General features: G+C 41.4%; 1 protein-coding gene across 1 annotated transcript; it reads right to left on the bottom strand.

Moving 5' to 3' along the window:
- Positions 1-52,075: 52,075 nt before the first annotated feature.
- LOC110887065 lies at positions 52,076-53,240 on the bottom strand. Its single transcript, XM_022134971.1, has 3 exons — positions 53,063-53,240; positions 52,598-52,812; positions 52,076-52,492 (listed from the first exon to the last, which is right to left on the bottom strand). Exons 1-3 carry the CDS (start codon positions 53,238-53,240, stop codon positions 52,076-52,078), a joined length of 810 nt encoding a protein of 269 aa, XP_021990663.1.
- Between the last annotated feature and the right edge of the window lie 18,849 nt (positions 53,241-72,089).

The following is a 72,089-nucleotide window of genomic DNA, read 5'->3' as shown; positions in this document are numbered from 1 at the left end:
CATTGGGTGGCGTGGGAGAGGGCGACTAAAGCTAAAGAAGATGGAGGGATCGGTCTAAGTAGATTAAGTAACATTAGTTTAACACTATTATCTAAATGGGGGTGGCGATATAAGACAGAGAAAAATCATTTATGGGTTAAGGTGGTGGATGCGATTCATTCAAGTAAAAGGAGTTGGGATTCCATTTCGGTTAATAAAAGTTTAAGTGGGGTTTTGAATAATATTGTCAAGAATATTGCTAGAACCGTTATTCACGATACGCCGCTTTGGAATTTTTTCAAGGGAGAAGTGGGGAATGGGTGTTGCATATCTTTGTGGATCGATCCATGGATTCATAACGAAGCTCTTAAAGATATCTACCCTAATTTATTTAAATTGGAAGCTGTTAAAAAATGCTTTGTGGCGGACCGGGTGACTCATAACGCTGAAGGTGGTGAATTCAGCTGGAACTGGTCTTGGAGCCCGAGGTCTTTCTTGAAAATAGTTGAATTCAATTGGTTGCTGAGAGATCTGGATGCTGTTAACGCTGTTAGTGATCAGTGCGACAGGTGGAAATGGTTAGGACGGTCGAATGAAGAGTTTTCGGTTGGAGCTGTTTGGAGGATGACAGATAGAGGAGATGTAGTGAACAGTAATATATATATATTACGAACCGGAACAAACAGATTCCGCTGAAATGCAATGTGTTTCTGTGGAGAGCTGAAATGGGTCGTATTCCTACTGCGGATGCTTTGAAGGCCAGGAACATTCATATCGAAGATGAGGCGTGTCCCCTGTGTAATTTGTGTGAGGAAGTAGCCATACATATTTTCTGTTTCTGCTATGTTGTTGCGCGGGTTTGGAACTAAGTTTCGATTTGGTGTAGAGTGGCCCCGTTCGCTCCTATGTCGATTAGAGATCTCTTGGAGTTAGGTAACTCGGTGGACCTTAGTGGGAATGCGAATGAGGCGTTTGAATGTATTATCAAGCAGTGGCGGACCCAGGAATTTTTTCCCGGGGGTGCGGAATATTTTCAAAGATTTTAGGCCCCTAGCTGTATAAAAATATCGGTTCATAGCGGGTCGGGTCGGGTCGGGCCATGTAAGACAAAAGAACATCAAACTAAAATTTATAAATCATCAAAAACACGTCAAACGTCATTACAAATTACAAACGTATTTAAAATTGTGCCCTACAGGGTTTTTTTTTTTTGAAATATATACAAAATATCATCTAAAGATACTAAACACGCCATAAGTTCATTACATTCTTACTCATTGTTCCTAACACATATAATTTGCTCCATAAGTTCATAAAATAATACTAAACACTTAAACAAAATAAAAAAAATCATGTTCAACCATAGCCCATAACTTTCAATTATATTTTTAAACATTTAAGCCCTAATATTAAATGTTGATTACTTGTAACTAATCATTTATACAAACAAAGCTATAAATAAAACAACAAAAACATTTACCTACAAGTCTAGAACAACAAAAAAATATAAGAAGCTTAAACCCTTACACATCTATATTTTCTCCTAATCATCATATAAAACAAAATAAATAAATAAATAAATAAACCATACTAGTTCTATATTGAAATTCTGACGTAATATGGGTCGGTCCAACCGGAATTTTGGTTTTTCCGGTAAAAAAAGCCACCAGGTCGTGAGCAGTAGTGTCAAGTCGCTGGGAGTTTTTTTGGGGGCGGGATTTGGAAATGGAATGGGTGGATGGGTTTGGGTTATTTTATTTAGTTCAAATTTCTTTAGGTTGGATTTGGGCTTGTGTTAACAAAAATTGATTGCAGATTGGCCTTTGATTGGATTAAATAATTTAGTGAATAAGTGGTTAATAATTATTTTTTTTCTAAGTGGGGCGGTTGAAAATTTTCAAGGGGTGCAGGCGAAAAATTCCAAGGGGTGCGGTCGGGATTTCCGACGAAAAATAACACTAAATAATATTTTTTCATAGGGTGCGCCCGTCCACCCTTGGCTTAGGGTGGGTACGCCCCTGTTATCAAGGTGGGGTGTTGGTGCATTTGGCGTGCTAGAAATAAGCTTAAGTTCAAGTATAAGCATGCTCGGGTTGAAGATATGGTCAAGGATTAGAAGACAATAGCATTCTTTGGTATAGTAACAGAGTTAAAAATAGAATGGTTTTATGGAATGATTGGTGCAGTTTTGTAATTATGTTGTTGTGGTTGTTTTTTGGCCGCCCCGTTTTGTGGGTGGTGTGCGTTAATGAAGTTCATGTTTCAAAAAAAACTGGGTGTCATACGAATTTCAAGGTCTCAATGGATCAACTCATACAAAATTATATCTTTCATACGAGTATACAAAACAATTCATATTATGCCTCTAAGACCATGCGTCGTGATCGTGGTTGTAGGGATCCACACCAGGTTGGAATCTAGCCTCTGTTGGTTCAGTTCTGTTTGATCATGAAGGAAAACAATATAAATCATACCTGTCACAGCAGATAGTGCAGAGGAGAATCCAGATGGAGATGTAGCAACAGTGTTTGACATAGTTGTCAGTTTGGTCTGGTTCCTCCTTAGGGTGCAATCTAATGATGGTGGTATGAGAAACCGATAAAGGGTAATCGGTTAGGAGAGGAGGTTTCGTGATGATGTTATGGCTTATGGGGTGTGAATTGTGAAACTGAGTAACCCTTAAACCTCCACCTTATTCTCCTTATATAAGCACCCAGGAGGAAACCTAATTAGTTACTAAGGGTAATATGGTCCATCAACAATTACCAACTAATTAAATAATAGGTTCTAATATATTTTGATCTCTATAATGTAAATGATTAAGATGGCTATAGATTTAAATATTAAACATAATAATATTTAATCTTACATTCTCCCACTTAGCCGAGTAATCATTTACTATGAGTATTAGATAAGCCTGATCAGGAGTTAACACTCATTTTAGCCTTAAACAAGTACTATAGCAGAAAAATACAGCCGTTGAATCATTATGCGACTCAGGACCCCCATTAATCATACTATAGCCTTAATTTAAAACCTAATCATCATGATCAAAATACGCGTAAGCCCTTTGTTTGATTTGTAACTTTTATTTGTCTATATGCCATTATGTCGACTTGACATATTCTTAGAGACGTACAAAATCAAACTGATGAGGAAAATTAACTAATACTTAGACATTCATAGTACGATATGCAATTGCGCATGGCCATTAATTAATACCCGTCTATGAGCTCTCTTAATAAGACTTATGGGTAATAGCCCTTCAGTTATAGGATCCTTAAGCATATCATGAATGCATTCGATACAAACTTAGTTTCCTCAATTCGTTCATAGACGAATAATTAATTGCGTATCGAAACTTAATGCAGCACCTCTTGAACTGTTACTGTTCAAGGAGTTATGGTAGCTGACTTTATCACACTAATTCTTCAAAACATTATATGGAGTTAATAAACTTATGAGTCCACTGATTAAATTTCCAACAACATTTAGTGACCATGTTATGTCGTTATAACTTAGGTTGTTAATATCAGTGCATTATGACTCCTCCATGAAATAGGTTTTGTCTGCTGACATAAAGATATACCCGAAACTGCATTTTTATAATCTTTGAATATCTCAAAGTTAGAGTAATAAACCGGTTTTAATTCTCACTTCTTCTTTAAATTGTAGTCTCTCGTTTCTTTTAAAGATATTGTAATACTCCATTAGATGCTACACATTAATCTAGACATATCTAGTGTGTTGCAATATGAGTAATATCTAAACGAGTATAGACTTAAACTTACATAAGGCTTCTAATTAATGAAGCGTAAATAAATAATCTCATTTATCCTATTATCCTCTATAGGAGAGCAATATTGATTGTTACATATGTAAGGACCCATTTAATGTTAAACTTATGGAACGAAACTAATATCCCATTGGGTCTATCTCAGTATGTTATGATATCAATCACGTAAGAGATATCTCTGAGTTTTATTATATCAAAGTTTGTGTTAACAATGCTTTGACTTATGTAACATATGCTTGTCAAAGAATGTCATCTATATAGACAAGTTTATTTTAGTTGCTCCCACTCATCTTGAGGTAGGTACATTAATCCACTTGATTCTTGATGAAAATAATTACGTTAGCTTTTCATCACATTATGATGTTTGCATTAACCCATACATGGATATTATTGGCTTACAAATAAAGTATTCTTTAACCTTCAGTTTGAAACTTTAGGTTGTTATCTAATGAACATGTAAATGTGTCAGCCATTTGTTTGGGAAAATTGTTTTTAATGTTCATCTAATGTAGCTTTAAAACATTATAAGCTACTAGAACAGTGATGATCCTCAAAGAAATCTTTGATAATTTATCTCTTCCTAAGTATAACCTTTGACAATCAATCATGCTTCTTAGTGTCTTAACGCTTATATCGGGATTTGGTTTAGTTATGAACACTCTTAGGTAATTCAATCAAATCCCAAACGTTACACGAACACATAAAATCAGTTTTACTAGAAAACTGTTTTATTCCATTCAGATGATTAATTTACGCTAATGGCTTGATATTTAAGAGATAGGATCAGTAAACATTTCCAAAATCCATTTCAACTTCAGTTAGGGAGGTTACGTAATCATCAAAGTTAGTAGGTTTTTAAACCTAGATGACCTCCTGAGTTGATTATTGGGTTTTAAAAGTTTCAGCTTTATGGATTAACTCTTGGTTAGGTTGCTATCATTTTCATTCTAAGTTTTGTAAGAGTTGGTGCAGTATGGTGTACAAGAGGTGTAATCGGAGTTAAATTCGGAGTGAAATTTAATGACACTCTTCCCCCCGCCTCTTGTATTCCTTGCAAGTCATAATAAGGACTTTGACTGCTCCCACTAACCTTAGAAATCTTTAGGAACTCAGCATGCTTAGGGTCAATATTTAACGACCAACAAATTCTAATAGAGAAACAAGTTAATGACGTTAGTCGTTGTGATTTCTCTTGTTGAGGATTATGTTAGTTTAGGTAAGAAAGCTAAGTGTGCCCACAATTAAGCAACAATGAAACTTTTGTAAGAGTAGCATTAGATTTTAATGAGACAAGTTTTGATAGAACAGTGTCGTGATGGAGCGGTGTCTTATACAAGAGGTGGAAATTTAAAATTTTCAATCCCCATCTCTTGCAACTATTGCAAGTCATTATTAAGACCCTTAATGCTCCCACTGATCTTTAATATCTCTAGAATGCTACAAGAGAAGTTTCAATGAGCTACGTGACGTGGGAACCTATCACATATACGTTAGACTTTATTTGACTTCTTTAATGTCCAGATATCATAAGAAACTTTAGGGACATTTTTAATAGAAATCTTATTAAGTATATATATGAATAGATTTCTTCTAAGACCGTGAGCCATATGCGACAAAATTTAGATACAAGTTGATAGTCTGTTAAATGATAAATGAAGTATGTCTGAATATTCCATTTGGAATAAGTTCCACGAATGTCAATGAATGACTTATGATGGACCCATGCTTATTCCTTAAGCCAAGTCATATTTTAGGGCTTTAACGTCATGATTTAAAATCACTGAAAATGAGATTAGATGAAAAAATCATCCTCATTAACCATGTTATGATTTCTCATGAATTTTGGTTCTAATGGATGAAATTTATAAGTCTCATTTTCCTTTTGTCAAATTCTCATTAGCATGATGACAAAAGTTGTGAAAAAATAAGGTATCATCTAGTTTCATCTTAGTAATGTTTCTATCCAGATATTTAGAACAAATAAGAGGAGAGTTTAAGATAAGTGTGACTTTATGTTGACTATGCAAACCTCACAACCTTCATAACATTGCTTAATTATGATACTATATTCTGATTAATCTTCAGAATATATAAGGTATCGAAAAGCGTTGTTGGAAGAGTCTTCATTATGGTTCTTATAGTCTTGACATTTAATTTTGCCACTAACTCTCACGTTAGTTATTTGTCGAGTTCTGGTAAGGAAACGTATGGAACTAGAGTCAACTAATCATGTGTTAATTGGAATATTAAAATTATCAGACTTAAATATCATTATTAAGTGACTATCTAATTAATTTATCCAACTGTTCTTTAGAATAATGGATAGTCTCGTTTCTTATGTCTAGTCTAATGGCATAATTATGCAGTGAGATTTTCCCTTGAAGAACCTTAAAGTTGGAATTAGCACTTGTAATTTGTCTATGGACCTTAGAACAATCCTCTCTTAAGGTTTTAGTGGTTGTAAGGTGAATAACATCTTATTTTCCAGTTTCAAACATTTATTTCTTTGTACATATGTTGCTTATCAACACACTCGTTATACTTTGGTATTTTTGAGTGTTATAGTTGATTTATAAGGCATCAAATTGTACAAATGAAAATCTTAGTATGTAATGTACTGGAAAATGTACTTATTTCCATGCGTAAGCCCTTAACTTTATGGGTCATGGTATTGTACATTATAATATATTCACATATACCACTTAACCATATAATTTATAATTAGTCAAATGAAGACATGCACCTTAGGAGTTCTTGTAATTATTCCACAATTATAGATTAGTCTTAGGAAAAAATTAATCTGGAATAACTTTAGTGATAGCAATTATATTAGAGAGTTCTTGATTATCATAAGAGACATCATGTTCGATTTATCCTAATAATCATGCTCTACTTTTCTTCTGTAGTGCCTTATCAGAAGAGAGCAATACGATTATCGTGTCTTAAGAGATAATCAAGGATTTAATTTAAGAGCTAATTCTTATAGAAACTTTAAATAAAGCAAAACATTTTAGGCTTAGGAATTAGAGTGGATGAGATATAGATTTATAGAAGAAAATTATAGTGAGTAAAAATTATGGGTACTAAGAATAAGGCAGACAAAATGATCACAAAAATTAATTGAGGATCATTAATATAAGGATCATTATGTGAAGAGGTTGTGATATGTCTATTACTAACATCAAAATAATAGACTACTTAAAGTTCTACTTAAACGAAGACAAAACAGCTTTGGCCAGAAGTGTAATCATTTAAGCATATGTGCAAAGTGGTTGTAACAAATCAGCTTTGGCCAGAAATTGAGACAAACACTTTAGTTATGCACTTGTTGAGTATGCCATCTATGAATGAATTAAATCAGCTTTGGCCAGAAATTAAGACATTCATGCTTATGATGCACACACAACATAGCCTTTCGTAATACTTGGATGATAAGTAGATGCATCAAGTCAGCTTTGGCCAGAAATGATGCATTAGAAGCTCATTCAAGCAAAGCCATTTTGGTTTTGTAAAACATTATTTGATCCTCATTAATTAACTAAATAATTACAAAAACCAATCATTTAATAGCAAACCACCCGTTAGCGCGGATCGAACTAATGACAAAAAATTTTTCCTTAGTTCACATTTAAACAGCTTAAAATAATGAGATTTCGAGTCGCAACCACGATTTCGACTAATGACGTTATGGTTGCGAGTCGCAACTACTGTTTCGACTAGTCACGTTATGGTTGCGAGTCGCAACTACGGTTTCGACTACTCACGTTATGGTTGCGAGTCGCAACCTCATGGTTGCGAGTCATGACGTTATGGTTGCGAGTAGCAACTTCATGGTCTCGACTAATGACGTTATGGTTGCGAGTAGCAACCTCATGGTTGCGAGTAGCAACCTCATGGTTGCGAGTAGCAACCTCATGGTTGCGAGTAGCAACCTCATGTTCTCGAAACTTCCTGTTACAGCTGTTAATTGTGATGACATAACTGAAAATTCGAAATCTAAGGGATTATGGGATATTATTCCCTGTTTTAAAGTGATCTAATTTTATCAACATATTTCGAAAATAATAACTGTTTATCTAATAACAGTTTCGAATAAAAATTAAAAGATAAAATTAGATCAAACATGGAAAAAAAAAAACACCCATTAATCCTCAATCATTCCAAAACATAACAGAATTTTCGAATTTTCACATGAACATGATGAACCCTAATCATAAAAAATAAAATTCTGGAACCCGAAACCTGAATTTTAATAGTTTTTCTAAACAGATTTCGGTTAAAGCATAACCCAGTTAATTCGGTGAACAAAACAATTAATCTTTTCATCGAAATCATGATTTCGAGTCGATTCTTATGACTCGAAACCGGCTGTTAAGGTCATACGATTTTTAAAGAAAAATTCCGTTTTCCAAGTTTCAATCCCAGAATTATGGATACGAAAACAGAACTGACTAATCAACATATGCTCTGATACCACATGTTGGTTCAGTTCTGTTTGATCATGAAGGAAAACAATATAAATCATACCTGTCACAGCAGATAGTGCAGAGGAGAATCCAGATGGAGATGTAGCAACAGTGTTTGACATAGTTGTCAGTTTGGTCTGGTTCCTCCTTAGGGTGCAATCTAATGATGGTGGTATGAGAAACCGATAAAGGGTAATCGGTTAGGAGAGGAGGTTTCGTGATGATGTTATGGCTTATGGGGTGTGAATTGTGAAACTGAGTAACCCTTAAACCTCCACCTTATTCTCCTTATATAAGCACCCAGGAGGAAACCTAATTAGTTACTAAGGGTAATATGGTCCATCAACAATTACCAACTAATTAAATAATAGGTTCTAATATATTTTGATCTCTATAATGTAAATGATTAAGATGGCTATAGATTTAAATATTAAACATAATAATATTTAATCTTACAGCCTCTACACGCCCCTTCAGCCATGGTTAGAACCACGCCTCCCACCTCCATACCCACCAACACGGTGTACCTCCAGTAAAACGCCCCCAAGAGGCCCTAAACTGATGTCATGTTGTTGAACCGGCTTTCTCCACATCCCTAATAACACATATTATTCACATTGCTACATGAACTGTAAAAATATTTTACATGTTTATGAATTTTATCCTATTGTACCATTCGTGTAACTTGCTATTTAATGAACAAATACCTTCTTCATGTGACAACTTCCTACCATTATTGTTTTCATGATCTGTTCATCAGAACTTGTATGCATTATTGTTTTGTGGGTATAAAGAGACAAAACGAGAATGAGGTAATAAATGCAGATGTAAGAAATCTTTCGAGAATCTGCACAAAATTGAATGTTTCTATTCATAGAAACTTGCTTTAATTTCTTCACGGATCTGGGATGAAAGAAGTTCTCAAGTTTTAAGACTCGGAAACATATCTTCTTGGCTTTGGATTCTATCTTGTTACACTTCTCATTTTATTATTATATTGTTACAATAATAATATACCTTTTGTAGTAAAACTAGTTGATGTCCAGCCCGCGTTGCGGGGCGGTAGGTCGAATATAATTACTCAACCAATTAAAAAAACATTACCAAAAGCTAAAACGATGACAAGATTGTAATTTTGAGTTGGGGCAAAACTGTAATTTTTAAGGACCAATGAGCGAGTGCTAACCTGACACGAATTCTCCCGTAATTTTGAACATGGGGCAAATTTATAATATTAAACCAGGGTAAAATCTTAATTTGCCCGGGCCATAGAGTTTGTAGTTTATATAAACTAGGTTTAAAGAAGTTCGCCGCGTTGCGGCGAATTTCTTTTGTTATTTAGTCTGTGTTTATATGTGTTTTGAAATCACTATGAGCGCGTTGCGAACAGAACTGCTGACAAGAATAAAAAGAAAATGTAGAAAAAAACACTAAAAGATAACCGAAAGAAAATCAACCAAAAAAGTTGTATGGTAACGATGTTGTTCGTATGAAACCCGTGGTCAGATATGAGCAAATGGTTCTGGGTACCGGTACCAAATTTGCCGAACCGAAAGATCTTAAGTACCAATTCGGTACCGAATTTTGGCGTTCCTGGTACCGATTCACTATCGTTTTTTACTTTCATATACCGGTATTGTAACCGGTATTTTCGGTATCAGTACCGATTCTGTATCGGTTGGCAACGAGCTCATCCCTACCCCTGAAACTAAAAAAAGAAAAAATTAAAAGTTGAAGAAAATAAACAAAAAAAAGTTGTACGATACCGTTGTTGCTCGTACGGTACACGTGATCTGGGATGAGCAAATGGTACCAGATAGCAGCACTGAATTTCCCGAACCAAAAGATTTCCAATATCAATTCGGCACCAACTTTTGGTGTTTTTTGTATTAGTTTCGGTTTTTACCTTCATGTACCGATACCGAACAGAACCGTACCAGTATTTTCGATACCAGTACTGACTCGATACCAGTTGACACCAAGCTTATCCCAACCCGTGATATTAAAAAATGATTAACGTTAAAAAGTAAAATAACAATTATTATAATATTAAAATAATAAAAGTATTAAAGAAAGTATGTATTATTATAATATTAAAAATCACTATTCATTTCAATTCGTTTATTAATATATAGTAATAATATATAGTAATAATAACTAGGCTAGAACCCCGTATATTACACGAGTTGAATAAATGTAATTTTATATACCAATTAATAAAAAATATATCTTTAAAAATCTAGTTTATTACACGGGTTGAACAAATATAATTTTATATACCAAATAATAAAACAATATATATTTAATAATCTCGTTTATTACATCGGTTAAATAAATGTAATTTTATATATTTAATAATAAAAAAGATTATATTTTTTAGAACCTCATCTATTGTACGAGTTGAATAAATTTAATTTTATATATTAAATATGAAAAAGTTAATTGTAAATTTTAACTTATGTATATATTAATAAATAGTAATAATTATCCTTGATATATTAGCATCTCAAATTGTGCAAATTTATTTTTTTCCTTCAAATTTCAAATAAATTGACATTTTTCTGATTATGAGTGGCCTTAAGCATTTTTTATATTATTTATCACTTTTACTTACGTGAGATATTTTTTTATTTAACCCGTGTAACACATGGGGTCCATAACCTAGTAAATGAATAATTGAATATTTATATTAATAAGACATAAGAAAAATAATCAATATTTTTCAAACACTAACATCTCAGGTAACTTTACATGACCGCACTATTTAGATAACAAGAAAATGAAAGTGTTTTAATGATAAATATTTTAAAATATTATATTATTAATTTATATTAAATTTAATTTATAATTATCTTTTAATAGATGGCTTCTGTCCTTCCATTGGTTTCTTTTATTAGGCCATCCATAGTCATAAGGCCCTTTTGGGGGCGTTATGTGACATGTGGCATGCCACGTCACCACGGGGCTTTATGGGGCATTATGCAAGTTGAGGCCGTAGTCATAAAGCCCCTTTGTCATCATTACTTATTATTTTAAGAGAAATATGCAATTTGCGTCCCTGTGGTATGTGTGAAACATCAACCTGAGCCCCTAAATTCATTTTTTGGTTTCTTGAGCCCCTGAACTTATAAATTCATAACACTTTGAGTCACTCCGTCAATCTTCCGTTTGTTTGACTGTTTGAGCCAGGGGTAAGACCGTCTTTTGTCATCTATTCCCTTCTAAAAACCCCAAATAACTTTATTAAGCCCTAATTTAATGTTTACCTGTTGTTGTTGATGACGATGTAGATGTTGGGCAGCAGTAAAAGCTCTAGCCATGATACATATTGGCACCATCGTTAATCCTCACCTTCTCCGATCTTCGTCTCCGTTCTTCTCCATTAAACTTTCCTGGTCGTCATCTCCATTACAATATTACATCTCTGTTCATTATCGTCCGTTCACCGTTACTCTCCGTTATCGTCACTGTACCATTCATCATCTTCATCCTCTGTTCAGTTCACCGTTCACCGTACACCGTTCATCTTCTCCATCAACCTTAGTTCATCGCTGTGACATCTGTGTCACTTCAACCATCAAACAAATATCAAACCAATGAAATGTTGTATTTCATACTTGGGATTCGTATAAACATGTGTATCATTTGCACATATCAACTCTTGTTCGATTTCGGGCTTTAAATCGCTTTCTGGAAGGTTATACGCGCACTGATGCGTAAATATAACCAGTTTATTGCAACAAACACTCCGGAATAGTGACATAAGCTTGACATACCTTAAATAACCTTTACAAAACTTGGAAATAAGTTTCGGAAGGTTTGGTATGCCGAAATCAAGTTTATTCGCTTACAGGGACTAAATTCGACAAACTGCAAAAGTATATCAATTTGTACTGTAACGGACATTCCGGAACTTGACCATAAGTTAAACATACCCTAAATATCCTTTACATAGGTTAGAAATAGGCTTTGAGGTGTTCGGTGTGCTAAAATATACTTTCTGGTCATTCAGGGACTAAAAGCGTCAAAAAGTGCATAAGTTTGCGTTTTCGAGCATATCTTACGTTCTGAATATATCCGGACATCCAAAAATTTATGTAAGCATTAAAATATTTTATTTTAGTGTTTGGCATAATAAAAATCCATTCGTCGCTTAATTTGGATCGTTTTTGCGTCTGTTATGACTTCCGTCGTAATTAACCGAACAACGCAACCGTACGACCAAACGAGCCAACATACGAGATATTTTTGAGCACATTTTAAGTTCCCTATACTTTAACTTCATTTTAGAGCTTTGAAATGGGGTTAACGGGGCTTAAACGTGTCAAAAATGCATCGAAAACCAACTTTGGGGCTTCAGGGACTAAAACTGCCAATTTTGAAAGTTGCTGACTGATGCGTGTGAAGTGTTATATATATTAGGTGTATATTTTAAGCCCTTTTTACACTTTTTAGCCAAGTTTTAAATTTATAAAACTCGATATTTACTAACACTAAACACACATATGGGCAAGTGCACCCATCGTGGACGTAGTATAGTGTTGGTAAGATACCGAGGTCGTCCAAGAACACAAGAGCTTTTAGTACCGGTTTATCCTCAACTAATCAATCAAAATGTTAGAAAAAGGTTTTTAAACTAAGAAAATAAAACTAACTAAAATGCTGAAAAATAAAATAAAAATAAAATAGATAGACAAGATGAATCACTTGGATCCGACTCGTGTGTAGTGTAACCTTTGATTATTTTCGCACTTTTGCACTTGTTTAAGAGATTATCTTAGTTATTGTAGTAGGCCCCTCTTTTGAAGGTGACGTTACCCTCAACCCAGTAGTTTGAGTCAGCAAGGATACAATCCTAAAGGGTCGGATTATTGAAAGATAATTAATTAAGTTATTAATGCATAATGTGGTAGGCCCCTCTTTTGAAGGCGACGTTACCCTCAGCTAAGTAGTCTGAGTCAGCAGGGATACAGTCCTAATGTCACACCCCGATCTCCACGTGTCACCGGTGGGCCCGGTGTGGGGTACAGTGACGTGGTTGGCATCGTCATAGACAAACAACACAATATAATAATGCACAGCGGAAGCAGAAATAGATTCATTTCAACTTTATATAAAATGTATTAATAAACATCATAATTAGTTGAAACGGATCCACAGGCGGATCAATAAAATAAGATAAATTGTTCAACAGTTTATTTGTCGTCCGAGCTTGCGAGACTATAGTGGACGCTCTTAGGAAACAGCCAACCTAGTTCGTTTAGTACCTGCACTTAACCTTTTGGGAAAAATACGTCAGTTTACACTAGTAAATACAAATCAACTGACTCATTTTGAAAATGATTGAAAATGATTTAAATGCACAAGGCATAAATATTTTTATTAACTTGGGGTAATTATGCAATATAAACTTGTGAACGAATTACATGCTACTCGTACATTTGGTGGCCCGGGATCTGCTGTCCGGGCTAAAGATTAAATGACACACCACATTAAAGAGTTATACACGTCGGGTGTACGCCTACACCCCGTGCTCTGGTCGTGGCCATCTCGTAAGATAATGCCAAGGATATCCGGGACACGGTCAATAACCCCCCAAACCCTTAAAGTAAAACAAGACTGTTTAAATGAGTCGCACAAACTATTCAAGACTGGACACCCAAGGGCGCAGGATTTGTGCGCTCGATCAAGCGGTATTCTATATAGCGTACCCCAAGCCCGTATAGGGAAAATAAGTCAAAATGTATTTACCTGAGCAAGTATGAATCACAGACGGTAAGTGTAGGTAGCTTTTACTGGGCCTCCTAATCTGGAACAAAGGTTTATAATAACCTATTAGATTCCTAACAGGTCTTTTATTTAAGCTTAAGCTTTGACCGGTTAGTTTTAAGGACGATACGGTACAAGCGCACGATTAAGCGAAAGACCGGATAGAATGTGATTTAGACCCGACAAGTCTGGATACTTGTATAATATGGGTATACTAAATACATTCTGGATTTTGAGACAAAAATGATAACGTTTGACCCGTTTCGGTCAATTTACGCAAACTAGTTACGTAAACCGAACCGAACGCAAAAATGGCATTACGGGTGGCCAAAAGAGTCAAATGCAAGTTCCCTGAGATAGTATGCTTTAAATATGATATAATATCAGTAAGTTATGTTCTATTATGCCCCGAATAATTTTAAACTCAATTTATGCCTTAGAAGGGCATTTTGGTCATTTAAAAGATTATAAAAGAGTTAAATTGGAAATCTGAGTTACGGGTCTGATTTATACAGTAAATATAATTCATTTGATATATTATAACAGTAGAGTATGACCCGTATACAAAACTTATCATTTAAAATCAAACTATGCACCGTAGGGGTATTTTAGTAATTTCACAAGGGCTAAAACTGCCAAAACTGGAAATCTGAGTTCAAACATTTATACTTACTGTTATTATATGAAAATATACTAATTACATCAGTAGGTATGAGTCTTATATGTTTAAAATGAGTATAACGCCTACTATACGCTAGAAACGCTTAAAAATGCGATTTAGAGCCGTTTCCGGGTTTTTAAAAGAAAGCTGAGATTTTTATATTTCCAGAATGCTCAAAATAATTTATTTAACATATAAAATCTGTAGAAAAAGGTTTCGGGTCAAAAGAATGTATAAAACTCATTTTATGGCTTAAACGGTCAAAACCGGCATTAACCGAATCGACTTAGCGACGTATGATCCGTTCAGCCAAAAATCAAATAAAAATCATCAAAAATCCCAAAATATTATATAATATCAGTGGGTAAAAAGTTTTATATCAAAACGTGGCCTGAAATAGGTTATACGCGAAATGCGCCGTTTATGTAACTTTAAGATATAGTTTTACGCTATTGGCCATAACTCAAAATCTGGACCACTAACTGATCTCAAATTTTCGGTGCAAGTTTATATATTATAAATAAAGATTTCTACTCTTTCACTTTTCCACAAATCACGTTTTATATCAAAAAGGGCAAAATAGTCAACTTTAAGCATAAATCGGAAACATGCAAATGAATCGGCTAAGCATAGACTCAAGTATCAAAAATTCCAGAAAGTTTAACCAAAATAAAAATGGTCAAAAATAGTCTCTAATACAGATCTCAAACATGCATGCACGGATCCGAATCGATAGTCTACGAAAAAGTCGTTTTACAAGACTTTCGGTTCCGATTCGTATTTATACTAAAGATTGTCGAGTTTATTATGATAAAACACATACTTATATTCATTATAAGTTATTTTTGATGATCAAACTGATTGCATGTCATCTACATTACCATTTAAGCTATTTTTCGCAAAAACGATTTCTGTTGACTTTTTAGAAACAACTTTGACTCGACAAATAGCATGCTCAGAGTGGGAATCAGAGAATACCCTTTTGAGGGTTTGTTTCCCACATAAATACCAACATATCAGTGGTTTCAATTTGAGAAATGACAGAGCCAAACTCGTTTAATCGAAAAGTCAAATTATAAGAACAACGGTTTGACTTTTAACTAATAATCAAAGCAAGAACGAATTATAGAATGATATAAAGGCTTACAAAGGTCCTAATGAAGCTTAGTTAACCCTTAGAGGCTGCCTTGTCGTTCAGAAATGCTCCAGAAGTGCCTTGAGAGTTCTTGCAAATTTGGGAGTTCTTGTTTACAACACAAGTGTTTATTAGAATGAAGAATAATCTGATTTATGAGGGAAATTCAGAGGTTGTAGCAAGCTCACAGTAGCCTAGGCATGCAAGACCATCCATTGGAGCATTTTGGAGGTGATATTAGCTGTATTGCACTTCAAATTCGGACCCAAATAACTGAATTCGCGAAACTGTGATACTGGGCATCTTATACGGACCGTAAGGTCCTCTCCATACGGTCCGCAAGGGACCTGGTCAGGTCAGCAACTTTCCAATGTTGGCAGATTTGGCCCCTGACCTTCGTACGCGATGTTTTGCTGCTTATCTTGACCCGTAAACCCCCAAACTTGGTTTTAAGAACCTTGGGACATTTACCAACATGGTAATGTCCTCGGATAACTTTGCGCTCAACCAAAAAGCCATGAAATTCAACGTTGACGCTTTTAACCCCTCAAGTACGGTTTTGGCCATAACTTTCTCATACGTTATCGAAACTTCATGAAATTTTTACCACATAGTATATTTTAGCATTACAATGCTTCGGGTCTGCCAAAAGTTCACTCAGAGGTATAAATTCAACATGTTGACACTTTTGGCCCCTATAGTTTGTAATTCCTCACTTTTGTGCAATTTCCGCTTCGTATGATCCATGAACCATCCGTTTAAGGTTATAAACATTATGTAGGGTTATCATAGAGTCTATTTATCCATTGTTGACACTTTGGACCCTTACGTTCCATAGTTTTCACTGTTTGTCACTTTTAGTCCCTCTAAAGTTTGTTTTCACATACCGGAACCTTATGACACGTGTCAAGACATTATTGGACGAAATTTTTCGAGGTGTTACATCCTCACCCCCTTAAAAGAAATCTCGACCTCGAGATTTACTGAAACAAATGAGGATATTTCTCTTGCATCGTGGATTCCACTTCCCACGTATATTCGGGACCTCTACGGGCATCCCATTTGACCTTTACAATAGGTATGTACTTCCTTCGAAGCTTTTTCACCTGTCGATCCTCAATCGACAAAGGTTTTTCCACGACCTTCAAACTCTCATCTATGTGTATATCTGTATGCGGTATAACCAGTGATTCGTCAGCGAAACACTTCTTCAAATTACAGATGTGGAACACATTATGAATAGCGCTAAGTTCTTCAGGCAAGTTTAACTTGTAAGCGACTGACCCGACACGTTCGATAATCTCGAACGGTCCTATGTATCTCGGGCTTAGCTTGCCTTTCTTACCAAATCGCATCACCCCTTTCCAGGGTGATACCTTAAGCAACACTTTATCACCTACATCGAAGTGAAAGTCTTCGCGCTTAGGATCCGCATAACTTTTCTGCCTATCCCTGGCAGCTTTCAAACGATCGCGTATCTGCACGATCTTGTCCGTCGTCTCAAAAACGATATCTGGTCCTGACAACTGGACATCTCCAACTTCTGCCCAACAAATGGGCGATCTACACTTTCTACCGTATAAGGCCTCAAAAGGCGCAGCTTTTATGCTGGAATGGTAGCTATTGTTGTAGGAGAATTCAATCAGTGGTAGGTTCTTATCCCAACTACCACCCAAATCGATCGCACATGCACGAAGCATGTCTTCCAAAGTTTGAATAGTACGCTCACTCTGACCATCGGTCTGAGGATGATAAGCCGTACTAAAATTCAAACGAGTGCCCAACGATTGCTGGAAACTTTTCCAAAAATGCGACGTATATCTAGTATCTCTATCGGAGATAATAGATATAGGTATACCATGTAACGCTACAATCTTATCGACGTATAATTGAGCTAACATATCGGAGCTATACGTCTCCTTGATGGGTAGAAAATGAGCTGACTTAGTCAGTCTATCTACTATGACCCATATGGTATCATTTCCCTTTTTCGTCTTCGGCAACTTGGTGATGAAATCCATTGTCACCATTTCCCATTTCCACTTGGGAATTTCAGGTTGTTGAAGCAAACCTGACGGCTTCTGATGCTCAGCCTTGACTTGCGCACAAGTCAAACATTTAGCTACATGCTCAGCTACTGACTTTTTCAAACCAATCCACCAGTAGTTTGCTTTCAAATCCTGGTACATCTTATCAGCTCCAGGATGAACGGAATATTTAGAGCTGTGGGCTTCCTGGAGGATAACATCCCGAAGTCCTCCATAAACTGGAACCCATATTCGTCCGTTTAGTCGTAGCATTCCATCTTTGTCGTAGGATAACTGCTCCTCAGTTACTCCTAACTTCTCTGCAGGATAGTTAGCTTCCAACACAGCTTCCTTCTGTGCAGCTAACACCCTTTCATTCAAATTATTTCTTATTTCAATGCGCTTGGCATTGATTCTGATTGGTTTCACCCTTTCCTTTCTGCTTAAGGCGTCGGCAACTACATTTGCCTTGCCTGGATGGTATCTTATCTCGCAGTCATAATCATTTAAAGTTTCCATCCATCGCCTTTGACGCATGTTCAATTCCTTCTGATTGAACAAGTGTTGAAGACTCTTGTGATCTGAATATATTATACACTTGGTTCCATACAAGTAATGTCTCCATAGCTTCAAAGCAAATACAACAGCACCCAATTCCAAATCGTGGGTGGTGTAGTTCTTCTCATGCACCTTGAGCTGGCGAGAAGCGTAGGCAATGACTTTGCCTCTCTGCATGAGTACACAGCCCATGCCAGTGTGCGATGCATCACAGTACACCACAAATTCTTCAATACCATCGGGCAATGTCAACACGGGCGCATTGCTCAACTTCCTCTTCAAAATGTCGAAGGATTCTTGCTGCTTAGGGCCCCAATCGAACTTAATCTTCTTACGAGTCAACGAAGTTAGGGGCGCAGCAATTCTTGAAAAGTTCTTGATAATTCGCCTATAATATCCTGCCAATCCGAGGAAACTGCGAATCTCGGTAGGAGTCTTCGGCTCCTGCCAATTCATGACTGCTTCTACTTTAGCGGGATCTACTTGGATACCACGCTCGCTTACTACATGTCCAAGGAATTGGACTTCTCGAAGCCAAAATTCACACTTCGAAAATTTGGCATAAAGCTTCTCTTGATGCAGAAGTTTGAGAATACAACGAAGGTGTTTCTCATGGTCAGCTTGGCTCTTCGAGTAGATAAGGATGTCGTCAATAAAGACGATAACGAATTTATCTAGATAGGGCTTGCAGACACGATTCATGAGATCCATGAATGCGGCTGGTGCGTTAGTGAGCCCAAACGGCATCACTAGGAACTCGTAATGTCCATATCGAGTCCTAAACGCTGTCTTGTGCACATCTTCGTCTTTGACCTTTAGCTGATGATAACCTGACCTCAGGTCGATCTTGGAGAAATAGCTTGCTCCTTGCAACTGATCGAACAGATCGTCGATCCTGGGTAACGGGTACCTATTCTTGATAGTGACCTTGTTAAGCTCACGGTAATCGATGCACAGACGCATCGATCCATCCTTCTTTTTAACGAACAAGATTGGTGCTCCCCAAGGAGACGAGCTAGGTCTAATAAAACCTTTAGCTAACAAATCATCCAACTGCGTCCTCAACTCCTTCATCTCCGTTGGTGCCAATCTGTATGGTGCTCTTGCTATAGGCGCAGCGCCTGGAATGATGTCTATCCGAAACTCCACTTGCCTATCTGGTGGCAAACCGGGTAGTTCTTCAGGGAATACTTCAGGATACTCTGAGATAACAGGGATATCCTCAGTCTTCGGCTTCGGCTCATCAATGGTAACTTGTGCCATATAAACGACACATCCCTTCTGCATGCATCTGGATGCCTTGAGCATGGACACTTGCTCAGGCAATCCATGCTGGGTATCTCCTTGAATAGTGAGTGACTCACCAGACGGAGTTTTCACTACTACTTGCTTTCTGTTGCACAGAATCTGGGCTTGGTTACTCGATAACCAATCCATGCCTATCACTATATCGAATCCAGCTAGCTTAAAGGGAAGCAAGGATAATGGGAAAGAATGATTCCTAATGGATATAACACATCCATCTAGAACAGTCGAGGCGGTTTCTATGGTTCCATCGGCTAATTCCACCTCATATTTCACACTTAAGGTTTTAACAGGAAGGTTTAACAATTTACAAAACTTATCATCTACAAATGACTTATCAGCTCCTGAATCAAATAGGACTCTAGCAAAAACATCATTTACAAGAAAAGTACCTGTAATGACGTTGTCGTCCTGAACTGCTTCCTTAGCGTCCATTCTGAAGACTCTCGCATTAGTCTTCTTTCCTTCATCGGCTTTCTTCGCATTCTTTGGCCAATTTGGCCGGATGTGCCCTTTCTCGTTGCAACCAAAACAAGTTGCGTCCTTAATCTTCTTGCAATCCAAGGCTTTATGGTCTGTGGACTTGCAGATTCCACATCGTTTCTCGTGAGACTAGGATTTCGCTTCCAAACGACATTTCCCAAAATGGTGTCTCTTGCAGGTCTTGCATCTGGGTTTCTCACCCGATTGATGATCTCCCTTCTTAAATCCCGACCCTTTCCTATGGTCGTTGTTCCCTCTGTGTCGTTTCTCAGATCTTCGTGAGGTGTCATCCTCACGTTTCCTTTTGTTTTCCTCTGAGCTCTTCATAGCTCTCAATCTGACTACATCTTGAGTGAGGGAGAGGGATAGATCAGCTACGGATCTGAATGTCGTAGGCCTTGATGCCTTAACGCTCGCTTTGATCTCTGGTGCCAGACCCCCAATAAATCGAGCAATCCTTCGCGGCTCCGGGGTCACCAAATACGGCACTAATCGAGATAAGGCGTTGAATGTAGTTAGATATGCCTGACAATCGAGGTTCTTCATCACAAGGGATACGAAATCCGACTCAATCCTTTCGACCTCATGCTGCGGGCAGAAATTCTCTTTGATTAGGGCCACAAACTGTTCCCATGTCATGCTGTACAGTGTGGCTTTTCCGGCAGCTTGTAGGAGTGACTTCCACCATGCTAGAGCATCTCCCTTGAATGACTGGGACACGTACTTCACAACGTCCCTATCAGCACACCCGCTGATGTCAAAAACTGTATCCATCTCATCAATCCATGTCATGCAGTCAACTGCCCCTTTTTCCCCAGTAAAATCTCTGGGTTTGCATGAAACGAAATACTTGTACGTACAGGACTTGCTGTGCGTATCATGCTTCAGCTTGATTTCTTGCTTAGGAATACTGTTGTGGTTGGAGGAGTGATTATCCCCCTCATCCTTCTTCGGCTCATTCTTCTTAGAAGGCGGCTTACTATGAGCCTCTGAATGAGTCTTGGGCTTGACATGCGTTACAGTTCGGGTCCTACTCCGAGTCCCGCTAGATTCTCTGAATTGCCTATCCATAGCTTTGGCAACAGCGTTTTCAACCAGTGCTTGCAGTTCCGCGCCAGTGACGTGAATCTTTGTATCATCTGGGTGTTCTCCAGAATGACTGTTGGTCTCCTCCGATTTGGCCATGTAGCTTTAAGCTACATAAAAGGACAAGGTCTTATTTAGAAACCTAACAGTATTATCGTTCTAGACGATTTATTAACCATGATATTAAGAATCATAATAGTTAATTTATTTAATTTCATTCAGGGCTTTTATTAGCAACTATATTATGGAATGAAATATATATATTGGCACAATAGGCCTAGTCACTTCGGAAAACTTCTAAATTATAAATTTAGATTTTTATAGGATTAGCATTGTATAATTAAACAAATAATCCTTTACTTGGCAGGGAGTCATAGACCACAACTGCCTTTTTGCTTTATACGACATAGTCATAACCCGTAGGTATCAAGTCACAATCAGACTTGTATACAGATATAATCTGTAGATAATTTATTAAAAAGGGTGGCTTATGTGATTTTACAGATCACGCTTGGCCAAGAATGTTAACATGTTTACAGATGTTAACAGGGATTTGAATCTTTTCAACCAGGTTTTACCATACTGGCCAGGCCTGTTAATAAGACATTCAAGCTAGGTTCTACCTTACTAAGATTCTTATTAAAATGGCAAATCAAATAAAAATTGATATTTTCCATTTATTTGAATATTAAATTCATGCACATAAATAAAATGAAAAATTTAAATTAACCATTTAAATTAAAGTAAACTAGTACAACTTTTGCCCTAAACGGGACTTTTCTCAAATAACATGCCCACGCAGGGGCTAAACCAAATAACAACAAACAAAACAAACAAAAAGACAAAACCCACGCAGGGGTTAATAGAAACAACATACCCACGCAGGGGTAGAACAAGAGAAATATACCCACGCAGGGGTAGAATACAGGAATAAATGTCCTCGCAGGGACATGAGTAAAAGAGCTAATAACCAAAGGATTTAATAATCCTTCTTACTCTTACCCTTAATCAAGTCAACCATCTTCTTGAACATACCGCGGTTGTGTCGGCGATCATGTTGCAATTCCCGTCGCATGTCGTGTATCCCTTGCAGGATTTCTTGGACTTGCGGTGGCGACATCATCGGCGCCGGCGGCGGTGGCTGATATTGCGGTGGCTGTGGAGGCTGCGGCTGCTGGTATCCCTGCGGTGGGAATCCAAAAGCTGATTGTCCCGTAACCCAGGGACCTCCAAAAGCACTCTCCTGGTTGAGAGGGTTGTAGCCTGAAGCTAACCAGTAGGGATCTCCCGTATAATCATAACCGGGAGGAAAAGTCGGCTCGAAAGGGTTGAACTGTGCTGCGCTAGCATACGCAGGGATGGGCTCTCCAAAGTTCTGCAGCGGTAGTGGCGCAATAGGCGCAGAAGAAACCTCTGAGACGGGATGCGGAGACTCTCCCATCTCTGACTCCTCGTGGAGCGGCGAATAGCGGCTGCTACCTGAATGTCGAGGGGTGGCAATGCGAATCCCTCCTCGCGTAGATATACGCGCGTTCCTCCTTGGCCTCTGAGGCGGAGGAGGCAAAACCGGTAGTGGTGGTGGCGACGGAGTAATCACGTCGCGCCAAAAGGCCTCAGACGGGTCCTGCTGCAAAGGCGGCTGCTGAAGCGGCTGCTGCTGAGAGTGGTGCTGCGAATGCACGGGGGAACTGTGATAAGACTGGTGCATGGGAGAGTTGTGGTGGCTGGGGGTATAAAACCAATCGTGCTGCTTAAACCTCTCCTCGTAGCTGTCAACACCATTGAATGGTGATCCCCTGTATGGTGACCCATCCGATATCTCAATGGGATGGTTAGGCGTGCCGGACGGTGGCAGGGAAGGGTCAGTGTCCTCGTCGACCTCCATCTCGTTACCACCAGAGAAGTGGTCTTCAGGTCCTAGTGGGTTATGACCCACTGGTTCATCCAAGAAAGCATCAGGGTTATACAGACCCTGATAAACTGGTGCTGGGTAGTGGTGAGGTGATTGGTGAAGAGGTATGAAAGATCCATGGGAGTCATGGGGCCCATTTTCAGAGTGGGGCCCAAATGAGTGGGGTAGGGATGGCGAGGTACTCAATGATACCGAGTGCCTGGCTGGCTCGGCGAATGATCTCCAAAGATCATGGGCTGCAGTGTTGTGTGATGCTGATGGGGCCCGCCTATGCGAAGGCCCTGCCTCGTGGTCATGTGAGGTGGCGAATCCTCCTCGTCCTCGTACACGTGGCGGCATGATGATCCTGTCAAAAATCAAACAAGTTGCACAACAAAATATATATGAGACAAAGCTAATAAAATAAAAATAAAATAAACGAAATTTTGAACATTTCCTAAGTTCTTTGTCTAGACTCGAAAATCGAGAAATGTGCAATTGTGTAACTGAGATCAAACACAAAAGACTAGTGTTTAATTCACTCAGCGTTGGCTCTGATACCAACCTGTCACACCCCGATCTCCACGTGTCACCGGTGGGCCCGGTGTGGGGTACAGTGACGTGGTTGGCATCGTCATAGACAAACAACACAATATAATAATGCACACCGGAAGCAGAAATAGATTCATTTCAACTTTATATAAAATGTATTAATAAACATCATAATTAGTTGAAACGGATCCACAGGCGGATCAATAAAATAAGATAAATTGTTCAACAGTTTATTTGTCGTCCGAGCTTGCGAGACTATAGTGGACGCTCTTAGGAAACAGCCAGCCTAGTTCGTTTAGTACCTGCACTTAACCTTTTGGGAAAAATACGTCAGTTTACACTGGTAAATACAAATCAACTGACTCATTTTGAAAATGATTGAAAATTGATTTAAATGCACAAGGCATAAATATTTTTATTAACTTGGGGTAATTATGCAATATAAACTTGTGAACGAATTACATGCTACTCGTACATTTGGTGGCCCGGGATCTGCTGTCCGGGCTAAAGATTAAATGACACACCACATTAAAGAGTTATACACGTCGGGTGTACGCCTACACCCCGTGCTCTGGTCGTGGCCATCTCGTAAGATAATGCCAAGGATATCCGGGACACGGTCAATAACCCCCCAAACCCTTAAAGTAAAACAAGACTGTTTAAACGAGTCGCACAAACTATTCAAGACTGGACACCCAAGGGCGCAGGATTTGTGCGCTCGATCAAGCGGTATTCTATATACCGTACCCCAAGCCCGTATAGGGAAAATAAGTCAAAATGTATTTACCTGAGCAAGTATGAATCACAGACGGTAAGTGTAGGTAGCTTTTACTGGGCCTCCTAATCTGGAACAAAGGTTTATAATAACCTATTAGATTCCTAACGGGTCTTTTATTTAAGCCTAAGCTTTGACCGGTTAGTTTTAAGGACGATACGGTACAAGCGCACGATTAAGCGAAAGATCGGATAGAATGTGATTTAGACCCGACAAGTCTGGATACTTGTATAATATGGGTATACTAAATACATTCTGGATTTTGAGACAAAAATGATAACGTTTGACCCGTTTCGGTCAATTTACGCAAACTAGTTACGTAAACCGAACCGAACGCAAAAAGGGCGTTACGGGTGGCCAAAAGAGTCAAATGCAAGTTCCCTGAGATAATATGCTTTAATATGATATAATATCAGTAAGTTATGTTCTATTATGCCCCGAATAATTTTAAACTCAATTTATGCCTTAGAAGGGCATTTTGGTCATTTAAAAGATTATAAAAGAGTTAAATTGGAAATCTGAGTTACGGGTCTGATTTATACAGTAAATATACTTCATTTGATATATTATAACAGTAGAGTATGACCCGTATACAAAACTTATCATTTAAAATCAAACTATGCACCGTAGGGGTATTTTAGTAATTTCACAAGGGCTAAAACTGCCAAAACTGGAAATCTGAGTTCAAACATTTATACTTACTGTTATTATATGAAAATATACTAATTACATCAGTAGGTATGAGTCTTATATGTTTAAAATGAGTATAACGCCTACTATACGCTAGAAACGCTTAAAAATGCGATTTAGAGCCGTTTCCGGGTTTTTAAAAGAAAGCTGAGATTTTTATATTTCCAGAATGCTCAAAATAATTTATTTAACATATAAAATCTGTAGAAAAAGGTTTCGGGTCAAAAGAATGTATAAAACTCATTTTATGGCTTAAACGGTCAAAACCGGCATTAACCGAATCGACTTAGCGACGTATGATCCGTTCAGCCAAAAATCAAATAAAAATCATCAAAAATCCCAAAATATTATATAATATCAGTGGGTAAAAAGTTTTATATCAAAACGTGGCCTGAAATAGGTTATACGCGAAATGCGCCGTTTATGTAACTTTAAGATATAGTTTTACGCTATTGGCCATAACTCAAAATCTGGACCACTAACTGATCTCAAATTTTCGGTGCAAGTTTATATATTAGAAATAAAGATTTCTACTCTTTCACTTTTCCAAAAATCACGTTTTATATCAAAAAGGGCAAAATAGTCAACTTTAAGCATAAATCGGAAACATGCAAATGAATCGGCTAAGCATAGACTCAAGTATCAAAAATTCCAGAAAGTTTAACCAAAATAAAAATGGTCAAAAATAGTCTCTAATACAGATCTCAAACATGCATGCACGGATCCGAATCGATAGTCTACGAAAAAGTCGTTTTACAAGACTTTCGGTTCCGATTCGTATTTATACTAAAGATTGTCGAGTTTATTATGATAAAACACATACTTATATTCATTATAAGTTATTTTTGATGATCAAACTGATTGCATGTCATCTACATTACCATTTAAGCTATTTTTCGCAAAAACGATTTCTGTTGACTTTTTAGAAACAACTTTGACTCGACAAATAGCATGCTTAGAGTGGGAATAAGAGAATACCCTTTTGAGGGTTTGTTTCCCACATAAATACCAACATATCAGTGGTTTCAATTTGAGAAATGACAGAGCCAAACTCGTTTAATCGAAAAGTCAAATTATAAGAACAACGGTTTGACTTTTAACTAATAATCAAAGCAAGAACGAATTATAGAATGATATAAAGGCTTACAAAGGTCCTAATGAAGCTTAGTTAACCCTTAGAGGCTGCCTTGTCGTTCAGAAATGCTCCAGAAGTGCCTTGAGAGTTCTTGCAAATTTGGGAGTTCTTGTTTACAACACAAGTGTTTATTAGAATGAAGAATAATCTGATTTATGAGGGAAATTCAGAGGTTGTAGCAAGCTCACAGTAGCCTAGGCATGCAAGACCATCCATTGGAGCATTTTGGAGGTGATATTAGCTGTATTGCACTTCAAATTCGGACCCAAATAATTGAATTCGCGAAACTGTGATACTGGGCATCTTATACGGACCGTAAGGTCCTCTCCATACGGTCCGCAAGGGACCTGGTCAGGTCAGCAACTTTCCAATGTTGGCAGATTTGGCCCCTGACCTTCGTACGCGATGTTTTGCTGCTTATCTTGACCCGTAAACCCCCAAACTTGGTTTTAAGAACCTTGGGACATTTACCAACATGGTAATGTCCTCAGATAACTTTGCGCTCAACCGAAAAGCCATGAAATTCAACGTTGACGCTTTTAACCCCTCAAGTACGGTTTTGGCCATAACTTTCTCATACGTTATCGAAACTTCATGAAATTTTTACCACATATTCTAGTGAGCATATTTTAGCATTACAATGCTTCGGGTCTGCCAAAAGTTCACTCAGAGGTATAAATTCAACATGTTGACACTTTTGGCCCCTATAGTTTGTAATTCCTCACTTTTGTGCAATTTCCGCTTCGTATGATCCATGAACCATCCGTTTAAGGTTATAAACATTATGTAGGGTTATCATAGAGTCTATTTATCCATTGTTGACACTTTGGACCCTTACGTTCCATAGTTTTCACTGTTTGTCACTTTTAGTCCCTCTAAAGTTTGTTTTCACATACCGGAACCTTATGACACGTGTCAAGACATTATTGGACGAAATTTTTCGAGGTGTTACACCTAAGTAGCTGGGTTAAAGTTTTAATAGTAGTTTAACTTATGAGGGGATCAAAGAGTTTGGACCCCCGCCATCCAATACCTTTGGGCATTGAAGGAGGTCCTACTAAATTTGACCCAGGTCCTTTGCAGGATCTATACACTGAACAATGGCAAGACTCTTACCAAACTGTTCCCTTAACCTCTGACCATGTAGCCAACATACCTCCATATAGACCGTGGAGATATGAATAGTGAAAATCTTTTATTTTATATAGACAGTAAAATAATGCCAAGACACCACGGACAAACAATAAGGAAGAATCACCTTCAACATAAGAAACTAGTAATTAAAGTCATTAATACAAAACCAATTAAAAAGTGCAAAAGATTAAAAATAAAAAGTATTACACTAAACACTTGTTTTCACCAAGTGATGTAAGAGACTTAGGCAAACATGGCCTTTGATTGTCAAGAACTCTTACGATCAATCTTGGATCCCGAGACGACTCACACACTCTATGATGGACAATGGATGATGGTGGTGGATGATGGTGTTGTGATGGTGGTGGGTGGTGGGTGAAGTGTGAGAGAGGTGGTGTGCCAAGGGATGAGTTGCAAGAGCTCCAAACACTCCTATTTATAGGATGAACAGAAGCTCGGGCACGGCCCCGTGCCCGCTAGGCACGGCCCTGTGTCCATCTGACACTCTCTCTCTTCATTAATTATAATTCGCAATTACAATAAATGCGCCTGCAGCAAGTTGACCACGCCCCCGTGTCCGCTGGGCACGGCCCCGTGGTGGGCAGTAGAAGCTTCTATAGGTTTGTCTTTTCTGCTGCTTCTTGGGCACGGCCCCGTGCTCGCTGAGCACGAGGCGTGTTCAGTCTTCTGTTTTCTTTGTTTTGCTAGGGAAGATGCTGTCGGGGGGTCGGGCATATCACTTTTGTTTCCTTTCTTGTATTTATGTTAGATTTTGCTGTCTTTTTGCTTCTTTTGTTATTTTGAGCTCATTTCATCCTGAAAATACAAATGGAAGACAAAAGCACATTTTTTCCAACATTAGTACTAAAAAGGGTTAGTTTTACGCCACAATTGATGAAATTTATATGTTGCATTTTGTGCACATCAAATACCCCCACACTTGAATCTTTGCTTGTCCTCAAGCAAAACTCTTTATAATGTGGCTTTATTCACTCCCAAATGGAATGGGTAGAAGAGAAGGTTTTTGGGCTTGTCATGAAGTGTCGGGAATTCCAAGATTATTTAGGTTTTATTTTTATTTATTTACAGTCCTATTTGTCATGATTTATTAAAAACGTTTCATAAGATAAATTATTTATTAGGGCATAACATACCTCTTTAAAATTCTATTTATATACAAGTTCACATACCTCATGGTGGAATCACTCAACACTCGGCCGAAGGTGTATTTTTTTTAGTGAATCACTCGAGAGCGGCATGGAACTTACTCCTACCATAAGCTTGCCAAGTAATCAATCCTCCTCCTTTTTAACTTTATACCTTTGTAAATATTAAGAGGACTTTTTGGGTGAAGGGTTAGGCTTGGGCTAAAGGTGGGTGGTTGGGCTAGTGGTTAGTAAAAAATGGCGAAAAGCGTAACAAACATCGGTTTTTTGAAAGACTTTTTATTTTTCACATTTTTATTTTATTTTGATGAACCACTTGTTTCAAACAAAGTTATTTTTGATGAACTTGTTTGTTTGTTTGGTTTCATCAATATATATATATATATATATATATATTGATAAGGAAGAGTCATTAGAAAACCGAACGTTGTTACTAAAATAAAGGGTTAAAAATAAAAAGGTTTAGGTGGGTAAAAGGGGTGATGGTTTTGGGTTAAGAAATGAAAAGGTTTAGGCTCAAATGGGTTAACTAGGGGGATTTTGGGTAGGTGGTAAAAAAAATGAAAAATAATGGTATAGAAAGAAAACGTGTTAGTCCTAATGCCTCCATCATTACCAAGACTGGGAATGTATTGTTGTGGCAAGTTCTAGAGTCGTACGAACCAAGCGGCTATTCACACAAGAAACGAAAAATGAGCATTTAGTGTAAAGATATGTATTTGTATGCTCGTTAAAGGCTCAAAACTCACTTTTGTGGGAAAGGGTTTTTTATGTGATCAAGTATATATAATCAAATTTTAACTAAGTTTGTCATACCTTTTCGTAATTTTCTTATGTTGGTTCTTTTTATCACGACGCTATCGGTTGTAAACTTGTAAAAATATAACCTTGTTAGAACTTGAATTCCCAACTTAAACTTAGAAAAGTAAAAAAAAAAAATGAAAATTTTTTAAAAAGTTTGGGGTGATTAGCGGTTCCAATAGAGTTTTGTGTAAGGCTTGTTATTAGGACTTGCAAGATTCAAGGTTTTAGCATCCCCCCACACTTAAATTACACATTGTCCTCAATGTGTCCCAAAAATAAGTTTTTAGGTTAATTGAATGTGTAAAATGGTGTTAAAAGCAAAATTTTATGTTACTGGCATCCTGGACACGGCCCCGTGTTCTGGTGTCAGCGACAAAAATTAAAGAAAAGAAACAGAAGCCTGGACACGGGGGCGTGTTTAACGAACACGGCCCGTGTCCAGTTACCTGAACTGGGCAATTTTCTGCAGAGTGTGCAACACGGGGCCGTGTTGGGCGGACACGGCCCGTGCTGAGCTTACTGTAATGAAGAAATTGTTGTCGGATGGCCTTGTTTTCGTGCATGGGGCTATATTTCTCGTTTCCCTTGTTATCCTTTACTATCACGAGTGTGTTTTATTTATCACAACATCATCCAAACCTTAAAACCATCATTTCATTAAAATCCGTCATAGAGAGATACATAGTCCTAGAATACTAGTAAGTTAAGTAAGCACAAGAAGCTTAAACCAAGGAGTTCTAACCTACAAGTTATTCTAATTAGCAAAATTTCCGAGAAGATAGTAGTCTCGGTTGGATGCGACTTCATAGAACTCCCTCCTCCGGGTATGGACTCCTCATATGTCGGCGAGCCACTCCTCTATCTCCCTTGGGAGGAGAAAGGAGGGCTCGTTGGCGTTGGTTTGAGGAGGTGCAACTTCCACCAGGACTTCTTGCAGAGTTTCAAGAGGAGGCTCCGCTGGAATGTCATCCCATCCGGTACGGTAGTTGAATCCAAGTGCTAGGTTCCAATCCTCTTGAGGGAGGACGAGTTCCATGGGAGGTGTTACAAGAATATTTAACCTCTGGTGCAAGAGGTTAATCTCTTGAAAACTATTTTCCAGCCCTACCGTAAGATAGTTTATACGGTCTATCAGGACCTCCTCTACCGAAGTCATTTCATCGAGAGCTTCCCATAGCGCCATGACGTAGTGTACAAAGGTAGCTTCAATGGAAGGCCTTCTTCCACTTCTACTGTTTCTTGAATGCGCTGATGATGTTCCACTGTTTTCACTTGACATTCTACGAAAATAAACCGAAAAACAATTTATTTTAATGAAACAATACCTTGGACACGGCCCCGTGCTCAAAGAGCACGGCCCGTGTTCACCTTTCTGCAGAATTTTGAAACAAGGAATCTTGAAGTTCTAAGTTATTTTTCTAACTTGTGAAGCCTTTCTGAACAATAGTAACTTAAAACAATGTTATACAACTTATTTTTAACAAGATTCTTTGAACAAAACTCAATAATCCTTGCCATAAAGCTTGAAATTTCAAACTTTAATGGAGGTTTTTGGAGAAAGATGAAGAAGAAGGAAATGGATAAAAGAGGAAAGGACAAGATGGTTGTTGGAACCTTCTTTTAGAACATACCTAGGATGGTAGGAGAGAAGATCCCTTCAAATCTCTGTCCCTGGATGGTCCAAATGTGCAGGATTCTTGGCTGCATTTATAGAAAACGACAACATGCTGTACATGGCCCCGTGTCGGCTGGACACAGCCCCGTGTGCAGGCAAGATCCTGACATAGTTTGTCCGTATTCTGACGTAAGGTCAGAAAGGAATCTTTTGGTGGACACGGGGGCGTGTTGGCTGGGCACAGCCCCGTGTCAAAGAGCTGATTATGAAGTTTATCTATTTTTAAGGAACTTATCCGGATCGGGTGGTTCCTTACTGGATGGAACAACCCCAAAGTGCCTAAGATACCTCAATTGATCTAGGTTAAGACGAGAACGCAAGAGATTGTCGGTGAGGGTGATTCCTATGCTAAATGTAGGTGGACAAGTCCAGCCCTTTTCCGGGCTCTCGTTAAAGAAGGTGTGTGCCGAATCGGCACAGGGACGACTATCGTCCAAGTCTTCGCTAGAGTTGAAGGTATTAACGGGAGCAGCGAGGTTGTTTGAATGCGACCCCAACACTTCTTCTTGGTAATCGTCTTGAGATGAATCAAGGAGATCCATCTTAAGTTCGTTTATCCAATTAAGAACTAGATCTTCTAGTTGAAATAGTTCATCAAGAAGCATTTCTCCTAGAATATCTGGTTGGGCGCCTTCGAGGGAGAGATAAGGATTATTTTTACTTTCGCCCCTCTTAAGGATACAGGCAAACGATGGGTCTATATAGCGGGGCTTATAATTTAGAAAATAACATTCTAATTCTTTATGACCGCCTCCACATAATTGACACCACGTACCATAAGAGTGCCGAAAGTAAAAAAGATCATTATCACTCATTTTTGTGTCAGAAATTACCAACCGTCGGGATCTTACGGTTCTGTTTTCAGTAACTGAATCTTGGGCACGGGGGCGTGTTGGGTGGGTACGGCCCCGTGTTCAGTTTACTGTCTGACTTAAAACAAGATTGCCAGTTCCAATGATTGGGCACGGGGGCGTGTTCAGCAGGCACGACCCGTGCTGAGTTCTGCAGAAGCTGAAAAATTAAGAAAATCCTAAAAAAAATAAAAAGAAAATAGAAAAAATGATTAGGCCGTTGATTCCTAACTTTCTTAAAATCCTTGTGTCCCCGGCAACGGCGCCAAAAACTTGATGCGTGTGAAGTGTTATATATATTAGGTGTATATTTTAAGCCCTTTTTACACTTTTTAGCCAAGTTTTAAATTTATAAAACACGATATTTACTAACACTAAACACACATATGGGCAAGTGCACCCATCGTGGACGTAGTATAGTGTTGGTAAGATACCGAGGTCGTCCAAGAACACAAGAGCTTTTAGTACCGGTTTATCCTCAACGTCTAATCAATCAAAATGTTAGAAAAAGGTTTTTAAACTAAGAAAATAAAACTAACTAAAATGCTGAAAGATAAAATAAAAATAAAATAGATAGAAAAGATGAATCACTTGGATCCGACTCGTGTGTAGTGTAACCTTTGATTATTTTCGCACTTTTGCACTTGTTTAAGAGATTATCTTAGTTATTGTAGTAGGCCCCTCTTTTGAAGGTGACGTTACCCTCAACCCAGTAGTTTGAGTCAGCAAGGATACAATCCTAAAGGGTCGGATTATTGAAAGATAATTAATTAAGTTATTAATGCATAATGTGGTAGGCCCCTCTTTTGAAGGCGACGTTACCCTCAGCTAAGTAGTCTGAGTCAGCAGGGATACAATCCTAAGTAGCTGGGTTAAAGTTTTAATAGTAGTTTAACTTATGAGGGGGGGGGGACCCCCACCATCCAATACCTTTGGATATTGAAGGAGGTCCTACTAAATTTGACCCAGGTCCTTTGCAGGATCTATACACTGAACAATGGCAAGACTCTTACCAAACCGTTCCCTTAACCCCCGACCAGGTAGCCAACATACCTCCATATAGACCGTGGAGATATGAATGGTGAAAATCTTTTATTTTATATAGACAGTAAAATAATGCCAAGACACCACGGACAAACGATAAGGAAGAATCACCTTCAACATAAGAAACTAGTAATTAAAGTCATTAATACAAAACCAATTAAAAAGTGCAAAAGATTAAAAATAAAAAGTATTACACTAAACACTTGTCTTCACCAAGTGATGTAAGAGACTTAGACAAACATGGCCTTTGATTGTCAAGAACTCTTACGATAAATCTTGGATCCCGAGACGACTCACACACTCTATGATGGACAATGGATGATGGTGGTGGATGATGGTGTTGTGATGGTGGTGGGTGGTGGGTGAAGTGTGAGAGAGGTGGTGTGCCAAGGGATGAGTTGCAAGAGCTCCAAACACTCCTATTTATAGGCTGAACAGAAGCTCGGGCACGGCCCCATGTCCATCTGACACTCTCTCTCTTCATTAATTGTAATTGGCAATTACAATAAATGCGCCTGCAGCAAGTTGATCACGCCCCCGTGTCCGCTGGGCACGGCCCCGTGGTGGGCAGTAGAAGCTTCTATAGGTTTGTCTTTTCTGCTGCTTCTTGGGCACGGCCCCGTGCTCGCTGAGCACGGGGCGTGTTCAGTCTTCTGTTTTCTTTGTTTTGCTTGGGAAGATGCTGTCGGGGGGTCGGGCATATCACTTTTGTTTCCTTTCTTGTATTTATGTTAGATTTTGCTGTCTTTTTGCTTCTTTTGTTATTTTGAGCTCATTTAATCCTGAAAATACAAAAGGAAGACAAAAGCACACTTTTTCCAACATTAGTACTAAAAAGGGTTAGTTTTAAGCCACAATTGATGAAATTTATATGTTGCATTTTGTGCACATCACTGACCTGCAAGGTCCTTACGGTCCGTATGCACCTTTGATTACGGTCCGTAAGCAGTCCCCAAATCAGCAGAAACTTGTTTCCAGCTTGTTCCAGCTGTTACACACAATTGCACATGGTTTCCTTGATTCTATGGGCCAATTTTGATTGTTTTCAAGTGCCCCTTGTATTTGTAAATCATGTGCCCACATGGATGGTTGAGATTGAAGCTCGGTTTTCGATAAACGATCTTAACGGTTCAAGGAAATCTATAAATACCCCCTCCATGTTGCACTTCAAACCCACACCTTTGAATCTGAATTGTTCTCTAAGTTGATGTGATTAATCACTTCATACCTGAGAATATTCGGATCAAAGCTTCCGTTCTTGGACCCTTTGTAAGTATTCTTTCGTTCTTTTACGTTTTAGCGTTAAAGTCAAACTTTGTTTGTCTTTCTGCATTGACCAGTTTATGGTCAACGCGAAGTTTGTTTGAACTTCATAACGTGAGCGTAAATACGATGGTTATAGTCCCTAGTGACTATACCTACTGATTACCACGTTATCTAGGCTTAGTGACGAGTCGTAGTTTCGGCCAAAATGCGTATTCTTGCGTATTTTGTAACCAAACTACTTTTGGGTATCAAGACCCTTTGTCTTGATACCAAACCCGTTCTCAAACTTCGTTAAACATGTTTTAACATGTTTAACTCATCACTTTTAGATTTAGTGCTTATATAGGGTCGTAAGGTAAGCGATCTAAACAATCGCTTATACTTTCGAACCCGACCCGTTTGGTCGATCATTAGGATCTGACCAAACACATTAGGTGACCATAGTTGTATAGGGGATAACCTTCCGAGGTTATACCTTATGGTCACGTCGTTTAAGTAGTTGTATGATAGGTAGTTTATATGCCTTAGGAAAATTACCAAAATACCCTTTTTACGCATAAATTCATTTTAAGCGTATGTAACCTAAATTTTGACATCTAAACTGATTAGGCAACTATATTAGACATGTTAAGGCATATTCTACTTGTCATAGGACTAGTTAGGCGGTCCGAACGCCGTTTTACGCGAACGACGCGTTAAAGTAGCATAAGCTACCTAAACGGGTCATAATGGGTCGTAAGCACTTAGGTTAGGTTTCATTTTAGTATGTAGGCTTTGTTAAACCATATCGTATGAGTTCCAATACTCATTTGGTTTACGAAACCTCATACTATCCAATCTCCCGATTTAGGTCCGGTTATTTATGTAGTTATTTATATAGGGTGTCGTTTGATACTGTGATCCCTCTAGCTTTGCTTGGTTGTTGTTCAATACTTCTAAGCACCCTCAAGTGAGTACATAGTCCCCTCTTTTACTGTTTTTCAAACATTTTGGGGTGAAACACATGTGCCTACTTGTTACTTTCGTGCTTTCCTGTTTTCACATCATATACTTGCTATGTTCATTAGTACACTATTAGTACATGATTTCATTATGTTTTATGCTATGTATGTCCATTGTGTGCATACTTAGTACATTGTTTTACATTACATTTTATGCTATGTATGTCTGTCACACCCCGATTTCCACGTGTATCACCGGTGGGCCCGGTGGGGGATTACCGTGACGTAGTTGGCAACAATATAGTCAAACCACAATATATAAATGCACAGCGGAAGCATAAAGATAAATATAATTCAACCATTTACTGTAATATCAAATGTATCACAAATAGTTGAATAGTATCCATAGGAGGGATCAAAATAAATAAAAATATCGTTCAACAGATAAGACATCAAGCTTGCGAGACTTCTTAAGATGCTAAGGAGCTATTGCCAGCCGATTACGTGTAGTACCTGCACTTAATCTTTTTGGGAAAATACGTCAGTTTACACTGGTAAATACATTCAACCGACACTTTTGAAAAATGTTTATTAAAATTGATTTGAATGCACGAGGCACAAATTCTTTTATAACTTGGGAGAATTATTTAAAATATAATCTTGTGAACGAATTACATGTTCCTTCTATGCGTTCAGTAGCCCGGATCCTATCCGGGTTAAAGATCAATAGAAACACCACATTTGCGTAAAACCGAGGCGGGTAAACCATCGGCTACGTCTTTTAATAGTATAGACATCAACCGGGTGTACGCCTACACCCGGGTGTCGAGGTCGTGGCCATTTCGTAAAATGATGCCGAGGATATCCGGGACATGGTCATTAACCCCCCAAAGGCTTTTAAGTAACAAGACTGTTTAAATGAGCCGATCAAATTATTCAATTAACCACCTAAGCGATGGAAGATTTGATGCTCAATCAAGCGGTATTTTATATACCGTAACCCAAGCCCGTATAAGGGAAAATAAGTTAAAAGTATTTACCTTTGCAAGTTTTGTCCTTAATCAGTTAAATCACAGGTATCTTTTACTGGGGCTCCTATTCTGGAACGAAGGTTTTAAAATAACCTATTAGAATCTTAACGGGTCTTTATATTAGCCGTAGCCTAGACCGGTTAGTTCCGAGGGATAGATACGGTTTAATCGCGTGAAAGGCGAAAACCGAGAATGGAATGTGATTCTGACCCAACAAGTTCGGAAACTTGTTTTATATGGGTTTAATATTCACACTCTGGATTTTGGGGTCAAAATGATATGGTTTGACCCGTATCGGCTAATTTATGTAAACTAGTTACATAAGCCGAACCGTGCGCGCAATAGGCGCAACGGGTAACCCTAGGAGTCCTACACTGTTTTCCTAAGTCAATATACTTTAAATAGGTTGTGTTATCAGTAGGATACCTTCCATAATGCCCGTAACGAGTTTTAGTTCATTATACGCCCCGTAGGGGTTTTCCGGTCATTTTAAAGACTTTTAAAGGATTTCTGAGTTCTACAGGAAACCTGAGGTTCCCGATCAGTTTAATAAGTCTAAAATATCTTATTTATTATTTAAAATCAGTAGCAACTGGAATCGGGTCAAAAGACCTTGTAGAACTCAAGTTTTGGCAGAAAAGGGCATATTCGGTATTTACCGAACCGTAGCCATAACCGCAGGTTATGAGCAGGTTAAAATTGATTAAAAATCTTTAAAAATCCCAAAATATTATTTAACTATAGTGGGTAAAAGTTTTGGTGACGAAATCTTGGTTTAGGTAGGCGTTATGCTAATTGCGCCGTTAATTACAAAAGTTTCTTATAAATGCGCTATTTAGCATAACTCCCATTCTAGACCTCGGATTGGCGTGAAACCTTAGGGACATGCTTAGAATTTAGTAAGCAAGGTTATGGTCCCTTCACGTGTCCGAAATACTCGTTTTATTTTAAAAAGGGCGTTACGGTCAACTTTTAAGTAGTTAACGGAAATGCGTAAAAGACTCGGACAAACAACGAACCGGTCACAGAGGGTGATACCATCACGTGACCTGGTCCTAAGAGAGTCCTAAGGCATATCTACATTGCACTAAACGGGTCAGAACTGTAGTCAAAGCAAAAGTCAAACTTTTGCGACTTTTGGTTCCGAACCGGGTCAATATAGCAAATGGCCGAATCAAACGAGTGTAGACAAGTTTATATACTTAATATCATGTTTTATGAGTGTTCAAATAGGTTTCATATCATCTACATTACAGATTATGCAAGAATCGCAAAAATGACTTTCTGTTGACTTTTTAAGCATTCGTTTGACTCGACATTTGAACTAGTTAGAGTGGTGATCAGAGGGAACCCTTTTAGGGGTTTATTACCCACATAAATACCAACACATAACTACTTTTGATTCGACAATTCACTGGACCATTCGTGAATTATTGCAAAGTCAATCGTTAGTTACGACGGATTGACTTTTAGGCTAAACTAAGCAAAAACAAAGCCATAGAAGGTTTGGCATACTTACAGAGACTTGTGCACGACTTAGAATGATAAGAGAAAGCTTTGGGAGCTCCAAGTATGATCAGAAGAGTGTGTTTGAGGTGTGGTGAACATATGCACTCAATAGGCTTATTTATAGTGAAAGTCTTGCCTTTAGATCATCACACATTAGTCTACAAGTGAGCATGGATGATGGGCAGGTGTCCTAAGGTGCTATGGGTCGAGTAGGGGGCGCCCATACCTCTGGGAAACCCATACATAAATGCTTTACCGTTTAAAACAGCCAACAGCCATTTTCTGTCGCTGGGCATCGCTTACGGACCGCATGGCTTGGGCCTTGCGGTCCGTAAGCCAGTGGCGGATCTGATTTAATCATTCACCCCCTTTACGGTCCGTAAGGCAGGACCTTTACGGTCCGTAAGGGTTGGTTTTTAAATCTTTTTAAATCTTTTGAAATGATTAATAAAATCTTTGGTAATTAATACCCTGACCCTTCGGGTTTGAAGGGGTAACTTTGCGATTTGGCCCTCGGTTAATTACAATTAAGGCCTCGGGTCTTTTATTCGTACAGTTAAGCCCCCGGTTAGTTCGATTATTATCCGAAAAGCTTTAATTTATATTGTTGACGCTTTTAACCCTTCTCGTACGAATTTGATCATAGCTTTCTCGTTTTAAAACGGAACTTCGCGGAATTTATACAGTATATTCTAGTGAGCGTATTTTACTGTTACAAAGCCTCGGGTACGTCAAAGGGTCACTCAGAGGTATAATTAAACATGTTGACACAGTTAACCCCCGCAGCTTGTAATCTCTCACTTTCTTCCGCGTTTCGCTTCCGTACGATCCATGATTTATTCGTTTGAAGGTACGAGCATCGTTTAGGATTACTATACCGTATACTTACCCTTAATTGACATTTATAACCCTCGAATTTACATACTTTCAAGGTTTGTCAATCATTAGTCCTTTATTAAAATTATACGCCACGTGTAAACTCAAGACACGTGTCAATACCTTATTGGACACAAAATTTCGAGGTGTTACATCCTCACCCCCTTAAAATAAATCTCGACCCGAGATTTACTCGAACAAATAGGGATATTTCTCCTTCATCGTGGATTCAACTTCCCACGTGAATTCGGGACCTCTCCGGGCATCCCATTTAACCTTTACTATCGGCACATGTTTTCTTCGGAGCTTTTTCACCTGTCGGTCTTCAATCGACAAAGGCTTCTCCACAAATTTGAAGCTCTCATCTATATGCACATCTGTGTGTGGGATCACCAATGATTCATCAGCGAAGCACTTCTTAAGATTGCAGATGTGGAACACATTATGAATTCCATTGAGCTCTTCTGGTAAGTTTAATTTATAGGCAACTGACCCGACCCGTTCGATAACCTCAAAAGGTCCTATGTATCGCGGGCTCAGTTTACCCTTCTTACCGAATCGCATCACCCCCTTCCAGGGTGATACCTTTAGTAACACTTTTTCACCTATCTCGAAGTGAAAATCTTTACGCTTCGGATCAGCGTAACTTTTCTGCCTATCACGGGCAGCCTTGAGACGTTCCCGGATCTGGACAATCTTGTCCGTTGTCTCGAAAATTATTTCTGGTCCTGATAATTGGACCTCTCCCACTTCCGCCCAACAAATAGGCGATCTACACTTCCTACCGTATAATGCCTTGAAAGGCGCAGCCTTTATGCTGGTATGGTAGCTATTGTTGTAGGAGAATTCGATTAGGGGTAAGTTCTTATCCCAACTACCACCTAAATCGATAGCACATGCTCGCAGCATGTCTTCTAACGTTTGAATAGTACGCTCACTCTGACCGTCTGTCTGAGGATGGTAAGCCGTACTAAAGTTCAAACGTGTGCCCAAAGATTGTTGAAACTCTTCCAGAAGTGAGACGTGTATCTAGTATCTCGATCAGAGATAATAGACACAGGTATGCCATGTAAGGCGACAATCTTATCAACATATAACTGGGCCAATGTATCGGAGCTATAAGTCTCCTTGATGGGTAAGAAATGAGCTGACTTAGTCAGTCGATCAACTATAACCCATATTGTGTCGTTTCCTTTGCTCGTTTTTGGTAACTTGGTGATAAAATCCATAGTTACACACTCCCATTTCCATTCAGGAAGTTCAGGCTGTTGTAGCAAGCCAGATGGCTTTTGATGCTCAGCCTTGACTTGCGCACAAGTCAAGCATTTGGCTACATAAGCGGCTACAGACTTTTTCAAGCCTATCCACCAATAGTTTGCCTTTAAATCCTGTTACATTTTATCTGCTCCAGGATGGACAGAATATTTGGAACTATGGGCTTCCTGGAGGATAACATCTCGTAGTCCTCCATAAATAGGAACCCATATCCGCCCATTCAATCTCAAAAGTCCATCCTTGTGAAGAGTTAGCTGCTCCTCAGTTACTCCTAACTTTTCCTTAGGATAATTAGCTTCCAACACAGCCTCTCGCTGTGCAGCTAATATCCTTTCAATCAAGTTATTCTTTACTTCCATTCTCCTATCATTGATTCGGATGGGTTTCATCCTTTCTTTCCGGCTTAGGGCATCAGCGACTACATTCGCCTTGCCGGGATGGTACCTGATCTCACAATCATAATCATTCAAGGTCTCCATCCAACGGCGTTGCCTCATGTTTAGCTCCTTCTGATTGAACAAATGTTGAAGGCTTTTGTGATCTGAATAGATCACAAACTTGATTCCATATAGATAATGCCTCCATAGTTTTAGTGCGAATACAACGGCACCCAGCTCCAAGTCATGGGTGGTGTAATTCTTTTCGTGCACCTTCAACTGTCTTGAAGCATAGGCAATCACCTTGCCTTTCTGCATGAGCACACACCCCATGCCAGTGTGTGACGCGTCGCAGTAAACTACGAACTCTTCGGTACCTTCTGGTAGCGTCAACACAGGAGCGTTGCTCAGCCTTTGTTTCAAAATATCAAAGGATTCTTGCTGCTTAGGACCCAAACAAACTGTTCCTTCTTCTTGGTTTGAGAATTTAAGGGCGCAGCAATCCTTGAGAAATTCTCAATGAATCTCCTGTAGTATCCTGCCAATCCCAGGAAACTACGGATCTCTGTGGGCGTCTTTGGCTCTTGCCAATTCATGACCGCCTCTACCTTAGCGGGATCCACCTGGATACCACGCTCGCTTACGACATGTCCAAGAAATTGGACTTCTCGTAGCCAGAATTCACATTTAGAGAATTTGGCATAGAGTTTCTCACGATGCAGCAATTCGAGAATACATCGTAGGTGTTTCTCATGGTCGGCTTTATTCCTTGAATAGATAAGAATGTCGTCGATGAACACGATGACGAATTTGTCCAAGTACGGCTTGCAGACGCGATTCATGAGATCCATGAATGCAGCCGGTGCATTTGTGAGCCCAAAAGGCATCACTAGGAACTCGTAGTGACCGTAGCGAGTCCTAAATGCTGTTTTGTGTACGTCTTCATCTCTGACCTTCAACTGATGGTAGCCCGACCTTAAGTCGATCTTCGAGAAATAGCTAGCCCCTTGCAATTTAATCAAACAAATCGTCGATCCTTGGCAATGGGTATCTATTCTTTATCGTGACTTTATTGAGTTCACGATAATCGATGCACAGACGCATCGATCCGTCCTTTTTCTTCACAAACAGGACAGGTGCTCCCCAGGGAGACGAACTAGGCTTGATGAAACCTTTTGCTAACAGTTCATCCAGCTGGGTCCTCAATTCCTTCATTTCAGTTGGTGCTAGCCTGTAGGGTGCTCTAGCAATGGGAGCTGCTCCAGGGATGATATCTATTCTGAATTCCACCTGCCTATCTGGTGGCAACCCAGGTAGATCTTCGGGGAAAACTTCTGGATACTCCGAAATGACAGGAATGTCTTCTATCCTTGATTTTGGCTCTTCAATAATCACTTGTGCCATGTAGATGACACAGCCTCTTTTTAAACACCTTGAAGCTTTGAGCATAGATACGTTCTCGGGCAATCCATACTGCGTATCCCCTCGAATGGTGAGCGATTCACCAGTCGGGGTCTTTAGCACAATTTGTTTTCTATTGCAGACGATCTGGGCCTGGTTGTGTGATAACCAGTCCATGCCCAGAACGATGTCAAAACCAGCTAGATTAAAGGGAAGTAGAGATAGAGGAAAAGAATGGTTCTTAATGGATATCATACATCCCTCTAATATAGTGGAGACGGTTTCTACAGTGCCGTCTGCTAGCTCTACTTCGTATTTTACATTTAGGGTTTTGGTAGGCATGTTCAGCAGTTTGCAAAATTTTTGGTCTACGAAGGATTTGTCAGCGCCTGAATCGAAAAGTACTCTTGCAAATATATTATTCACGAGAAAAGTACCTGTTATTACGTTGTCGTCCTGCAACGCTTCCTTCACATCCATTTTGAAGACTCTAGCATTATTCTTTTTGGTTTCCTCAGTCTTCTTGGCGAGCTTGGGGCAGTTGCTCCTGATATGCCCCTTCTCACTACAGTTGTAGCAGGTTGCGTCTTTAATCTTCTTACAGTCCACAGTCTTGTGGTCTTTGGACTTGCACAGTCCACAAGTAGGCATTTTTGACTGGGACTGTGAGTTCGGCCCGAACCTGCACTTCCCAAAGTGAAATTTTTGGCAGTTCTTGCACTTGGGCTTTTCTCCGGTTTGTTGCCCATCTTTTCTCGACTCCGTTCCTCTCTTGCCATCACCGTTCCCATGGTGCTTCTTTCCTGACCTTCGCGAGGTATCATCCTCACGCTTCCTCTTTTCGGCCTCTTTGTTCCTCTGTGATCTCAGTCGGACCGCGTCCATCGTGAGGGACAAAGAGAGGTCAGTCACAGACCTGAAGGTCGTTGGCCGAGAGGCCTTCACACTAGCCTTTATCGCGGGTTCTAACCCCCCGATAAAACGAGCAATCCTCCCTGGTTCCGGGGTGACTAGATATGGAACCAATCGAGACATCGTGTTGAAGCTCGTTAAGTAGGCCTGGCAGTCCAGATTTATCATCACCAATGACACAAAATCGGACTCTATCTTCTCCACCTCATGCTGAGGGCAGTAATTTTCCTTAATGAGAGAAACGAATTCCTCCCACGTCATGCTGTAAAGCACAGCTTTTCCCGAGGCCTGAACCAGCGCCCTCCACCAAGCTAGGGCCTCGCCCTTGAACGACTGCGACACAAACTTCACTACATCCCTTTCAGCGTAGCCACTGATGTCCACCACTGTGTCCATCTCATCCAACCATGTCATACATTCGACGGCACCCTTCTCCCCCGTAAAGTCTCGGGGTTTACAAGATACGAAGTACTTGTATGTGCAGCCCCTGCTCAGGAAGCATCAGTATACTCCCTTTCGCGACGAACACTATTTTCATTCGACGAGTGATTGTCGTCGTCCTTTTTGGGCTTGGACGAGTGGTTATCGTCGTCCTTCTTGGGTTTGGATAGTGGTTTGCTGTGGGTTTTTGAGTGTGTCTTTGGCTTTGATGGTGGTTTGGAAACTGTTCTGCTTCGAGATTCTGTATATTGTCGATCTAGAGCTGCTTGCACAGCGTTGTCGACACGAGCCTTGAGTTGAGCGCCCGTTAAATTTATTTGGGCATTATCATAATCATCTTCATTTGTATGACTACTTCCTCCATTTGGATTCGCCATAGTAGCTTGTATCTGCTGCAGAAGATAATGAAAATTTTATTTAGGAGTTTATCATTGAATTGTCTTTTATGGCAATTCATTAACCATGGTGACGAAGACCATATCCGGTTAATTTGTTACTCACTTTATATTTAGGATTTGAACACACTTATCCTAATCACAATTAATATTGCTAGCGGCATAAAAGCCTAGTCACGAGGACGTTATTATAATATTAGCCGAGATTACAGAGAATCAAGGTATGAAGGTTTGAACCGTAGTCCTTTTACTCCTTCTGACAGGGAGTCCTAAACCACCACTATCCTTTGCCTTATTATGACAATATGTATGGCCCGTAGGCACTACATCGCTTATGGATGTTTTAACAAGTGATCATCTTTATTGATGATTTAACCCATGATTTATTATATCATTAATTTGGGCTTTGGAATCCTTTAAAGATTCTTGTATAAGAATGGCGTGTGTAATTTTAACGAATCACATCTGCCATGATTGTTAACGTGCTTACAGAGGTTAACAGGGGATTTGAATCTTTTAATCAGGTCTTACCATCTTGGCCGGATCTTAAAAGACACCTGGCTAGGTTTCACTCTGAAGATTCTTTATTTAGGCAGATCAAATTAAAAGGAATGATTTTGATTTATTTCATATATAGTAATAACAAAATGAAATTCATAATATAATATTCCTTAATTTTAATACGGTTACATACCGCCCTAAACGGGACTTTTAAATAGTACATACCTACATAGAGGTTAAAATAAGAGACAAGTCCACGCAGGGACTAATACCAGATAAGTGTCCACGCAGGGACTAAAGGTAAGTCCACGTAGGGACTGAAATACTATAAACGTCCACGCAGGAACTTATTTAAAATAAACATTACATTAGAACATACATAAAGACTAATGGTCACGTTTCTTCTTCTTGCCCTTCAGTAGGTTTGCTAAGCCCTTGAGGAATCCTCGGTGGCTCTTACGTTCTTCCTCGAATTCTCTCTCCACACGGCTCAAACGGTGGAGTATTTCTTCTTGTTCGGGAGGAGAGAAACGTGGTTGTGGCGCCTGTTGCGGAATTGGAGGTCTGGGAGGTGCTGGGTACCCATGAGCTGAGTAGTCCGGTACTCCCATGTTCCCATGAGCTCCATCGGGATAGCGTGCATTATACCTAGCCGACACCACATATGGGTCGCACTCATAGTTGTAGTTGTAATGTGCTTGTGATGACGGTTCGAACGGGTTGTAAGCCGTTGGACCCGTGTACGCAGGTATTATGTGGTCATACCCAAATGGTGGCGAAGTTGGTGCAGCTGGTGCGGAGTTCGCCTCCTGTACAGGACTTGAAGGTCCTTCTTCTTGTAGTGGCGGGTAGTGGCTACTACTAGAGTGTCGAGGGGTGCTGAAGTGGAATTCCCCTCCTCGTGTGGACATACGAGCATTTATTCTCCTACGCCTTGGCGGATTAGGCATTACTGGCTGTACCGGTGGCGGAGGTGGTGGCGTAACTGCCACGAAATGTGGATCCTCGGAGGGATCTCGCGGATGTTGCGGCTGTTGTGATGTCTGTGGCGTGTGGTACCACTCGTGTTGATTAAACAACGCCATGAAACTATCTGGTCCCTGATAGGGTGTACCATGGAAGGATGACCCATCCGAGATTTCTATTGGATGCGTGGGCGTACCACGAGCAGGTTATGTCGGATCAGTATCCTCGTCCATATGATCTTCGGAGAAGTGATCTTGTGGCCCTAACGGGACAAAGCCTGAAGGTTCCTGGATGTAGTCAGCTGGATTAAACTGACCTCTGAAGTACGGAGTAGGGTCGTTAAAATTTCGGTGTGATACCGAACGCTGTAGAGGTATGAAGGAGGGTTGCGGGTTGTTGGGATCATTTTCTGAATTTGGCCCGAATGAGTGCCGGTATGATGGCGTTGAGCTATGCGAGGTGGAATGCCTCGCAGGTTCATAAAGGTCTCTTCGCCTTTGCGGTTCTTCACTCCTCGTGGTCGAAGGAGCTCGCGTATTTGAAGGTCCAGCTTCGTGATCGTGATGAGTAACGATCTCTCCTCTGCCTCTTCTTCCCCTTCCTCTTCCTCGGAAAATCACTGGCGGCATATTTTCCTGCTTTCAAAACTTTAAATAACAATAATAAAAGAAAAAGACAAAATTAGAATAACAATTCGAATTTGTCCTATGTTCTTGTCTAGACTCAAGTATGTGCAATTGTGTCACTGAGATTAAAAACATTAGGATAGTGTTTAATTCACTCAATGTTGGCTCTGATACCAACCTGTCACACCCCGATTTCCACGTGTATCACCGGTGGGCCCGGTGGGGGATTACCGTGACGTAGTTGGCAACAATATAGTCAAACCACAATATATAAATGCACAGCGGAAGCATAAAGATAAATATAATTCAACCATTTACTGTAATATCAAATGTATCACAAGTAGTTGAATAGTATCCACAGGAGGGATCAAAATAAATAAAAATATCGTTCAACAGATAAGACATCAAGCTTGCGAGACTTCTTAAGATGCTAAGGAGCTATTGCCAGCCGATTACGTGTAGTACCTGCACTTAATCTTTTTGGGAAAATACGTCAGTTTACACTGGTAAATACATTCAACCGACACTTTTGAAAAATGTTTATTAAAATTGATTTGAATGCATGAGGCACAAATTCTTTTATAACTTGGGAGAATTATTTAAAATATAATCTTGTGAACGAATTACATGTTCCTTCTATGCGTTCAGTAGCCCGGATCCTGTCCGGGTTAAAGATCAATAGACACACCACATTTGCGTAAAACCGAGGCGGGTAAACCATCGGCTACGTCTTTTAATAGTATAGACATCAACCGGGTGTACGCCTACACCCGGGTGTCGAGGTCGTGGCCATTTCGTAAAATGATGCCGAGGATATCCGGGACATGGTCATTAAACCCCCAAAGGCTTTTAAGTAACAAGACTGTTTAAATGAGCCAATCAAAATTTTCAATTAACCACCTAAGCGATGGAAGATTTGATGCTCAATCAAGCGGTATTTTATATACCGTAACCCAAGCCCGTATAAGGGAAAATAAGTTAAAAGTATTTACCTTTGCAAGTATTGTCCTTAATCAGTTAAATCACAGATATCTTTTACTGGGGCTCCTATTCTGGAACGAAGGTTTTAAAATAACCTATTAGAATCCTAACGGGTCTTTATATTAGCCGTAGCCTAGACCGGTTAGTTTCGAGGGATAGATACGGTTTAATCGCGTGAAAGGCGAAAACCGAGAATGGAATGTGATTCTGACCCAACAAGTTCGGAGACTTGTTTTATACGGGTTTAATATTCACACTCTGAATCTTGGGGTCAAAGTGATATGGTTTGACCCGTATCGGCTCATTTATGTAAACTAGTTACATAAGCCGAACCGTGCGCGCAATAGGCGCAACGGGTAACCGTAGGAGTCCTACACTGTTTTCCTAAGTCAATATACTTTAAAGAGGTTGTGGTATCAGTAGGATACCTTCCATAATGCCCGTAACGAGTTTTAGTTCATTATACGCCCCGTAGGGGTTTTCCGGTCATTTTAAAGACTTTTAAAGGGATTTCTGAGTTCTACAAGAAACCTGAGTTTCCCGATCAGTTTAATAAGTCTAAAATATCTTATTTATTATTTAAAATCAGTAGCCACTGGAATCGGGTCAAAAGACCTTGTAGAACTCGAGTTTTGGCCGAAAAGGCATATTCGGTATTTACCGAACCGTAGCCATAACCGCAGGTTATGAGCAGGTCAAAATTAATTAAAAATCTTTAAAAATCCCAAAATATTATTTAACTACAGTGGGTAAAAGTTTTGGTGACGAAATCTTGGTTTAGGTAGGCGTTATGCTAATTGCGCCGTTTATTACAAAAGTTTCTTATAAATGCGCTATTTAGCATAACTCCCATCCTAGACCTCGGATTGGCGTGAAACTTTAGGGACATGCTTAGAATTTAGTAAGCAAGGTTATGGTCCCTTCACGTGTCCGAAATACTCGTTTTATTTTAAAAAGGGCGTTATGGTCAACTTTTAAGTAATTAACGGAAGTGCGTAAAAGACTCGGACAAACAACGAACCGGTCACAGAGGGTGATACCATCACGTGACCTGGTCCTAAGAGAGTCCTAAGGCATATCTACATTGCACTAAAACGGGTCAGAACTGTAGTCAAAGCAAAAGTCAAACTTTTGCGACTTTCGGTTCCGAACCGGGTCAATATAGCAAATGGCCGAATCAAACGAGTTTGGACAAGTTTATATACTTAATATCATGTTTTATGAACATCAAAACAGGTTACATATTATCTACGTTACAGATTATGCAAGAATCGCAAAAATGACTTTCTGTTGACTTTTTAAGCATTCGTTTGACTCGACATTTGAACTAGTTAGAATGGTGATCAGAGAGATCCCTTTTAGGGGTTTATCACCCACATAAATACCAACACATAACTACTTTTGATTCGACAATTCACTGGACCATTCATGAATTATTGCAAAGTCAATCGTTAGTTACGACGTATTGACTTTTAGGCTAAACTAAGCAAAAACAAAGCCATAGAAGGTTTGGCATACTTACAGAGACTTGTGCACGACTTAGAATGATAAGAGAAAGCTTTGAGAGCTCCAAGTATGATCAGAAGAGTGTGTTTGAGGTGTGGTGAACATATGCACTCAATAGGCTTATTTATAGTGAAAGTCTTGCCTTTAGATCATCACACATAAGTCTACAAGTGAGCATGGATGATGGGCAGGTGTCCTAAGGTGCTATGGGTTGAGTAGGGGGCGCCCATACCTCTGGGAAACCCATACATAAATGCTTTACCGTTTAAAACAGCCAACAGCCTTTTTTCTGTCGCTGGGCGTCGCTTACGGACCGTATGGCTTGGGCCTTGCGGTCCGTAAGCCAGTGGCGGATCTGATTTAATCATTCACCCCCTTACGGTCCGTAAGGCAGGACCTTTACGGTCCGTAAGGGTTGGTTTTTAAATCTTTTGAAATGATTAATAAAATCTTTGGTAATTAATACCCTGACCTTTCGGGTTTGAAGGGGTAACTTTGCGATTTGGCCCTCGGTTAATTACAATTAAGGCCTCGGGTCTTTTATTCGTACAGTTAAGCCCTCGGTTAGTTCGATTATTATCCGAAAAGCTTTAATTTATATTGTTGACGCTTTTAACCCTTCTCGTACGAATTTGATCATAGCTTTCTCGTTTTAAAACAGAACTTCGCGGAATTTATACAGTATATTCTAGTGAGCGTATTTTACTGTTACAAAGCCTCGGGTACGTCAAAGGGTCACTCAGAGGTATAATTAAACATGTTGACACAGTTAACCCCCGCAGCTTGTAATCTCTCACTTTCTTCCGCGTTTCGCTTCCGTACGATCCATGATTTATTCGTTTGAAGGTACGAGCATCGTTTAGGGTTACTATACCGTATACTTACCCTTAATTGACATTTATAACCCTCGCATTTACATACTTTCAAGGTTTGTCAATCATTAGTCCTTTATTAAAATTATACGCCACGTGTAAACTCAAGACACGTGTCAATACCTTATTGGACACAAAATTTCGAGGTGTTACAATGTCCATTTTAGTGCATACTTAGTACATTGTTTTACATTGCATCTCTGTTGCATATGTTCTCGTAACATATGGACACATTGTTTTACATCCTTACCTTGTATGTTCTCTTAGCATACTAGGTACATTATTTTCATATAACATGTTTACATTTGGTATAACATTTGGTTTGTACAAACGGGACTTATATACATTCATTAACATTAGCTACGTCGCTCGGTAGTAAGTAATGGTACCATAGGACTTGACAAATCCCGTTCCTGACATCCTAGGTTTGTTTGGATGAAAGGAATGACTGAATCCGATAACATTTCTTTTGGTAACCTTTACTCTAGGGTTACCCATCTGTCTCAAGGCTTGAATGTATGCATTTAACTTACCGTATAAGTGTTTGTATCAGTAAAGCATGCATTATCTTACAAAACATAACTTCTGATTATATTTTATCAAATACATTGTTTTGTACATATCTTTCTTATAGGGTTGGATAAATGCTTTTAATCAATAAATGCTTTTATTCGCTCTACATAACATTCGTTTACACATTACATGACTTACATTTGATGGTTTTCACACAAACATTTGACATTTGACTATACATAAACATTTTGCATTGGTGGTTTGTTTGGGTAAGTGATTTAAGTAACGTGGCGTGTGTAATATGGTACAAGCATGGTGGATACGCCGCTGGTACTTTCTATATATAAGTGCTTGTATAATATTACATATCGTAGCGTTATTTAAATCATTTCAATTTAGACATATAACATTTTACACAAATGACATATTTTTCACAAGACATTGTTTTACAAAACAGTTTGTTTTATACAAACTCATTTTACTTGGTTACTCATTTAACCTTACATTATTCTTTTAAATATACATATCTATCATCGCTTTTCAATTGATTTCTTAAAACAAAACATTTTACAAGGATTATGACTGACTTTTTGTTAAACAACTTTTTCTAAACTTATAAGTCATGAATCCTAAATCAATAAAACCTATGTAGTCGCCAGCATTTTTATGCTGATGTACTTATTTTCACATGTGTTTCAGGAGATGATGCATAGGATTGATCAAGATACACATAGGCGGACTTGGGCCTTAGTGACAATAAAAGATGCAAGACTAGTTAATTATGTTATGCTTCTTGGTTTGTTTAGACATTGTAACTCAGTTAATCAATAAAACAAAATTTCAAATTTCCATGTGTTATGAAACAATGATTCTGTTACAACACTCCCCGACGTTTCCGCCACGATTTGTTGTTTTACGTGGTCGGGGTGTGACAGAAAAGTTGGTATCAGAGCTCATGGTTATAGGGAATTAGGTTATTAGTAATGCTTTGACCTAGTCTATAACCTTCCTAGGACCCTAACGCGAGTTTACTTGCGTTTAGTCATAAAGCAATACCGTCACCTATCCTTAGGCGACAACCACAACAAGAACACAAATTTCAAAACCGCTTCGAAAAGCAATCATCTGTTCTAGGATGATTTATTACAAGGTTTTCAACCCTCTAAGTTTTAAAATCTCGTCAAAGTTTGGGTCTTATAATGTGAACATGTGCAAACTGGAAGGGTGAATGCCTGTACTCTGAGTTTTCTGTCTAAGGCTAGAGTGTTCGTACAAATCCGCAGTATCGGACCAGTCACTCTTACCTGGGAACTCTTGGGGTGAGTGTTCACTTATAGGCAAGCATGTCTTCAGCGATACATTATTATGACCCGTTTGCTTTGATTTGTCACCGTCTCATTTGTTTGCCTTAGGTAACAAACAAATGATCGCAATTTTTATGCGTTGCCATTCTGTTTTGATTATCCGATAACCTTTCACTTGTTTCTTCCTATGTCTTTCATTCTCTTCTAGAATGTCTCTTCCTCTCAGCAACGGTCAAATGTCCGAGCAAACAGCCAAATTTGCCCAGCAAATAGGCGAAGTGATTCTGAAGTCTGTGGATTTAGGCATTGCCATGTCTCGTCTCAATAATGACGCCACTCAAGAGTCACCGAAGGAAGCAGAAGTTGAGCCTGCACCAAAATCAAAGAAGCATAAGGCTTCAAGGAAACCCGCAGCAAGTGCACTAAATCAAGCGGGACCTAGCCAAGTGGCAGCGCCACCAGCTAGGAAGCCGTACTTAGGAGCTGCCCCATGGTGCAAGCGATGCAATCGTCATCATTTAAACCTCATACCCTGCTCCAAATGTACCTACTGTGGACGGTGGGGACATTTGATTAACATATGCTGCTTTGCTATCCAAAACAAAGTTGCTATAAACCTTGCTGCTACCCAACTCCAAGTCAACCCTACTCAAGCTCGTTTTCCGTCTGGTACTTGCTACAACTGTGGCGAGACGAGCCATTTCAGGAACAAATGCCCGAAGATTGTCAATGCAAATCTAACCCTTGGATGAGCATTTGACTGAGCAAAAGATGTTGCTGTCTTATGCCTTTGTTTCTTTTGTTTTCTTGTATTGTGAAACAATCTGTCTTGTTCATAAATAAAAATTGTTGTCTTATGCCTTTGTTTCTTTGCGACAGTTCGGTTTTTGTCGGGAAGATGCTGTGTGAATCCCATTTTGGCGTTTAGAGTTTCATATTTATAACAGATCAGGTTGGATCGATCGATTTGGGAATTAGGGTTCGTATGAGATCAGTTGTGAAGATGTGTTTATCAGTTGTGAAGATGAATTAATTTGATCAATTTAGGGAATTAGGGATTATATGTATGTATCATTAAGGGTATAAAGGACATTTCACAATAGTCAAACAGTCAAACAAATGGCAGTGTGACAGAAGGACTCAAACTGTTATGAATTTATAAAGTCAGGGGCTCAAAAAACCAAAAAATGAATTTAGGGGCTCAGGTTGATGTTTGGCACATACCACGGGGACGCAAATTGCATTTTTCTCTTGTTTTAATTTTAATTTTTTTTAATTTATTTCTAAGTTTTTTAAAATTAAAATTCATTTCATTAAATAAAAAAAAGAGTACAATAAAATTTAAAAAAAAATATTAAACTAGAAAAAAAACATTAAACTAGAATAAAAAAAATACACAATCAAAGGTTATATTTTTTTTCAATCCGCTCCTTTTGTGCTAACGCCATTTTCAAAGCTTTTCCCGTTAAGTGGTCATGCGGTTTTGAGTAGAACTCAAAGTCGTGAGCCCATTGTCTATCCCGCATAATCTCCGTAACTTCGCGGTTCTCCTCGATACGTTTAGTACCGAGTTCGTGTATATCTTGAAGTCGCTTGTTTATCTCCGAAAATGCGTTACTCATATCCGTTCCCATAGACATCGATGACGACTCAGGCTTTTTCGCCCGCCTACTTCTTCCGGACGGTCTTGGTAGCTCCTCCACCGGCTCGTCATCCGGAATATCCTCGTTCACCTCAGTGTTTCGAGCGTCGGAGGTTGGCGTTTCGGGTTCACCCGACTCGTTTGTTTTGGACCTCTTTGACGGCCATTTATTTCCCTACCGACCACTCGGAGTAGAGATGTTGGCCCATTTGGGGCTATGGCGAAGGATTTGCCAACACCTCATGTACGAGAAATGGCCATTAGCATCCGTATACTCGACCAATGCCGCTTGCGTAATGTCTCCGTCCTTACTTCCGCTTTTCCATCCAGCAAACGTGTGTTGGTACACGGTTTGAAAGTTCGTGCATTTTTTGTTTATATCGGTCCACTTGCCCGATATAGAGTCCGGTGGGCGGTATTCGTCTCTTTTACCCATGAGATCGAAAAAAAGTTCTCGTATTCGGGACCAAAAAACGAATTTACTTTGATTGTTTGCTAAAGAAATATAGTGTTAGTCTAAAATTTAAAAAAATAAAAAACAGAAAATAAATTAAAAAAACTGAAAATAAATAAAAACTGAAAATAATTAAAAAACAGAATATATAAAATGGAAAATAAATAATAACAGAAAATAAATTAAAAACTGCAAAAAAAAAAACAGAAAAAAAAGAAAAAACACAAAAAACGGAAAAAAGAGAAAAAAAAGGAAAAAACAGAAAAAAATAAAGAAATTTAAAAAATATACCTATAACCGGGTCCTCCGACACATCGATGAAAGCGCGGGTTAACGCATACTCCTCATCAGGCTCCCACGTTATCACATTTTTTTCGCTCGGATCGTGTTTCCGGAACAACATCGGGTTCGTGTAGTGGGGAGCCGAATGCTTGGGCCGACTCGAACGCTTGAGACGACCCCATTCCATCGGTGTTTTGATTCGGGTTCCACCCTGAAGGGGTATGGTCCCAGATCTCGCGTCAGCACCGACCGCGAGTGACCATTACCCTTATCAAAACCCCCACCAGTTAACAACCTACTTGTGCCCATGCGAGAACGCATCGACACAAGGGGTGAATCCAATCTATCTAGTAACAAAGGAGGATTTACATGGAACATGAGAACGGTAGAGTGATGCGACATAGCATCACATCTGGTGTATGAAAACGAAAGTATTCACAGCGATGCGGCCTCGCACCGCGTCCAGTGAACACTTCTATCAATACAAGGAAGCTGGATAACAGCAACAGTCACCACAGGCGACGATGCGGCCAGCACCGCATCTCGCGTATTTCTTGATCACTAGCAAGAGACGCGATAACATCAGATGTTACCGCAGACAGCGATGCGGCTAGCACCGCATCCTATACGCTCAACAAGTGGGACTGACACCACAGTACAAGTGGAACCAATGGCAGTCACCTGTCAGATCTACGGAAGCGACAGACTGACGTGGCGTCGTCTCAACAGCCGACATGTCTGACACACCTGCAAAGGTGCAGCATGCCGTCAGTCTATCCATCCACCTCCTCCTTCACTCCTCGGCTATAAATACCAACCCCAAACCAGGTTTGAGGTATCTCTTCACAACTCTCTCACTACTACTACAATCTTACTTTGCTTCCCAAGCAGACTCCTGATTCTTACGCCGGAGAGTGGTAACAAGGAGCACCCCCCACCCCATCCTCCTTGTTACGAGTCACGGTTTGTTTCCTTGTGCAGGAGATCAACTCACCGGTGATCCAGCCAGCGATCCTCGAGAGGAAGGGATTAACCCTTCTTGACGAGACCAGTGAGTTAACCCTGCCCGGTTAACCATTGTTTCATCATTGGCGCCCACCGCTACTCTTAGCACTTTTTCGATCATCCTTTGTCCTCTCTCAAAATCATGACTGATCACCAAAACAATACTACAGGGGATAATCCACTCCCCACCAACACAGGAAATGTGGGGAGTACCCCACCGGAACCGAATCCGGGCCATATCGGCACATCAACGCAAAGAGGTCCATCCCTAACGTTCGGACACGACTTATCACAGTACGCTGTGATCCCCCCGAACATGGACCCCCACATCTGGTATGACCAACAGGCCACCCTGCTGGCCGCAACATACAACCGCGCTTGTGCGGAAGCGCAAATACAAGCTGGGCCTACCCCAGCACCGCACACCCCTGCTGAACGTATTCTACAATACGAAGGCAGGGGACATTCACGTCCAGCTTCGAGAAGCAGACGTGAAGACCGCGGATCATCTTACTGTTCGATCCACACAATCAACGAGGATGATTCCGCATACGGGTCCCACACCAGGGGATCAGTGCATAACTGCCTAGGTCCTCATGTTGAGGACAGACGACGGTCAGCATCCCGACATGGCTCTGGAATTCAGAGCCGGTTGGACCCGCAACCATATACCGAAGGGTATGGTCGTACCGACCCGGACGACCATACATATATCGGGGATTCGCATGACACCAACAGCAGACCGGGAGGACGCAACTATGTTCCTCCCACTCACCCCCGCAGTACATACCTCAGGGCTGCAAAACGCCCTGAGAACCAGCCATACAGGCCTAAAGCTGCGGCCGAAAATTCCAAATTCGCCCCGCGGATTGCCCACGCCCATGTTACCACAACAAAATTCCCATTCAATGTCGGGAAATACAACGGTTCGTCCGACCCGGACGACCACATGAACGTTTTCATGGGCGCAGGGTGCAACGGCTTGTGGGACGAACCCACCTGGTGCAACTTTTTCCCCCAGACCCTCACGGGCCTGGCCAGGGCATGGTTCGATTCTTTGCCAGTGGGATCACTGGCCTCATTCGAGAACTTGCACGCAAAGTTCCTCGCTCATTTCAGCCAACAACGACGTCACATACGTGACTCATTGGACGTCATGAACATCTGGCGAAGGGACGACGAATCATTAGAAGCATTCGTCGTCCGGTACAATAAAGAGTGCCTAGAGATAGGCGACGTGCAAGACCAAATGGCACGGAACCATTTCATCAAGGCCGTTAGGGACAGGCAGATGGTCATGACCATCTCTGGCAAGGAGGGTTTGCCTAAAAAATGGGAAGATGTCATGGTCGCGGTCAAGACATACGCCCAAACGCAGCGGTCTCTCGAACCGCATGTGGCAAAGGCACATCCCCAAGCCGAAACCTCCCACCAAGGGTCCAAGCGTAACAACAAACGCAACCGGGACATTGGAAATCGCGATATTTCCAAACCATACTTCCCGCGGACCAACCCGTTTGACCCAAGGAACTACAATCCCCAACGGGACAACCGGGCCCCACAGAAAGATTCTCGGGACCGCAACTGGACCGAGATCACTGTGTCGCCAAGCGAAGTCCTGCTTACGGACGCACAGCTCTTACGACCGGCCCAACCAATGAAGTCCAAGAAAAATCAGGACCTCACACTCTATTGTGAGTACCACAAGGACTCGGGCCACACCACAAACAACTGCATCAGTCTCCGGCTGGAGATTGAGCGAGCCTTAAAAGAGGGGAAACTGCAACATCTTTTGCCAGGTGGACAAAAACCCACCAAGCGCATCACCCCTCATGGCGAAGGCACCTCCTCCGGGAAGAAGACCATGTACGTGGCCTCCACGCACATGATTAACGGAGGCAAAGGTAGGCCGCGCAAAGCGGCGAGAAGGCCGGACAATGACTGGAAAGACGAGCAAGTCGTCTTTCCAAAAGTCCGAGGCGGACCGCGCGACAGGCGCGCCGTCGTTATTACAGGCCAACTGGCACACTACTGCACCGAACGTCTATTCATCGACCCGGGCAGTACTTCTGACATAATCTACGAACAATGCTTCAACCAGTTCGACCAGGAGGACAAAGATCGGTTGCAAGCAGTAGATTACCCATTGGCCGGGTTCGCAGGGGAAACTGTCTTTCCCCTGGGCCAGATCACTTTTCCTGTGCGTCTTACCAGCGGCAGACACACAAGAATAGAAGAGGTGAACTTCATGGTTTTACCTCACACCTCCAGATATGACGTACTCCTTGGGAGAGAATCCCAAGGCGATTTCAATATGATTACATCCGTCCCCCACTCTGCTGTCGGTTGTCCAACCGAATCGGGGGTCGCGATAATCTACGCACGAAAAGACGTCATGATGACGGACGAACTACGTCCGACCAAGGTCGCAAGGCCTACCCCCAGCAACCAACCAGAGAAATGGGTTCTCAACGCGAGATACCCAGAACAAAAGGTTACATTGGGTCACGCCTTGTCCCCGACCACAAGAGCGCACCTGAAGCAGCTTCTCTTCGGGAACCAAGATATTGCGCAACACCACTTGAATACCTCACCAGTCATGACAGGGGTCCCGCGTGATATTGCGCAACACCACTTGAATACCTCACCAGGTATCAAATCGGTGATCCAAGGCCAACGCCACCTTGGGTCCGCTAAAAATCAGGCGATGCAAGAGCAAGTCGAAGAACTGCTCTCCGCAGGCATCCTGCGGGTAGTCAAATACCAGACTTGGTTATCCAACCCAGTTATGGTAGAAAAACCGTCCGGAGGCTGGCGCATGTGCGTCGATTACAAAGACCTTAACAAAGCCTGCCCCAAGGATTGTTACGAACTTCCGGAAATCGACGAAAAGGTCGATAATCTCGCACCATTCAGATGGAAGTGTTTCCTCGATTGCTACAAAGGGTACCATCAGGTACAAATAGCGATCGAGGATGAAGACAAAACGGCATTCCGCACTCCCACCGAGAATTACTGTTATACAAAAATGCCGTTTGGGTTGCGCAACGCGGGCGCAACCTATCAAAAGTTGATGAACGACACTTTCCGCGGCCAAATAAGCAAAAGTGTCGAAATCTACATGGACGACCTAGTCGTCATGAGCATGGAGGAAGATACCATGCTCACAGACATTGAAAGAACATTCCAGACTCTGCGAAGCGTTAACATAAAGCTCAATCCAGGGAAATGCTCGTTTGGAATGGAAGAAGGCAAATTCCTTGGGTTCATCGTGACAAAAGATGGATTCAAGGTAAACCCGGAGAAAGTCCAGGCGATCGAGAGCATGCCATCGCCTTCATCGATGAAAGATATGCAACGACTAGCCGGCAGGCTAGCGGCACTCAACAGATTCTTAGCCAACCATGCAGCTAAGTCTTATCCTTTCATCAAAACCCTGCGGAACTGTTTAAAGAAAGAACAATTCCAGTGGACCGCAGAGGCCGAAAACGCCTTCCGGGAAATGAAGGAGTGTTTGATACAACTCCCAACCTTAACCGCACCACGCAAGGAGGAGCCACTCATATTATACCTATCTGCCGCGGACAACGCGGTAGGTGCGGTATTGATAGTGGAGCGGGAGGGGGTTCAAACACCCATCTATTACATCAGCAAGATGCTCAACGACCTAGAAACAAGGTACTCAATAATGGAAAAATTGGTATTAGCACTAGTGCACGCATCAAGAAGGTTGCGACGCTACTTCGCGAACCATGTCATCACGGTGCTAACCAATTACAGGATCGGCCCGATCCTATCCAAACCTGACATTTCTGGGAGATTAGCAAAATGGGCAATAGAGCTGGGCGCGCACACGTTGAACTACAAACCCCGCCCCGCGATAAAAGGCCAAATCTTAGCTGATTTCGCTGCCGAAGTACCGGTAAATCGCATCCAAGAATGCGAACAAGCACAAAACCCTGCACCAACACCATCTTCCTCAGAAACTTGGGCACTATTTACCGACGGTGCCTCCAACGAGGAAGGTGCGGGCGCAGGTCTGCGACTCGTCAGCCCTGATGGCCAAGAGCTTACATATGCCATCCGCCTCGATTTCAAAAGCACAAATAACGAGGCCGAATATGAAGCCCTACTGGCAGGACTACGTTTAGCAGTCAAACTCGGCGTGCAGCATCTGGAAGCACACGTCGACTCTCTGTTGGTTGCAGGACAAATACGCGGCGACTATGCCGCAAAGGGGGATATCATGATCCTCTATCTCGAGCAAGCCCTGCAACTAACATCCCAATTCGCTTCGTTCAATATCCGATATATTAATCGAAGTGAAAACAAGTCCGCGGATGCACTATCAAAACTTGCATCCACCAGCTTCCAGCACTTGGCAAAGGAGATACGCATCGAAATTCTACAAAATCCTTCGGTACCCCTGCGCCAAGTCAACGTCATTCAATATGGTACAACATCATGGATGACACCTATCATCGCATATCTGCAATCAGGTGTGACTCCCGAAAGCAAGTCAGAGGCACGCAAGCTACAATACAAAGCGTGCCATTATCAAATGGGAGACGGTATCTTATACCGCAAATCATACCTAGGACCACTACTACGATGCGTCAACCCCCAGGATGCCACATACCTCATCCGAGAGATACACGAGGGCATATGTGGCATACATGCTGGACCGCGCATGGTAGTGGCCAAAATCATGAATGCCGGGTATTACTGGCCCGGCATGCACCTGGACGCCGTCAAAGAGTTGCGCAAATGCATCGACTGTCAACGTCATGCTCCAAAAACTTTGCGGCCAAAGAACAACTTAGTCCCCGTCACAACCGCATGGCCCTTTCAGAAATGGGCAATTGACGTTGTGGGACCTTTCCCTGACGCTCCGGGTGCGGTCAAATTTATCATAGTAGCGGTTGATTACTTCACAAAATAGGTAGAAGCAAAACCGCTCGCCTCAACCACTGCTATGATAACAAGAAAATTCATTTGGGAACACATCATCTGCCGTTTCGGTTTACCAATGTGCATTGTCACCGATAATGGCACCAACTTTGCTGCTGACTGATGTGTGTCGGTGTGTATATAATTTTTGATGAGTATTTAAGCCCTTTTTACACTTTTAGCCAAGTTTTAAATTTATAAAACACGATATTCACTAACACTAAACACACATATGGGCAAGTGCACCCATCGTGGACGTAGTATAGTGTTGGTAAGATACCGAGTTCGTCCAAGGACACAAGAGCTTTTAATACCGGTTTATCCTCAACGTCTAATCAAATCAAAAAGGTTAGAAAAATGTTTTAAAATAAGAAAATAAAAACTAACTAAATGCTGAAAAAATAAAATAAAATAAAAACAGATAGACAAGATGAATCACTTGGATCCGACACGTGTATTAGTATAACCTTTGATTATTTTCGCACTTTTGCACTTGTTTAAGAGATTATCTTAGTTATTGTAGTAGGCCCCTCTTTTGAAGGCGACGTTACCCTCAACCCAGTAGTTTGAGTCAGCAAGGATACAATCCTAAAGGGTCGGATTATTGAAAGATAATGAATTAAGTTATTAATGCAAATTGTGGTAGGCCTCGCTTTTGGCGGTAACGTTACCCTCGGCTAAGTAGTCTGAGTCAGCAGGGATACAGTCCTAAATAGCCGGGTTATAGTATTAATAGTAGTTAACTTATGAGGGGGTCAAAGAGTTTGGATCCCCGCCATCCAATACCTATGGGCATTGAAGGAGATCCTACTAAATTTGACCCAGGTCCCAAGCAGGACCTCTAAACGCTGAACAAGGGCAAGACCCTTACCAAACCGTTACCTTAACCCCCGACCAGGTAGCCAACATACCTCTATATAGACCGTGGAGATATGAATGGTGAAAATCTTTTATTTTATATAGACAGTAAAATAATGCCAAGACACCACGGACAAACGATAAGGAAAGATCACCTTCAACATAAGTAACTAGTTATTAAAGTCATTAATACAAAACCAAATAAAAAGTGCAAAAGATTAAAAATAAAAAGTATTATACTAAACACTTGTCTTCACCAAGTGATGTAAGAGACTTAGGCAAACATGGCCTTGATTGTCAAGAACTCTTACGATCAATCTTGGATCCCGAGACGACTCACACACTCTACGATGGACAATGGATGATGGTGGTGGATGGTGTTATGGTGGTGGTGGGTGGTGGATGAGGTGTGAGAGAGGTGGTGTGCCAAGGGATGAGTTGAAATGGCTCCAACACTCCTATTTATAGGCTGAACAGAAGCCTGGGCACGGCCCCGTGTTCGCTGGACACGGCCCCGTGCCCGTCTGACACTCTCTCTCTTCATTAATTGTAATTCACAATTACAATAAATGCACCTGCAGCACTCTGACCACGCCCCCGTGTTCGCTGGGCACGGCCCCGTGGTGGGCAATAGAAGCTTCTATCACTTTGTCTTTTCTGCCAGGGCTGACCATCCTGGACACTGCCCCGTGCTCGCTGAGCACGACCCCGTGTTGAGCTGGACACGCCCCGTGTCCGCTGGACACAGCCCCGTGTTCAGCTGGGCACAACCCCATGCTCAGCTGGGCACAACCCCATGCTCAGCTTTCTTCTTGTTTTTGCTTTGGGAAATGCTGTCGAGGAGTCGGGCATGCCACATTTCTTCCTTTTCTTTGTATTTATGTTGGATTTGGCTGCATTTTTGCTTCTTTTGTTCATTTAAGCTCTTTTAACCCTAAAAATACAAAAGGAAGACAAAAGTACATTTTTTTCCAACATTAGTACTTAAAAAGGGTTAGTTTTATGCCTCATTTGATGTAATTTATATGTTGCATTTTACTCACATCACTGACGAATTTCAAAAATGGCTAAAAGAACTACACGTTGAACACATATTCTCATCCGTGGCACATCCGCAAGGAAACGGACAAGTTGAGAGTATCAACAAAAGCCTAGTCGAGGGCATCAAAGCAAGGTTGGGAACAGCCAGGCGTGGCTGGGTCGATGAACTCCCAAGTATCCTATGGGCTCACCGTACTAGCCCAAAAACAAGCAATGGGGAAACACCCTTCAGCCTAGTCTACGGTTCAGAAGCGGTGATCCCCGCGGAAGTAGGTCTCCCCTCCCCTAGAATGTTGGCTATTGAAAAACTAGACAACATCACAGAACGCAGGATCGATTTGGACCTCTTGGAAGAAAGGCGCGAAAACGCAGCCATCAACGAGGCCAAATATAAATCCAAACTTGAAAAGTACTACAACACGCGCGTCCGCGTTTGTACTTTCAATCCAGGAGACTACGTCCTACGCGACAACGAAGCATCTAATGCTGAGCGCCCAGGCAAACTTGCCCCCAAGTGGGAAGGACCCTACCTCATCAAAGAGGTCTTAGGAAAAGGCGCATAAAAATTACAAACGTTAGAAGGCGAACCTATCGTACGAACATGGAACGCACAACAGCTTCGACGCTGTTATATGTAAGCCATGTTCCTACATTTTCTATGTAACATATCGGGCCGCAGGCCATTGGCAAATAAATAAATAAGCAATTTTATACATTATTGTTTGTTACTACTATTACAAATGCGTGTTCCACTTTGTGGTATCCCAAAAACAGATTGGAAAAATCTTCATTCGCGATACCCATACAAAGTGGTAACCACACACAAATATTGTAATAGGCCAGCAAAAGGCAAAAAGACTTGCATATTTATCCGGCCGGATAACAAGTTTTGTTAACACTTAACACAATTCCTGAGCCCAAAAAGGCAAACAATGGAATTGACGCGTACTCATACGACAAAGGTATGGAGTATACTTGACCCCATTCACAAATGGGTAGAGTTCCGGATATATAAGCTTTTACAAAGCTTACACAATTCTAAAACCCTAACGGGGTAAATAACAGAATTGACGCGTACTCATACGACAAAAGTATGGAGTATACTGGACCCCATTCACAAATGGGTAAAGTTCCGCATACATACGTTCAAACATGCAAGAATTAAAAACACTTGTACAAACTGAACAAAAAACTTTATATTCAAAAAATTCAAGCACCCACGCGATGCTTAATGGATTTACATAAAGTTCCTAGTATATACAAGAGGAAAACAAAAAGGGGGCACACTTGCCAACCTAAACCCTATTTCGTACCGCTGGTACCCGCGTCATCTCCAGCACCACCAGCGGGATCCTCCTCTTCGGCATCAGCATACAGCATCCGCAGCCGGTCAACGTAATCCGCAGCCTCTAAGCAGTCGTCCAACTTCTCCACACAAGAGAGGGACGTATCATAAAAGGAGGCTACGGCCGCGTTCAGGCGACCTTCGGTATCCACGTCCCGAAAGCCGGATCGCACTTCGATAACACCGCCTACAGACATGACGTTCATATGAGAAATGCAGCGGTTATAACCAGCTTTAAAACCAGCGTCACGAGCACGCTGCTTGACCAAGTCCAAACCAGCTGCGGTCTCAGGCGCGTCCATGATAGCCTGAACAATCTGTAGTAAACAAAGGATAAGTCTCGGATACTAATCCAAGCAAATATAAAGGTAAGGGATACTTACACGCGCGATACCATGACTCCGCATCCACTCACGGTCAGCCTCCAGTTGGTTAAACGAAGAGGTCAGAGCATCTCTGGACTCAACGGCAACACTGGTCCGCTCCTCCGCCGCAGTCATGCGGGCTGTGAGGTCAGTAACCGCGACCTCCCGGGTCTGAACCTCAGCCTGTCAAAGGGCAGGAAACAGGTTACTCAGTAAACATTCTCAAAAAGCAGGGAAATATAAAACAAAGGTACCAAGTCATACCTGCAGGCTGGCAACAACTTTATCCAAACGAATGCGCTCAGCATTCGCCTCTTCAAGAGCCTTGGAAGAACGGCTCTCCCTCTCTTTGGCCTCCTCCAGGGCCTTCGCAGTACGGGCCCCCGTTTCCTTGGCCTCTTCTAGCGCTTTAACAGCCAGGGCCTCTGCCTGTTGCGCTTTAACCGCAATTGCCTCAGCTGCAGCTTTCTCCTTGCCCAAGGCAACGTTCGCTGCCTTGGCATTCGTCAACTCCTGACGAACACGAAACAGATTGTCATTCTGCTTCGCCCAAGATTCATTCCACTTCTTGCGCTCATTGGAATATTTTTCATTCCAACTCTTGCGTTCATCAGAAAGAAGTTTGGCAAGAATACGAACCTGTTTCAGCTGAGCAGTGGCAGCCCACTCCGAGGTCTGCTTCTGCTTCTCAAAAGCAGCTCTATCCTTCTCAAGTTGCTCCGCACCCGCACGAGCAGCCTTGACCAACTCTTCCGCTTCGGCCCGCAAGCGAGCAGCTTCCTTCTCCCTGCGGCCTAACACCCTGTAGTCTTCCAAAATGGCGTTCGCCACTATGGAACTTCCTACTAGCATGGTAGAAAGTTGGTTGATCCGCAGCTCACGGGGTGCCGAACGGGCACGATCAACTTCAAATGGGGTGCCCAGACCACCCAAAATCTCCTTGCACGCAGAAGGGTCGTTGGAAATATCATCCCCCTGCATAACAGTCCAGGGGGGTCGGTGATAAACAGTAATTCGACCCTGAGTATAGGTGCGGTAATAATACTCCAATTCAGACTCCCCAGGCTGAATTGGAGGCCCATCATACCCCACACCGCCGGCAGACGAACCGGTACCCTTCTCACCAGAAGGAGACTTCTGCGGCTCAGCATCATGCTGCCGCACCTCAGCATCAGATTTCTGCTTACCACCATCTGAAAACCTCAAGTCCAATCCATCACCCTCATTAGGAGAGATCAGATTGTCAGAGGAATCCACAGTGTCGAATATCTGGTCAGCAGTCTTTTCCACCGTCTTCTCCACGGTGGGATCGCGAACCGGCCCAACAAAAGGGGCCGCAGGCTCCTTGGGCACAACAGGCTCCTTCGGTACACCCGCACCCGCAGCAGCGGTATGTAGGGGAGACGTAGGAAAGTCAAAGAAAGAATAACCTGCATCTTGGGATTCTGCAACACAAGGAGCAACAATTGTTAATCCAACATATTGTACATGCAAAACAATGAAAAAGGATATACTTACCAGCAGCAACCGCAGGTTTCTTTTGCGCCGGAGCAGCCCTTTTGGTCTGCAGTCTCCGACGCTTTGGTTCACCACCACCAGCAGCCTTCTGCTCTGGTCCTCTTTTCTCACCAACAATGGGGGGAACCGCAGCAGTTCCACCCGCAGCCGCACCACTACCTATAACACCCAAACCCTCAAGGGTGTCAGATACTACCACGTAATCGGTATATCCGCGATAACAAGATCGATAGGTACCTGCGGCTTCAGAAACTGAAGAAGGGGCAACTGAGCCTTCAGCCCTCCCCTTGCCACGACCCCGCGTGGTCTTCTTCACCGGTTTTTTCTCCGCATGCTTTTTGGGGATGCGCTTCTCAAACTTCCCCAAATCCGCAAGGATAGCTGCATTGAAACAATCAAGAAAACCAGTCAAAACAATAAACTGGAAAAACAGATGCAACTTACGAACTACCTCTTGCGTCCCCCGGCACCGGGGCATCCAACACTGCGCGCGACGGCACGCGGAAGTTGCTAAGTATTTCTAGGTTGAAGCCTTTCTTCAGCTCAACCGCAATAAGCTCAACCCGGCCCTCGAAATCGGGCTCGAACATTCTCCACAAGCCAACCGCATCCACTGATACAACACATGCATGCAGGTTACTACAAGGATTAGGAAGTAAGGAAAACAACAGAGTAACAAACTTACCACCACTCTTTTCCCGCAAAACGGGCCTTGCCTTCCTATCCGGTCTAGTGAGCATCATCCGCAACACCCACAACTGATTGTTATCCAACTTCTTAAGTTCAATAGGCCGCAACCTAGAGAACCAATCCACAGTCTTTGTGGTGGCAACAGGAATATCTTCATCAGAAACTCCAACGTTGACATTCCTGAAAGACATGCTGGCATAGACCGCACAGGCTTTAACATAGAAGAATTTCTTCTTCCAGCCTGTCACACCCTTAGGAGGTGTCATAAATTTCAAGCTCCCATGCCGTTGAGTAAACGAGAAAAAACCAGTGTTCACCGTCAACTGGTAGAATCGCCTAAAATTTTCAACGGTGATGGGCAAGCCATGAGCACGGAATGTATATTCAAAGTTCCGGATTCGGAACATTCCAAAGGGACCAAGTTGGGAGATATGGAGATGATAATACTCCAACACCTCCGCAACGAACACCGTCACCGGCAACCTAAGGTTGCTGTCATTGAAAAAATCAGCCCACAAAGTTATATAACCGGCCGGAGCATCGGCACCGGTATCCCCCTCTTGTGGGTAAGTAGCATCCCACTCGTCGGCCATCTGAACGGTGGTCATCAGGAGTTTAAAACCACCCTTTGACCACTTCAACACCGGTAACCCACTCGTCGGCCATCTGAACGGTGGTCTTCATCAGCCGCTACTACCGGCTGTTCAGGGTGTTCACCCTCCACATTGTGTGGATTTGATGGTTCAGCCATCAGAAATGTCGAAGAAACGAAAGAAAGAAAGTGAGTGGAAAAACTAAACTCAACCTCACCGGAAATTCAACAAATATAGTCGGAGAAGACAAAGAAAAGTTCTCTCACCGGCAAATTTTTGAAATTTCGAACAAATGAGGGGAAACCACGAACGGTTTCCCCTTATATACCCATCGCAATTAATGAAGAGGGAGAAAACGAATCATCACGTTCAAAAAGAACGAATTACGCGACACCACGTGTCAAGCGCCGTTTCCGCTGACGGTTATCACGCGCGCGGCGCCTGACATAGGAGACGTTTATACTCCTTGCTACAGTGCATTTAATGCCTCGGGCAGTGCAAATGTCCTTTCATTTCAGCACATGGCAGAAAATCTCACCAACTTCCACCAACTAACACGTGCGCTCAGCCACGTATGTAAAAAAAGCGACTACCTTAACCAATTGCAAGCAGTATGCGGTTTCTCTGCTTCCCGCACCATAACCCATACCGCATATCGTTTTTTTTTACATACCCCTAAAAATAGGCAAAAATATATATCTCCACACTATAAGGGGGTATAATACCTTTCCGCACTACCCACGAGCACACGTGGAATATGCGGAAATAACACACACGAGCCCGTTCAGGTGTGTCAGATACTCAGAACCAGCGTTGTTCTTTGGACTGAACCGCATCTCAGAAATAGGTAAACCGCATTGCCTTCATTCTCTTCAAGCTTCAAAACCCTCCTGTCCGGTTCACAACCGCAGAGGGTACATGAACACCTTCTTTAACTTGAAGAAGGAAGGGAATGTACGCACGCGCACATCAGCAACCCTGACTCCTGAACCTTCAAGAGCCACATCCGAGCAACACACCCGTTTCGAGCAAATATGGGAATGCAAAACCGCAGACACTCATGAGTCACTGCGGACATAACCATAGCTTCCGGAAATGGTTGCTACGGTAGAGCCACAACTAACTCCACATCGAGGGACGAAACTACTCCAAGGAAAACTCCCCGGTACTGGAGCGGGAAGGAAGGTGCCTAAGGCAGAGATGCGGACGAAGTCCCCAATAATCATACGAGCGCTTGTCGAACAACAAGCGGTCGAACAAGCGGCAACAAGTCTGCTTATGACTTTGTTACCCTACTCGTACGTTGGATAGAATAAACAATGATGGGCATTACCATGCCTATGATCATGTTTATTTGACCGTTATCCAGAATCACATTGTTCGACCAAACATGGCCAACAATGACGCAAGTACCCAACGTTGCTCCCACAACCGTGGCCAACAATGTCAAGCAACGAGGTAACCGCAAAAGACGTGCGGTTACTTGAGAGCTAATGGGAAGAACATGAAATCATCATTAGATATCCAATCATGGGAACAACATGCTCTCTTCTTCATTCACCACTTCAAAGGTTGGGTCGAAGTTTGTGCACACCTTCAACCACATCTCAAAGATTGGTTCGAAGTTTGTACACTTCCTCCAACTAATTCCTACAGTTGGTTCGGCACACCAACAGGTGGCATCCAGCCAAAGGCTGAGAATTTCGCATCAGACGAAACATTTTCACCGGTACGGAAGAGGCGTCAAATGACCCTTCCAGACCTCCAGCTTAATCTACAAACAGAAAAGACCATCCACATGGTCTAGGATCTTCTCCAGACTCCAAACTACCTTCTAAACACCATAGTCCAGTACTCCTCCCACATACAACTTGTATGTGGCAGCAACACTAGACTGGGGGGACTTGAAGGGGTATGGTCCCAGATCTCGCGTCAGCACCGACCGCGAGTGACCATTACCCTTATCAAAACCCCCACCAGTTAACAACCTACTTGTGCCCATGCGAGAACGCATCGACACAAGGGGTGGATCCAATCTATCTAGTAACAAAGGAGGATTTACATGGAACATGAGAACGGTAGAGTGATGCGACATAGCATCACATCTGGTGTATGAAAACGGAAGTATTCACAGCGATGCGGCCTCGCACCGCGTCCAGTGAACACTTCTATCAATACAAGGAAGCTGGATAACAACAACAGTCACCACAGGCGACGATGCGGCCAGCACCGCATCTCGCGTATTTCTTGATCACTAGCAAGAGACGCGATAACATCAGATGTTACCGCAGACAGCGATGCGGCTAGCACCGCATCCTATACGCTCAACAAGTGGGACTGACACCACAGTACAAGTGGAACCAATGGCAGTCACCTGTCAGATCTACGGAAGCGACAGACTGACGTGGCGTCGTCTCAACGGCCGACATGTCTGACACACCTGCAAAGGTGAAGCATGCCATCAGTCTATCCATCCACCTCCTCCTTCACTCCTCGGCTATAAATACCAACCCCAAACCAGGTTTGAGGTATCTCTTCACAACTCTCTCACTACTACTACAATCTTACTTTGCTTCCCAAGCAGACTACTGATTCTTACGCCGGAGAGTGCTAACAAGGAGCACCCCCCACCCCATCCTCCTTGTTACGAGTCACGGTTTGTTTCCTTGTGCAGGAGATCAACCACCGGTGATCCAGCCAGCAATCCTCGAGAGGAAGGGATTAACCCTTCTTGACGAGACCAGTGAGTTAACCCTGCCCGGTTAACCATTGTTTCATCACACCTGTAGAGATTCGGGTCCCATGATAGCGGTTGGTTCAAAAGATTCGTGAACCCGGGATTTTGTTGATTGTAATCGAGAAAACCGGAGCCGAAAGGGTTGGGTCGAGTGGGAACCGGCGACACGGGGCGAGTAGGATTACCATTTTGGTTTGGGTCCGCACTTGATCGGGGAGAAATGAAGCCACGGCTGAATGGATGCATTGTATAAAATATAAGGATTTCTAATAAATTGGAAGAGATAAAGAGTGTTTGAGTGTGTGTGGTAAAAATATAGGAAAGGGGGTATTTATTTAAAGGAAAGTTTGAAAAAAAATGATTTTTTTTAGTTTAAATGACCGTTTACCAATAGTAAAAAAAAAATTAATTCCATTTAATCACGCCGTTATCAATATCGCGCCATCCCAAATTTTTGAAACATAGCAACGAGAGTTTTGGTGTTTTGGGCGTTTTGGCGGCGCGATGAACGGCCATCGCGCCCCACTACGGATCGACTTATATAGTATAGATATAGTAATTATTTCCAAGATTAATTGAATAAGAACTGACAAAGTAAAGTTTTAGCGAACTTTAATACCTATCCATTTTAATTCATGTGATATAATTACATAAGTTGTAATGATAGGGACATCCCAAAATGGTTTTCAAACATGAGCCGACCACCCGAAAGGGGCCTTCGCTGGTTCAAGCTCCGGGTTAGCCAGGTTTTATGGAACATCGCCGTAACTACAGGTGTAAACAAGTTTAGCCAAGCCCAAGCTTGAGCTTGTCAAAATTATGAGAGCTAAGTTTGAGCTCGAGCTTCGCTTCTTAAGCTCGAACTCGGCTCGTGAATGGTTTTTAAGCTTAGGCTAGACTTGTTTATTATTTATTAATTAGTTTATATTAATTTTGTTTTATTTATATATAAAATACTGGCCGAGTTACATCAATATCGCAGGTAAGCGAGCAACAAGCTGCGCCGCTACCCCTTTTCTGAATAGCAAACCCTAGCCTATTAAAGACAAACCCCTGCCCCCTGTTGATAAGCAACTGCTGTGGACGACCTTTTGGACCCTAGTCAACAAACAGATAGCTTTTGGAGCTAGGGAGCCAAGGGTGTCGAAGGCGAAGGGGACAAATGCATGTTGGTTATCAGCACATGCTTTAGCGTGTTTATCCACCTTGTTAGATTCCGCTTTCCTTATAGCCTGTCCTGCTACAAACCCGATTTCCCTTAAACCAGCTAAGGGGGAGACTCCTGTGAGATCCACACAAGCATGTTTCCCTCCTACCCAGCCAAAGACAAGCAGATCCGCTGGTCTCAATGTAGATCTCCCTTCCATCGGATCTGTAAGGAAATTCACAGGGGCCTCCTTCTTGGCAGAAATCCCCGCTCTCCTCAAGATGTCCCCCAAAACATCTCTCACCCAGTCGTGCCGATATTTAAAACCAGGGAGCTCCTTACAATGAATAGCATGCTCCCCATATTTATCCTTGCAGGCTTTACGGCAAATTGGGCAGGTTTCATCTTCTGAATACATAGGGATCATCAGCCGGTATTTGAGGATAGCCCTATACTCAACAGCCGACATGCATTGCCCCAGCCCCTCGATCGGGATAACAGTCAAAAAATCTTGTGCATGGGGGCCTTTCAAGCACTCAATCACCGCCTTCTGGCGGGGAGACAAATCGAATGTTTCTCCCAGACTCCGAGCGATTTTGTCAAATAGGGCATTCGCCAAAGTTTTTTGTGGCTTTGGGGGGGCGATGTCCATACTAGAGAAATCACCAATATCAAAATCTGGAAGAGAGATACTTAAGTACTCTAGAGCTTGTTGGTAGTCTACGTCAAGCTTAACAACCCCACTGTTCCGAAGGATATGGTCTTGCAATACACACGACTGAGCTCTAGACACCACAAAAGGATAAACTCCAACATCCCGAACTGAGAGGAGGCACAAACCACCTAGACGCATCGGCAAAGATGTCAACCGCCACTGAAGGTCACCGAAGTAGGACCCCCCGCAAACAACAATGTCTTCGATAGCCTCTCGAAGACCATCATCAAAACAGGATACCGCATTGGCCATCAAATGAGGTTGGCAGGTCCGCAGCCCAAACAGTAACTTAGCTACCCCCATGCATGACCTTAAAAGAAGAAGCTCACACTGGGGGTCCTGGAGGCAGGGCAAGAGATTCATAAGGTCAACCGCTGTCAATGCCCGTCGCCCTGCTAATTCCCGGATAAAAACAGAATCTCGGCTAACCGCCCCCCAAGGAGCTTAACCCTCCTCTCAGGTCTACCTATCCCTCTCGGGAAAAGGCCGTCCTGAACCTTGAGACCGTCGCACGATGGCCAGTACACTTCCGTTTTCTTAATATTGAGATGGAGCCCTAGGGATGGTCCCTCCGTGTTGATGATGTCCAAGGCTTTAGCAACTTCCACTGCATTACCTATAATCGTGCCATCATCCAAATACCAAGCATGAAAGGGGAGGTTACAGTGCTTCTGGACACGGAGAATAAGTGGGTGTAAGGCTAGGGCAAAGAGAAGGGGCCCCAAGGGATCTCCTTGTTGCACTACAGTGGTGGCCCCAATACAATCGCTGCCAACATACAACCTAGTGGGTTGGGCGTACAGGAACTGGACCCACCGATAGATAGATGGACAACGTTGGTGGACCTGTTGGAGGAACGCTGAGCGGTCAACCATGTTGAAAGCATTGGTGAAGTCTACCGTGAGCAAGGCCATGGACCCATCTTCATGAAAAGAGTTCAGGAACCTGTTCGCACTATGAAGGACCGCCTCCGCCCCATTTGGTGTACCAACCCCGAATTGGAAATCCCCCAAATACTGGGCCATGTCCTTCTCAACCTTCTTCATAGCTACCTTAGAGACCAACCTACGCCAGATGCCCCCCACGGCGATAGGCCTAATACCATTATCAGGTTTCAATAAGGGGGTGAGGGGGGATGAGGCCACAAACTCGGCCAACACCTTAGGGCAAAACCCCTCAGGCCATAGGTTGACAACTCCAGTAATGGCTGTGAGCAGACCCGAGGAACGTACTGAACCCTCACAACCAATAACGTCCAACAAGTGTTGGGCCCGCATCCCATCTCTGCCACAAGATGTCCCTCTAGGGAAGGATTGGATACATTTAAGTACGCAATCCTCTGTTGCAATAACAGTGGGCTGGACAATAGGGTTGGAAGGCAATGATGGGGGTGGCACCACCGGGTGTAACGGTACCGGCGCAACGCTTCACTTTTTTACATAAAATTTTAGATATCGTCAACGTCATTGCTATAATGTGTGGGTTTACATGGAAGATTTTGTTTTTTTAATAACTTTCGAATTAATGCGTGAAATTTCTATTTTTTTTAACGAATCTATCCCACGCGCTGGTTGTGATATACTAGTTTTTGAGTTATTATTTGTCAAATTTTCTGAATGTAAATAAACAAAATCAAGAACACGAAACTAAGATATCCTCGAATGATGTTTTATCTTGAAATGATTATTAATTATCTTTAGATGTATTACCCAAATCTTAACCCAAGAATCCCAAAATGATTCACCCAAATCTGATGAACCAAAGTTAAGAATACAAAGGAAATAGACCTAAACTACACACGCTTATTATACACATGACTTGATTAACATGATAAGCGTTTACATTTACTAGTCGAAACCTTAAACCATCATACTCAGTAAATCCCACCAATAGCAAAACTAAGGTAGGGCCTAAGGAGGATGGTAAGATGTAGACAGCCTTACCTCTACCCCGTAGGAAGAGAGGCTGATTCCACCGAGACCCCTGTGTTGGTTCAGTTCTGTTTAAGTATGAAGGAAAACATATGAATCATACCTGTCACCGCAGATAGTGCAGAGGAGAATCCAGTGAGG

The sequence above is a fragment of the Helianthus annuus genome, chromosome 10, assembly GCF_002127325.2.
Source record: "Helianthus annuus cultivar XRQ/B chromosome 10, HanXRQr2.0-SUNRISE, whole genome shotgun sequence".
Lineage (NCBI taxonomy): Eukaryota > Viridiplantae > Streptophyta > Magnoliopsida > Asterales > Asteraceae > Helianthus > Helianthus annuus.
The sequence above is the reverse complement of the archived record's forward strand: the minus strand, read 5'-3'. Positions and strand labels throughout refer to the sequence as shown.

What these genes read in the sequence shown, in the direction of transcription:
- LOC110887065 (XM_022134971.1), bottom strand. Translation starts at nt 53,240, where the DNA reads ATGGAATGGGGTCGTCTCAAGCGTTCGAGTCGGCCCAAGCATTCGGCT. An exon ending in GTCGGAGGACCCGGTTATAG is followed by an intron (nt 52,813 to 53,062) that starts GTATATTTTTTA and finishes ATATTTCTTTAG; the next exon opens with CAAACAATCAAAGTAAATTC. An exon ending in ACATTACGCAAGCGGCATTG is followed by an intron (nt 52,493 to 52,597) that starts GTCGAGTATACG and finishes AGTGGTCGGTAG; the next exon opens with GGAAATAAATGGCCGTCAAA.